At 46.1% G+C, this 72089-nt stretch overlaps 2 protein-coding genes across 2 annotated transcripts; both read left to right on the forward strand.

Annotated features, from left to right (window-relative positions):
* The first annotated feature begins 25785 nt into the window (after positions 1 to 25785).
* LOC124696795 (4-coumarate--CoA ligase-like 7) lies at positions 25786 to 33498 on the forward strand. The gene is made up of 5 exons (XM_047229466.1): positions 25786 to 26799; positions 32535 to 32721; positions 32821 to 32966; positions 33062 to 33129; positions 33270 to 33498. The coding sequence occupies exons 1-5, from the start codon at positions 25786 to 25788 to the stop codon at positions 33496 to 33498; spliced, it is 1644 nt and encodes a 547-aa protein (XP_047085422.1).
* An 18503-nt stretch (positions 33499 to 52001) lies between these two features.
* LOC124699803 (vignain-like) lies at positions 52002 to 53467 on the forward strand. The gene is made up of 4 exons (XM_047232047.1): positions 52002 to 52455; positions 52550 to 52785; positions 52950 to 53090; positions 53207 to 53467. The coding sequence occupies exons 1-4, from the start codon at positions 52002 to 52004 to the stop codon at positions 53465 to 53467; spliced, it is 1092 nt and encodes a 363-aa protein (XP_047088003.1).
* The last annotated feature ends 18622 nt before the right edge of the window (positions 53468 to 72089 follow it).

The following is a 72089-nucleotide window of genomic DNA, read 5'->3' on the forward strand; positions in this document are numbered from 1 at the left end:
TCCTCTTTCTGGCTGAGTTGATGCACCCCTTCACCTTGTTGCAGATGCTGCTCTTCCTCTTCTTGTTGCAGTAGTTAAATTTTGTCTTCCTAGTGGGATGCTTTCTCTAGCTTCTACCACAAAATCACTCTCTGGTAGTGGTTGTTGCACTCTAGCAGGTGGTACATTGTTTGCTGCCTGCATTTTCCATTTAACGGTTAATTTATTAAATGTCATGTATTATTCACTGGAGCAATATTGCTAGCAAGTTAATTTGTATACCTATTGGCCCATCATGCACACCATGTTGTCCAGTGTATTGGAAGGGTCAAGTCGTGGGTCAAGTGCTTGGGGAAATATGCTCTGCAGAGATTAAGACAAATTGGTAAGAGCTTGGCAAAGGCAACCTAGGAACCATAAAAAGCATGCAATGCCAACCTGCTGAATGACCATGCACTGACACAAGGTTGATTTTAAAATTGTAGTGAATCTCCTGCCAATGTTACTCTTAACTTGTTAATTTGGTTGTTTTCTACCTATCTAGTTTGCATATAAATAGTACCTACTGCCATGTTCTTAGCAAGACAAGCAATGGATGGCACAGAAGACATAGTGTACCATAGGAGAAGGTCGACTGGTAGCAGTACACAACCAAATGACATAATGTACCGTAGGAGAAGTGTGAGGGAGTGGGAGTTGGCAGAGGCTAGGACTATAAGTGCTAGGGAGAAGGAAACTATTGTTGCTTTGGAGCAACTTGGTGAATGTGTGGTCAGAACACAAGTCATGGCATTGCCAACTCCAAGATTTCCAGCTCAAATAAGAAGGGCTTGTCGACTTGAACAACCAGAAATGTCTGAGCTGCCAAGAAGAGTACATGGCATGCATCCTAGGGAGGCCAGGAACCAGAACATTTGTTCAGGTGACTTCCCTCCACTTGAACAACTGGACAGGGCACTGGATGGGCAGTACCTGCATGCACTTGTTCCTCCAACAATAGAAAGGAAGTTACTGCTTCCATTGTGCTTTGCAAGGTGAGGAAGGCAGTGAAGAAATGGTTCAGGAAGGTCAAGAAGGCAGGGAAGAAGTAGAGTGTAGCTTGTGTCTACTTGTGCAACCTTGTAGTGCATCAACATGTTGTGTAATAAAGTGTGTTGTGTAATAAGGTGTGTTGTGCAATAAAATGTGTTGTTTCCTAACCTGAATAATTTCTGGGATGTCATATTCTTCATCTTCCTAGATAGTTCCATCCTGTTGTTGTTGCACTTGATCTTGCACAAATTTCAGGTGGCCTCTCTTGTTGTGATCAGCTTTCCCACGATACGTAGCAATGGATTGTCACACCAGCTTTGGTAAATACTTTTACTCCTTTTTTCGTCTTCTCCTCTGGTGCTTTTCTTCTGTTTTTCTTTGGTCTACCCATAACCTTTGTGAACATAGGTGGATGCACAACTGGTGCACTGAGTTTTTCCGAGAATACTCTTCCTCTTAGTGGAACCAAGTTGAAGCTATATGCTCTGATGTATGTATCAACAGTGTAACAACTGTGCACAAGGGTTTCAGGATTTTTCCTATCTGTTCTACAACAAGCAATGGCATGATGACATGGTATACCTGTTAATTGCCATCTTCTGCAATCACATGTTTTCCCCTTCAGGTCAACACAGTAACTCTTTCTAGCTCATGAGATTGGACAGAGAATAGGTGATTTCCTGCTGGTTTAACAATACAATTCAAACTCCATTCAGTTAATTTGTCCATTTTCTTCTTGATTTTAGAACCGATCCTTCCATGCCATTTTGCTGCATCCATCTATTTTGATAAGTTTCTCTGCATCTGCTTGTGGAAAAGCATGTCAAGCATGGACAACACAGGATTTTCTCTAGCTGCCAATATGTAGTTGTTGAAAACTTCAGAGTGGTTGTTGAGAAGCATGTCACACTTGCAAAAATTTGATAAGAATGCCTTGATCCAAGTGTTTGGCTGAAGTTCTTCTACCCACTCATATGCTTCCTCACTGTCCACTTTGAGCTTGTCCATATTTTTCTGCCATTTTGCAATGTTTGTTGATCTAGCAATTGGCCACATGTCATTCTTAAGTGTCTCTCCTCTATGGCCTGCCTTCTAGAAATTTTGATTCATATGCCTAACACAGAATCTATGGCTCAGCATCAGGGAAAACCTTGTGAACTACAGTAATCAGTCCCTTCTGCCTATCACTCATTATAGTCCAGCAAGATGTGTTACTGATGTTCAAGTCATCCCTCAAGGTTGTCAGAAACCACTCCCATGCACTTGTGCATTCTACCTCAACCATGCCCATTGCAATGGGAAAAATGCAGTCATTTGGGTCAATGCCAACTGCAGTTAACAGTACTCCCTTGTACCTTGTCTTAATGTGGCAACCATCAATGCAAATTAGTGGCCTGCATCCACTGAGAAAACCTCTTTTGCAGCCATCATAAGACCAGTACATTGTTGCCAATGCTAGTGCTAGGATCTTTTACAGAATTAGTTGATAGGAAGAATGTTGAGCCTGGATTAGCTCTCTTTAGCTCTTGGCCATAATCCCTTAGTACATTGAATTGTGCTGGTCTTGTGATTGGTGGAGCTGGTTTACCAACTGACATAGCTGCTCTTGCAACATTATTCCTGACAATCTCAGCTCTAATAGTTCCAAGAAATTTTTGTGATCCACAAATATCATCAGCGTGTTATCAGTTGTTGTTGCATTCCTCATCTCATTCATGTCTGCATCACTGACAATAGGTAGTAAACCATCTTTCAGATTTTTTCCAGGAGACAACCAATACACATGTACTTTATGATCCCTCAAACAGCCAAGCATTCCCAGAATTATATCAAGCACTAAGTTGGACCAACTATGAGCACTGAGATAATCAAACACAGAAACTGTATCATCAACATACTACAACCTTTCTCCCAATCCACAGAAAAATCCATTGTGGCATACTTCTAAAGAGAAGTATCCCGAACCAGTCACATTATGCACCACTGAAAATCAAACAAGGAGAAATTAATACTATCTCATGCACACTCATGATTCTGCAAAGTATACAGTCAGACAGAGCATGCAACTTCCAGTCAGAAAATTCAGAGTTAAGCAATCTACAAACGAACAGAATTTTGCAACTTTTTGATTCTATTCCATGCACAGGGGTTAAACTAAGATATACAACACACAATATCCATCAATGGTGCTTTTGATTCTCATATTGAACGATAACAATGCCATGTTCTTCCGCAAAAACACGGCTTCAAATGTCCACTGCAACCCACGGATTTGACTCCAATCACCTGCTCTTGAACAAGTCCACGATAGTGCTTCCATTTCCATTACGACACAACAAGAAACCACAGACGTCCGAATCCATGGCGTCGACGGGCGCTACTCTACACGCGGAGAAAAAAAGGAACAGAGAGACAGGAGGGACTCGAGGAATAGCATACCATAAGGAGGTGGATCCTCATTCCACATCCGCTCGTGCAGCTCCGGCGGCATCACGGCGGCGCGACAGGTTCTCACGGCGGCGCGGAGGCGACAGGAGCAAAACCAACGACGCCACTGAGAGAAGGGAAGGGAAGAAGAAGGAAGCTTGCTAAATCAGCGCAGGGGAGGGCTCATCTGCGATGGTGCGGGCTGACGGGGGGGGGTAAGTGCAAATCAACCCGCACGACAAAAAACCCCTGGGCCCAGAAGCGTGCGTTTCTATCGGCCAGCGTGGCATCCACGTGTCGAGCCCTCATTCGCCAGGACCAAACCATCACGCACTTCCAAAGTTGTTGGACGGCGGTCTCACAGTTTGCAAAATGTTGGACCAAACTATCACATCTGCGACAAGATGGTGTATCGCGGGTGTAATTAGCTATATCAAGAATTGTCTAAACTATCAAGAATAATACAGTAATTTTTCACCAAAAAGAAGAAGAATATAGTAATTATTTACAACTGTAAGCGTGGTGATCAATCTATGCGCTGAGTCCAAATGCCGCCCGGTGCATGGGCCTCTGCACTCTGTTTCGCTACTTGTGGGCCAACTTCGTGCGCTGGTCGCAGCTGTCTCTACGCAGGACGGTGGACAGTGGCCATCAAGGAGTCATGTTCGTGGTAGTTTCGTTGTGCAGTCGCACAACCTAATCTCGGCACCCGCCCGGCCGCGCTCTCCTAGGTCTCTTTCCTATCCTGACAACGATTCCCGACAATGAGGACGAGGGGGGGTGTAGGCGGAGGGAGGGTTGCGGAGGTGGTGATGGTGGGCCTGATACCATCGCCCACAAGGATGGTGATGCAGGGCGCCCGTTGTTGCCACCGTCTCCCATGCCACGCCAAGGCCTGCTACCCTCCACTTCGGCTCGACCCATCACGGCGAGGCTTTGGTGAGGAAAATGCCACATCGATGCACCTCTTCCCCGGCCAAGCCATCGGAGCTCCTCCTTTCGTATATGGCTTGTTGAATCCCCAATGGTTGACAAGGTACTTGACCTTGTCCCAATACACGTGTGCTGGTGGTGGTGGTTGATACGTCTCAAACGTATCTATAATTTCTTATGTTCCATGCTACTTTTATGATGATACTCACATGTTTTATACACACTTTATGTCATTATTATGCATTTTCCGGCACTAACCTATTGACGAGATGCCGAAGAGCCGGTTGCTGTTTTCTGCTGTTTTTGGTTTCAGAAATCCTACAAAGGAAATATTCTCGGAATTGGACGAAATCAACGCCCAGGGTCTTATTTTTCCACGGAGCTTCCAGAAGACCGAAGGGGTTACGAAGTGGGGCGACGAGGCGCCGACACCACAGGGCCACGCGGCCTGGGTGGGGCTCGCGCCGCCCTATGGTGTGGGGCCCTCGTCAGCCCTCCGATTCTGCCCTTCCGCCTACTTATAGCCTTCGTCGCGAAAACCCCTGTACCGAGAGCCACGATACGGAAAACCTTCCAGAGACGCCGCCGCCGCCAATCCCATCTCGGGGGATTAAGGAGATCGCCTCCGGCACCCTGCCGGAGAGGGGAATCATCTCCCGGAGGACTCTTCATCACCATGATCGCCTCCGGATTGATGTGTGAGTAGTTCACCCCTGGACTATGGGTCCATAGCAGTAGCTAGATGGTTGTCTTCTCCTCATTGTGCTATCATGTTAGATCTTGTGAGCTGCGTATCATGATCAAGATCATCTATTTGTAATGCTACATGTTGTGTTTGTTGGGATCCGATGAATATGGAATACTATGTCAAGTTGATTATCAATCTATCATATATGTGTTGTTTATGTTCTTGCATGCTCTCCGTTGCTAGAAGAGGCTCGGCCAAGTTGATACTTGTAACTCCAAGAGGGAGTATTTATGCTCGATAGTGGGTTCATGCCTCCATTGAATCCGGGACGAGTGACGTAAAGTTCTAAGGTTGTGGATGTGCTGTTGCCACTAGGGATAAAACATCAATGCTTTGTCTAAGGATATTTGTGTTGATTACATTACGCACCATACTTAATGCAATTGTCTCGTTGTTTGCAACTTAATACTGGAAGGGGTGCGGATGCTAACCCGAAGGTGGACTTTTTAGGCATAGATGCATGCTCGGATAGCGGTCTATGTACTTTGTCGTAATGCCCTGATTAAATCTCATAGTAGTAATCGTGATATGTATGTGCATTGTTATGCCCTCTCTATTTGTCAATTTCCCAACTGTAATTTGTTCACCCAACATGCTATTTATCTTATTGGAGAGACACCACTAGTGAACTGTGGACCCCGGTCCATTCTTTTACATCTGAAATACAATCTACTGCAGTACTTGTTCTTTACTGTTCTTCGCAAACAAACATCATCTTCCACACTATACATTTAATCCTTTGTTTACAGCAAGCCGGTGAGATTGACAACCTCATTGTTACGTTGGGGCAAAGTACTTTGATTGTGTTGTGCAGGTTCCACGTTGGCGCCGGAATCCCTGGTGTTGCGCCGCACTACACTCCGTCACCAACGACCTTCACGTGATCCTTGACTCCCTACCGGTTCGATAACCTTGGTTTCTTACTGAGGGAAAACTTGCTGCTGTACGCATCACACCTTCCTCTTGGGGTTCCCAACGGACGTGTGCTTCACGCGTATCAAGATCTTTTTCTGGCGCCGTTGCCGGGGAACGAAGAAAAGTTACACCACAAAGATTTTCAACTCCCACGTCAACAACTCTTTTCTCGGCGCCGTTGTCGGGAGATCAGGACACGCTGCAAGGGGAGTCTCCCACATCCAATCTCTTTACTTTGTTTTTGTCTTGCTTTACTTTATTTTATTTACTGCTTTGTTTGCTCTCTATATCAAAAATACAAAAAAATTAGTTACTAGTTTTACTTTATTTACTGCTTTGTTTGCGTTCTCTATATTAAAAACACAAAAAATTAGTTACTTGCACTTACTTTATTTAGTTTGCTTTATTTACTACTGTTAAAATGAATACCCCTGAGAATACTAAGTTGTGTGACTTCACTAGCACAAATAATAATGATTTCCTATGCACACATATTGCTCCACCTGCTACTACAGCAGAATTTTTTGAAATTAAACCTGCTTTACTAAATCTTGTTATGAGAGAGCAATTTTTTGGTGTTAGTTCTGATGATGCTGCTTCCCATCTTAATAATTTTGTTGAACTTTGTGAAATGCAAAATTATAAGGATGTAGATGGTGATATTATAAAATTGAAATTGTTTCCTTTCTCCTTAAGAGGAAGAGCTAAAGATTGGTTGCTATCTTTGCCTAAAAATAGTATTGATTCATGGACTAAATGTAAAGATGCTTTTATTGGTAGATATTATCCTCCCGCTAAAATTATATCTTTGAGAAGTAGCATAATGAATTTTAAGCAATTGGATAATGAGCATGTTTCTCAAGCATGGGAGAGAATGAAATCTTTGGTAAAGAATTGCCCTACCCATGGACTAACTATTTGGATGATCATCCAAACCTTTTATGCAGGACTGAATTTTTCTTCGCGGAACCTATTGGATTCAGCTGCTGGAGGTACTTTTATGTCCATCACCTTAGGCGCGGCAACAAAGCTTCTTGATGATATGATGATCAATTACTCTGAATGGCACACTGAAAGGGCTCCACAAGGTAAGAAGGTAAATTCTGTTGAAGAAACCTCTTCCTTGAGTGATAAGATTGATGCTATTATGTCTATGCTTGTGAATGGTAGATCTAATGTTGATCCTAATAATGTTCCTTTGGCTTCATTGGTTGCTCAAGAAGAGCATGTTGATGTGAACTTCATTAAAAGTAATAATTTCAACAACAACGCTTATAGGAATAATTCTGGTAACAACTATAGGCCATATCCTTCTAATAATGGTAATGGTTATGGTAATTCTTATGGAAATTCTTACAAAAATAATAGGAGTGTACCCCCTGGTCTTGAAGCCATGCTTAAAGAATTTATTAGTACACAAACTGCTTTTAACAAATCTGTTGAAGAAAAGCTTGGTAAAATTGATATTCTTGCTTCTAAGGTTGATAGTCTTGCCTCTGATGTTGATCTTTTAAAATTGAAAGTTATGCCTAATGAAGATAAAGATATTAAGTCATTTGCTATAGCAAACGCCATCCAAGTTCGAATTAAAGAAAATATTAGATTGATGGCTGAATTGCATGCTAGGTGGGAAAGAGAAGAAAAACTAGCTAAAGAGAATAATGTAGCTAAAGTTTGGACTATTACCACCACTAGTAATGTTGATGTTCCACATGTTGCTAAACCTCCTACTATCAATGGTAAAATAATTGGTGTTGGCAATGTTTCTACTCCTAGTGCAAAGCGTGCAAAATTGCCTGAAAACTGCTGAAACTGTTGAAACTGCTTGTGATAAAACTGCTGAATTTTTTCAAAATATTGGGGACAATGATCCCATTGCTGTAGATCATAATGGTTTAGATTTTGATGATTGTCACATCTCTGAAGTTATAAAGTTCTTACAAAAACTTGCTAGAAGTCCCAATGCTAGTGCTATAAATTTGGCCTTTACAAAACATATTACAAATGCTCTCATAAAAGCTAGAGAGGAGAAACTAAAACTTGAAACTTCTATTCCTAGGAAGTTAGAATATGGTTGGGAGCCCATCATTAAGATGAGGGTCAATGATTTTGATTGTAATGCTTTATGTGATCTTGGTGCAAGTATTTCTGTTATGCCTAAGAAAATCTATGATATGCTTGACTTGCCACCATTAAAAAATTGTTATTTCGATGTTAATCTTGCTGATCATTCTATAAAGAAACCTTTGGGGAGGATTAATAATGTTCACATTACGGTTAACAATAACCTTGTCCCCGTTGAGTTTGTTGTCCTCGATATTGAATGCAATGCATCTTGTCCCATTATATTGGGAAGACCTTTTCTTCGAACTGTTGGTGCTATTATTGATATGAAGGAAGGTAATATTAAGTATCAATTTCCTCTCAAGAAAGGTATGGAACACTTCCCTTGAAAGAGAATGAAGTTACCTTATGATTCTATTATTAGAAAAAATTACGATGTTGATGCTTCATCTCTTGATGTCACTTGATTCACACTTTCTGCGCCTAGCTGAAAGGCGTTAAAGAAAAGCGCTTATGGGAGACAACCCATTATTTTACTTCTGCACTTTTATTTTATATTTGAGTCTTGGAATTTGTTACTACTGTAGCAACCTCTCCTTATCTTTATTTTATTGCATTGTTGTGCCAAGTTAAGTCTTTGATAGTAAGGTTGATACTAGAATTGGATTACTGCGCAGAAACAGATTTCTTACTGTCATGAAATTTAGCAGCCCCGTCTGTAGGTAACTCAGAAAAATATGCCAATTTATGTGCGTGATCCTCAGATATGTACGCAACTTTAATTCAATTTGAGCTTTTTCATCTGAGCAAGTTAAGTGCCCCAGAAAAATTCGTCTTTACGGACTGTTCTGTTTTGACAGATTCTGCCTTTTATTTCGCATTGCCTGTTTTGCTATATTTGATGGATTTCTTTGTTCCATTAAATTTCAGTAGCTTTGCGCAATGTCCAGAAGTGTTAAGAATGATTATGTCACCTCTGAATATGTGGATTTTCGATTATGCACTAACCTTCTAATGAGTTTGTTTTGAGTTTGGTGTGGAGGAAGTTTTCAAGGGTCAAGAGAGGAGGATGATACAATATGCTCAAGAAGAGTGAAAAGTCTAAGCTTGGGGATGCCCCCGTGGTTCATCCCTGCATATTTTAAAAAGACTCAAGCATCTAAGCTTGGGGATGCCCAAGGCATCCCTTCTTCATCGACAACTTATCAGGTCACCTCTAGTGAAACTATATTTTTATTCTGCCACATCTTATGTGCTTTACTTGGAGCGTCTGTATGTTTTTTATTTTTGTTTTTCTTTGAATAAAATCGGATCCTAGCATTCTTTGTGTGGGAGAGAGACACGCTCCGCTGTTGCATATGAACACATGTGTTCTTAGCTTTACTTTTAATGTTCATGGCGAAGGTTGAAACTGCTTCGTTCATCATTATTATGGTTGGAAACAGAAAATGCTTCATGAGGTAATTGATATAATGTCTTGAATAATTTGATACTTGGCAATTGTTGTGCTCAAATAGATCATGTTTAAGCTCTTGCATCATGTACTTTGCACGTATTAATGAAGAACTACATAGAGCTTGTTAAAATTTGGTTTGCATGATTGGTCTCTCTAGAGTCTAGATATTTTCTGGTTAAGGTGTTTGAACAACAAGGAGACAGTGTAGAGTCTTATAATGCTTGCAGTATGTTCTTATGTAAGTTTTGCTATACCGGTTTATACTTGTGTTTTCTTGAAACAACCTTGCTAGCCTAAGCCTTGTATTGAGAGGAATACTTCTCGTGCATCCAAATCCTTGAGCCAAAAACTATGCCATTTGTGTCCACCATACCTACCTACTACATGGTATTTCTCTGCCATTCCAAAGTAAATTACTTGAGTGCTACCTTTAAAATTTCATTCTTTGTCTTTGCAATATATAGCTCATGGGAAAATAGCCTTAAAAACTATTGTGGTAAAGAATATGTAGCTTATGTATCTTATTTCTTATAAGTTGCTTGTTGAGCGGTAACCATGTTTCTGGGGACGCCACCAACTATTACACCTTTGTTGAATATCATGTGAGTTGCTATGCATGTTCGTCTTGTCTGAAGTAAGGGTGATTTATCATGATCAAATGGTTTGAGTATGCATATTGTTAGAGAAGAACATTGGGCCGCTAACTCAAAGCCATGAATCATGGTGGAAGTTTCAGTTTGGACATCAATCCTCAATCTCTTATGAGAATATTATCTGTTGTTGAATGCTTATGCATTAAAGAGGAGTCCATTATCTGTTGTCTATGTTTTCCCGGTATGGATGTCCTAAGTTGAGATCTATCAAAAACGAGAAATCAAATGCGATCTATCTCCTTGGACCTTTGTACATGCGACATAGAGGTACCCCTTTGTGACACTTGGTTGAAACATATGTTATGCAATGATAATCCATGTAAATCCAAGCTAATTAGGACAAGGTGCGAGCACTATTGGTAATCTATGCATGAGGCTTGCAACTTATAAGATGTGTTATACATAACACATATGACTTATTACTACCGTTGACAAAATTGTTTCTATGTTTTCAAAATGAAAAGCTCTAGCACAAAAATAGTAATCCATGCTTCCCTCTGCGAAGGGCCATTCTTTTACTTTATGTTGAGTCAGTTTACCTACTTCTTTCTACCTTAGAAGCAAACACTTGTATCAACTGTGTGCATTGATTCCTACATATTTGCTTATTTGCATTCATCATATTACTTTGTGTTGACAATTATCCATGAGACATATCCATGAGATAAACATGTTGAAGTTGAAAGCAACTGCTGAAACTTATATCTTCCTTTGTGTTGCTTCAAAACTCTCTACTAAGAATTTATTGCTTTATGAGTTAACTCTTATGCAAGTCTTATTGGTGCTTGTCTTGAAAGTACTATTCATGAAAAGTCTTTGCTATATGATTCAGCTTGTTTAATCATTGTCTTTACCATTGCTTCGAATCACTGCATTCATCTCATATGCTTTACAATAGTATTGATCAAGATTATGATAGCATGTCACTTCAGAAATTATCTTTGTTATCGTTTACCTACTCGAGGGCGAGTAGGAGCTAAGCTTGGGGATGCTTGATACGTCTCAAATGTATCTATAATTTCTTATGTTCCATGCTACTTTTATGATGATACTCACATGTTTTATACACACTTTATGTCATTATTATGCATTTTTCGGCACTAACCTATTGACGAGATGCCGAAGAGCCGACTTGTCGTTTTCTGCTGTTTTTGGTTTCGGAAATCCTACAAAGGAAATATTCTCGGAATTGGACGAAATCAACGCCCAGGGTCTTATTTTTCCACGGAGCTTCCAGAAAACCGAAGGGGTTACGAAGTGGGGCGACGAGGCGCCGACACCACAGGGCCGCGCGGCCTGGGTGGGGCCCGCGCCGCCCTATGGTGTGGGGCCCTCGTCAGCCCTCCGACTCTGCCCTTCCGCCTACTTATAGCCTTCGTCGCGAAAACCCCTGTACCGAGAGCCACGATACGGAAAACCTTCCAGAGACGCCGCCGCCAATCCCATCTCGGGGATTCAGGAGATCGCCTCCGTACCTCGCCGGGAGAGGGGAATCATCTCCCGGAGGACTCTTCATCACCATGATCGCCTCCGGATTGATGTGTGAGTAGTTCACCCCTGGACTATGGGTCCATAGCAGTAGCTAGATGGTTGTCTTCTCCTCATTGTGCTATCATGTTAGATCTTGTGAGCTGCGTATCATGATCAAGATCATCTATTTGTAATGCTACATGTTGTGTTTGTTGGGATCCGATGAATATGGAATACTGTGTCAAGTTGATTATCAATCTATCATATATGTGTTGTTTATGTTCTTGCATGCTCTCCGTTGCTAGTAGAGGCTCTGGCCAAGTTGATACTTGTAACTCCAAGAGGGAGTATTTATGCTCGATAGTGGGTTCATGCCTCCATTGAATCTGGGACAGTGACAGAAAGTTCTAAGGTTGTGGATGTGCTGTTGCCACTAGTGATAAAACATCAATGCTTTTTCTAAGAATATTTTTGTTGATTACATTACGCACCATACTTAATGCAATTGTCTGTTGTTTGCAACTTAATACTGGAAGGGGTGCGGATGCTAACCCAAAGGTGGACTTTTTAGGCATAGATGCATGCTGGATAGCGGTCTATGTACTTTGTCGTAATGCCCTGATTAAATCTCATAGTAGTCATCGTGATATGTATGTGCATTGTTATGCCCTCTCTATTTGTCAATTGCCCAACTGTAATTTGTTCACCCAACATGCTATTTATCTTATTGGAGAGACACCACTAGTGAACTGTAGACCCCCGGTCCATTCTTTTACATCTGAAATACAATCTACTGCAAACTATGTTCTTTACTGTTCTTCGCAAACAAACATCATCTTTCACACTATACATTTAATCCTTTGTTTATAGCAAGCCGGTGAGATTGACAACCTCACTGTTACGTTTGGACAAAGTACTTTAATTGTGTTGTGCAGGTTCCACGTTGGCCCCGGAATTCCTGGTGTTACGCCGCACTACACTCCGTTACCAACGACCTTCACGTGATCCTTGACTCCTACTGGTTCGATAACCTTGGTTTCTTACTGAGGGAAAACTTGCTGCTGTACGCATCACATGCACCTTCCTCTTGGGGTTCCCAACGGACGTGTGCTTCACGCGTATCAGTGGTCGGGGTAGGATGGCTCGTGGTATTGCTCGGTGCTGATTGATTTGTACACTACTTCTTCGTCCAGATTTCACCGTCATATGCATCTAGTTATTTCTCCATAGAGTATATTTGTTTGTGCACATCAATTGTTTGGTACTTCTTCCATATGATTGGTTTATAATTTAGGGGTTGTTTTACATCTGAATCTTCTACTATTTATCGATTGGCCTTTTGAAGTTGTTTTTAGTAATACTCACGCTTCGATGCTTCTTCATATTGGTGGTGTTCCTAGGTTTAGTTGATTATTGCAAGGTTACTTAGATGAGCGGGCTTGCATTAGTACTGCTTGGGTTTATTCAATCTCTTACATTCTGTTTGGATGCAGTGAACTGGATTTGGAAGTGTATTGGCATGGGAATTCGAAATCCAAGATGGAAATGAATTGGCATCCAATTCGAATTCTTTTGTTTGAGTGTGCTTGGAATTTGTTGTTGGAATCAAAGGGTGTACCCAATTCTACTTCCAGTTTGGATTTACAAACCTGATGTTTTGTTGAGTTTATATAATATAAACTTGGTACATGTACAAAAAATTGCATATGTATATTATAAATATATATTATTTTCCACACATGATGCACAAATATGTATCTATCACAACTTTTAATTTCGTAGTGCGAAAACATCAAATTAGGATTTAGTATATGAAGTATTCAAATTTCCTGCAGAAAAACATATCTAAATTAGCCAAATAAAGAAGACAAATATAGAGAAGTTGTCACTCTAAGAAACAGAGAGAAATGGGTATAAAACCCGCCTCCCTCCGCCACTTGCCGCCATTGCGTGGTGAAAGACCAAGAATGTGAAAAGTATAACCTCACCACAAAATAATGACAAGATGCCAAGCACAAGCATGCACATATCACTTAAACAATATCCAGGATTTGATCTACCACAAACTATGAGGGGGATGACGTCGGATCTCGAGATGGTGGTGATGGTGAAGATGGTGATGAAGATGATCCTCCCCACGCCAAGGAGGAGTTTGTGGCGAAGATGACGATGATTTCCCAATGGCGGCAGCTGCATGATGGCAGGATAAGACCCCTCCGGAGGTGGAAGAAGGGTTCCGCCTCCACCTCAGATAATTCAAGGAAAAATATGGCGTAGGTTTTCGTCCGGGACGGAGCCGTACATAAAAATACGGATGCGAGGCGACGCTCAACGAGGGAATAGGCTTAGGTGGCGTACCCCAGGGTGGGGCCCACACCACCAGGTCTCGTTCTAGCCTTGTGGGCCTCCTCGTGTGTTTCTCGTGCTCCAACTGCTTCTCGTGCAAAATATTGACGCCTGAATGGATCGTAGCGAACAAGAGGGAGGGGGGGGGGGGTGAATGGACGCTACACAATTTTTATGTCTTTTTCAGTTTTTAGCAAAGCGGAAGGTAAAGGTGATTTCTTTAGTGGTGGAGATGATCCTAGTATGATCCTAGACAAGTGCAACAAGTAAAGGAACAAGCTTGATAGTAAGAGTAAGGAGCGGGACAACCGGATGGCGCGGAGATGAGGCGAGGTTTGTTTCCCGCAGTTCCCCTCACAAAAGAGAGTACGTCTGCGTTGAGGAGGTGCTATCCTCACACAAGAGGCTAGGCGGCCACACCACGAAGTAAGGCCTCACCTTCTTCCTCGAGAGAGCTCCACAAAGGGGCTCCCCCTTCTCCACTATGGCACCGGTCGAGGTGGTGGTTCCTTCACAAGGTTGGGACGAGCTCCACAACACTAGGAGGCTCCCAACAACCTATGGGGCTAGCACAACACCAAGCTAGCCTCCATAGGTGCACTTCTTCCAAGATCCCACCATAGGAACCCTAACTCCAAGATCCACTAAGGACTAGAACGAATTGGTGAAATCTCTCTTGGTAGAACTATAGATCGGGGCCTCCTCCACCACTCCTCAAAATTTGGGCAAGATTGGTTGGATGGTTGGGGAGATCCTCAAGGTTTAAGCTCAGCAACAATGAAGGAGAGAGAGAGGAGAGATAAAATCGTGTTGGGGAAGAAGGGCCCTTTAAATAGCCCCCCCCCCCGAAATCCCACCGTTATCTCCAGTTTTTGCCTAAGCGGTACTACCGCTTTGGGAAGCGGTACTACCGCTCTGGATTCGAAATCCCACAGAACTTATCCATGTGGACACATAGCGGTACTACCGCTCGCGGTAACGCTTGAGGTACCGCAATGGTCTCCAGAGCTTACTGGATCCCAAGCGGTACCGAAGCGGTACCAGAGCGGTACGGTCGTAACTTCCGTTACGGTACTTAAGCGGTACCACGGGCGGTACTACCGCTCTCAAGCGGTACTACCGCTCAAGGTACCGTAAATGTACCGTAACATGTTCTGTGGGTCAATCCCAGCATAGAACACCAGAGCGGTACCGTGGGGCGGTACCAGTAGGGGTAGCGGTACTACCGCTACTGGTACCGGTAGTACCGGCCTGACAAAAACTGTCTTCTCCTCTTTTCCTCTCCAACCATGTCACCTCGCGATACACACACAAATCCAGAAAACCTATAAACTACGCTTCAGTCCTCCGATCTTGACGTATCCAGCGAGGTCACCGTGCACTTGCAACTAACAAGGATACTCATAGCACATGGTGAGATTGTTCAAGTGTTGTCATCAAACACACAAAACCCGGGGTTTAGACTTTGCTCTTTCAACGCCGTAAAAATCTCTTTGCATTTTGAGTTCTGTAACATCAAAATACGAAAAATAGGTTTTCTGCCTTCCAAAAATTAAATACCAATAAAAGGAACTTTGTAGAAAAGTCCCATAAATTATCTAAAAATACATAAATAATGAATGATCAATGCAAATAACAATGTAAACTACTCCTATATGATGCTATTATGATGATACAAAATGCACATATCAATCCCTACACCGAATAATGGTATCCCGCTTCAACCCCATCTTGGCGACGTTTACGACGTCGAGAAGCCTGTGGGATTGTGTTTTCACTGGGCGCGCGCTCCGGTTTTGTGTGGTGTTGATCTCGTCGTCGATCTGGTCTTGGCAGCCTTGGAGAGTGGTGGTGCAGACTGTTGCGGGTTTGTGATGGACGGGGGAGGATCCGACCAGTTGGCCCCTGATCCGGCGTTGAAGATGCTAGGGGGGCTCCTCCGGCCGATGTTCTATAGTGGGCTAGATCCAGTACGTCTTATGGGGCTGGCGGTTATTGTGGCTTGTTAATTCCTTTTTTTTTTGAACAAGGCTTGTTAATTCCTTATGGCTAGGAGTTTCTTCAGTGACAAAGTATGAACCGGCTGCTAGTGCTCTTCTTCTCCGGCGACAGCGAAGGATTTGGGTCATTGGTAGTTGCGGTGAGGACGGTTTACAGTTGTACAACCATTTGTTTTCTTCTTGTTTTTTGTTACTTGTATTTGAACCATCTCTGTATTGCTACTTTTATGAATACAAGTGATGTATACCCACCGGTATACATAGTCAAAAGAAAAAGGTGGTGGGATTGGAGAGCATAATGTATGTTCTGTGCTTTGGATGAGAGCATAGGTCACATGTTCTTCCAATGTCCTGTTGGTAGCGAGATTTGTTTGGGTTTTTTTTTTCCAATATGTCCCATATAATATACCACAGACCCCTAAAACTGTGGCAGAGTTAGGTGTGTGGGTGGAATCCTTCCATGGTTTTGATCAAACCATGGTTAAAAATATTTTCAGCTGTAATTTTATGGGCATTGTAGAAGACCCGGAATAAAGCTTGTTTTTAGCATATTATGCCTAGTGATCCCTGCAATGTATTATTATAGATCTGTCATTGGATTTGAATATTGGAGTGAATTGCAAAAGAAAAAGGTGCGAAAGGAGTTGCGGCGTGGCATTGAGAAGCTGAAGATGATCGGGAAAGAGATTTTGAATCGATCGCATGGATGGGCGCCGACATGTCTATGGATAGAAAGCGGATACTGTTCGTCACAGTCTCACAGATGATCCAGTATGGGCTCCATTAGAGCTGTCAAAATGCAACAGTTGTATTAATTTCAGTCTTTCTGTAGTAGCAAAATCCTGTTGTTTCTTTAGTGAGCGAGGGTACATCCCCTTTTATAAAGAAACTACATGTATGCTCTGTTTGAATTCAGTGGTTCACTCTACATGGATCAAAACTACCGGTAGCTCCCTGCCACACACTGGTCTTCTTGAATTTTGAGAAGGGCCATCTTCCTTACTAAGGGTATCTCCAGCGGCGCGACGCATTTCGGATGCCCAAAAGTGGTCGGCAGCGTCCGTTTGCGTCGCCCAGCGGACATATTTTGACCGCGCGTCCGTTTGCGTCTGGGTGTGCTTCCACCGGGGCGACCCATTTTTGAATTGCAACATAGTTTGATCTTCATACAATTCCTTTGGTTTTCTACCACGAGCGGTTGATTCATATGAAAACCAAACATAGAAAGTACATAAAAACTATACAAGACCTAGACTACTTGGTTCCTGACGGGCCGGCACCGTCGTTGCGTCGCTCCCGGCCTCGCTTCTCCGCCGCCTCCCGCGCGGCCGCCGTGGCTCGGTGCGCCGCCGCGTCCTCTTGCGGTGCCTCGCTCCAGCCTCGCGTTGGCGGCCTCATCCTTGAGCGTCTCGAAAGACGCGACGAGGGCCCGTCTGCTCCGCCGCCTTCTCCTCCGGCGTCGGCGCATCGGGGTCATCGGATGACCATGAAATCTCCGAGTCGAGTCCTCGGCCGCAGCCGGCGGCCGCCAGCCTGCGCTGTTCCGGCTCGGTGTCGACAGCCGCATGGGCCGCCCGCTCCTCCTCTCGCTTCCTTCTCCGCTCCAGCCCAGGTCCGCGGCGTCCCCGACCGGGTGGAGGAGGTCGGTGCTGTCGTCGGAGTCGAACCCGTCGTCGGAGCTCGAGGCCGGGGGAGGTGGAGTGGGAGGTGAAGGTGGAGGTGGAGGCGCGGCAGCCCGGCCGCGCCCGGCGCTGCTCATGGTGGATCTACCGAGTGGCGCTACGGCAGGCGGCGACTAGGGTTTAGTGCGGAGGAGATGAGATGCCGGCGCCCCGTTTATATAGGTCGGAGGCAGGGCGACGGCCGCGCCACGCGGGGCATCGCCATTACTACGCGCGGCACGCGAGGCAGCCCGCGAGCTGCCGAAGCGACGCGTCCGCTGGCTGCGCACGCTCGCGGAAGCCGAGGCACGCCATTAACGCGGCCCCGCAAAGGCTGCGGCGCGCCGCCCGCAAGTAATGCCGCCGAAGACGAAGCAGGCTGTGACGCCGCCGGGCGGGCCCGTGCCGGGACCAAGCGGTCACTTTGCGCGTCCGCGCAGCGTCCGCCGAGACGCAAACCTGGCGCATATGGGCCAGGTTTGCGTCTCTGCGGACGGCCCGGTCACTTTGCGTCGCGCCGCTGGAGAGGGTGCACGACGCATTTTCGGTCATGGCGGACATAAACGGTCGCTCAGCGTCCGTTTGCGTCGCGCCGCTGGAGATGCCCTAACGTGACTATCTTGTGATAATTCTGATATTGCGTTTCTCACGACTTGGTTGTCTAACAAGCTGACTGCAAACAATTAGATTGCAGTGAAAAAAAATATTTCAAGAAGAATCGGAATACTTAAACCATTTTTTATTTTTGATAAAAGGATATATTAATATCGAGAGATACCAAATACACTAAGCCTCTGCAACAACATAAAAAAAGAAGCTAAGAAAATAAAAGAAATGCTACGGTATTCTAGCCCTAGCAGCAATAATCCATCTACCACCAAGACAATACCTGAACTCCAGTCTCTCCAAAAGCGACACCTCCTAGAAGGGAACAGTGCACAATCGATGTCGTCGCCAAATCAAATATCTTAGGTTTTTATCCTGAAGATAGTCTCCATTCTCAAAACAATGCCTTCAACAAGGACATTGTTAGGTACAACCAGTGAAGGCCAGATCTTGGATTTTCCCCCTGAAAGATCAGAATTCGAACTTCACCCGTGATCCCGCACCCTCTTGCATACTACTGTTGCGAAACCTAGAACACCAAGCAAATTTCTCAACAACACAGAGACTCGAACATCCATTTCTAGTCCTCCAATCTGACCTTCATGATATTATCCACCTCTGATTTCACCTTGGACCAAAATGTTACCTGCTGACAAGAAAGAACGAAGCTCCACGTGCTCTCTCCAGAACAAATGATCGTAATAAAAGCATAAATACCACCCGATCCACCAAACTCCAAGCATAGGGTGCACTGTTACATTCACCGGCACAATTTTGATAGTATATTCCCTCCATACCTATTTATAGGTCCTACGCAATTATTAAGCCTATCATACATTGATGAGGACGGGTGACCATGTGTATACTGCATGAATATATGATCCAACATTTAATGAGGTCATCATTCATTTTAGTGTATTTTTGGAGTTGAGGAGTAGTACTACATGACCAAATAGAGAAAGCATTAATGACGGATCCATGTACACTTTCTAAGATTTTAAAAATTCCTGAAAATCTCAAGAAGATATCTATTGAAAGAGTGGATTGACTGTCAATTTGTGAAGCTGAAAGAGTGGATTTACTGTCAATTTGTGGAGTCGGGTAATCTCCTTAGTATTTCCATCCATGGGCTAGCTTCTTCGGCTGCCGCTTTGGTTTACTCCTCACCCTTCTCTTCTCGTTTTTCTAGAGTATAACCGGATAGGGGGCTTGATTATCCTTTTTTTTTATATAGACTTTCCTTATTTGTTTGGTTGTGCCCTTTTTTGTGTGCTTGTGGGACCTACTCATAGATCCAGAGAATCCGGCAAGAGGTGGTGATCATCCCTGTGGTCCCATCTTTGTCTCCGTGCTATCTTCTGCTGCATTTATTTCTCGAAGATTTCACTTAGCTTCGCACCATTTTGTTGTCTATCAATTAGTTTTTTCTTTAATTAACTATTATTATTGGAGAAATGTTTTGTATTAGTGATTCGGATAGGAAGTAATGTATTTTGATAATCCAACACACTGGCAGGAAAGAATGTTTTGAGCAACTTTCCTTTTTGGACAAAAGTAAATAGAGCTACAGTAGGAGCTGCACTGAGTCTATCACTTCGAATCGGATCATTTTCTATGATGAGGAGAAGATAGGTATACGAGCTATCTACACAGAGAACCACTACCAGCAGAAAATTTCAATTTGGATTTCTAATTTCTAGACTATCTTGTAAGGTTTTAAATGTGACAGTTTTTTTTTTTTGCAAATAAATCGGTTAAATCCAGACGGATGGAGTATAAGCTTTAATGCTTTGCAATGTTATTTTGAATCTGCGCATCAAACCATGCCTACCGAATAAAGTTTTTAAGAAATGAGATTGTAAGGATTAGAACGGAAGAGGTTTTGAGGGGATTGGGTGGATGAAGTGGTTTCATGGCCGGTCCATAGATTTCGGAGGCCCTAGGGCGAAACGATATAAAAGCCCCTTATTCACAGTAGCGAAGTTATCGTAGGGCAGGGGGCCATTGCCCCCCCCCCCCCCCCACACACACACTATATAATTTTTTAAAGATATTTATTTATGCTAAATATATTTGTATATATTACTTAAAGTTTAAGAATGATTGGTGTTCTGGCCCCTTAACAATCTCCATCACACACAAAAGAGTTAAAAATATATTAGTATTGAACAAGAGAAAATATTGAGGTAATGCAATAAAAAACTAAATAATTTTTACATTTGAAAGATCCATGTTCTTCAAAATATTGAAGAAGACGTTTGAACAAATATATTTCTATTGATCGAGCAAACTATGCCATGATCCTTATTTCTACGAATAGCTACTTATGTACACGTGTATATATACACACACACACACATATATATATATTTCTACGAAAAGATTTAGAGGGTCGGTGTTGTTCTGGACATTTGGGAAGGCTAGAGACAAATTGTATCTTCGGTAAAAAATATTTAAATATTTTTTGTTAAAAGAAGTTGAAGTAGAGGCACGGTAAGATCCAGCTTGGACCTTGTATATTTTATAGAATCTATTATATCTAAATAGAAGCAACCCACTAAAGGTAATTTTCTAAACATGCAAGCATACCACATCAATTGGGCAGTTTCAGCTCCATGTCAGCAAATTACTACAGTTTTTGTTCAACTTTTATTTTGCTAATTGCCAACTCAACCAAAACATCCAGGTCACTCAGCATTTACACATGATGACTTACCTTGCAGTTCGTTTTCTCTCTTGATTCAATTCCACTGTCCGGTCTCTAGAAGGCTCTCTCATTTATCTCTCTTTATCAGCGGAAGACGATAGAACGCTGTTAAAAGGAGCAAGCATTGAACGTGTTAGCATGCACACGATCTGCCGTTCTTGCAAAGAGTAGTATTGTGATCGGTTTTCCTATGTATTCTTTGGCCGACTTCTGACCTATTTTAATTAAGTTCCCCACACAAAAACCCTTCTTTAATTAAGTTCTACACTAACAGAGACTCCTAAACTTCTGTAACTGAGTTAGGCACCAAACGTCATGTAATCTTTGACATGTATAAATACATGCTAGACGCAGCCCGCAAGTTTATGTGAGGCAAATCAAGTCAATCTAACCGGTCTTTGTATTTTCGTACCTCCATCTGAGTTATGTTCCTTTTGTCAATTTCAGGCTACTCTAACACGTGGGTTAGCAATGCTTCCATCCTCTTTGTCATGGACACTCTAGACATGTGCTCCCGCTAAGAACTCCTATCTAGGCCAGCTCTCTTTCTCTCAGGTTCGGATACTCTCTTTCTAAAAAAAAGGTTCGGATGCTCTCTCTCCCTTATGTGCAACATATTTTTCTCTCTGCTTGCAGTATTTTTGCAAGCATTCAACTCCGAATTGGTAGAAAAGAGTGAGGTGCCACTAATCTGTTGGTTTCTTATTTGTACTGAATGATGCCTAATCTTGGGCTATTTACCGTCGTTGTTTTGCTGAGATGATTTCCGTCATTTTTTTCCACTAGAAAGTTGTTGTCTGATTCGTTCTATTTTTTTGCTAGGTTGGAATTTCTTATCACGTTTGCTAGCACTGCTGCTATTTTCGTCTCCATCCAAGGCAGAATCGTGGGGCTGTGGGTTTAGATTTTATTAGGCCATAGGAGTTTTATCTAACATGTATACAGAAATATCGCTGGTGCATTTCATATTTCATCAAATTTGTTGGTGTAATTTGATTTTGTAGAAATCCTTCCATTGTTGGTCGGATCTTTGTTTATGCTACGTGAAATTTGCTAAATTTCCCAGTTTAGAGAAATATCACGTGTTACTCCAAACATATGAAATATCAAATCCAATCCTCTGTCTTCCAATAGTTCCCCTAATAATTGTGGTGGACAACATCTATGTCATTAGAGAAATATATGTGTTACTTCTATGAAATATCAAATCGTCTCAACCATCTTCTAAGAGTTTCCGCAACAACGTGCGGGGCATCATCTAGTTATTCTAAATGGTACATCCTATAGCGTAAATATTTAAATAAATGTTTGGTAAGAGGTTTCACGGTAAACTGTAGCTTAGGGCATCTATATTTTTTAAAATTATTTTGAATTTTACAGCCTAAGTACAAGTATATATATATGAATCAAATATGTAGCCGGAGCCCTTGCTCCTGAAAGCCGGGGCAAGCGCCCCTTTGCCCCACCCTATGAGCCGGCCCTGAGTGGTTTCACCAAAGACACGGTAGATTGCACACAACAAGCCTGGTCAATCCACTCCTGCCGAACAAGGCCTCAAGAAACATTGAAGAGTGGAGTGAAAAGATCTAGATGGGGAAAATATTCTGCCTCTGATCTCTCCCACACGACCAAGATCAGCACTAGTTCCTCTGCTGATTTACTCCGCTGCAAGGGAACACCAGGATAACGAAGGGTTCACCAACCAGCTTTTAATTTGCTTCCTATGTATCGGGGCGGTTAAGTCCCCAGCAAGATGATTTTGGGAACTTCATTAAAAAATTCAGTTTCTCTGATTGGTTTTCAGTGTGAACTGCTGTGGACTTACTTCATGTCATGAACTGGGCTTTGGACTTTGTACAAATTGTACTGCAAGCTAGACCGGGCTAGAGGTGAGTTTGGGCCGTAGCTGGGGAAGGAGGACGGCAAGAGTGCTGGACGCGAGAAGCGCAAATGAGAAGCAACCACAAGCAGAAATAACTCCACGACAGACTAGGGAAGGTCCTATTTCCCGCTAAAGCAGCTGGCTACCGGGCAAGGCCCATATTCGCCTCAAGAACATCGCTGTCTTGGGATCTCGAAGGAATCTGAACAACTAGCACCTTCGTCTTTTTTGCTTCCTGCCTTTTTTTGTTATATTTTTTTATATTTGTTCGAATAAGTAAAAAAATTGAGTAAATTCAAAATTCGAATAAAAACAAAATTTTAAAATGTTGAAATATGAACAAATTCAAAATCTAACCAAATACGAAAATCCGAACAAATTTCAAAATGTGAACAAATAATGAAAACTAATAAATATCAAAATCTGAACAAATTTGTTCATATTTTGAATTTTTTGAGAAAAAGTGCAAATCTTAAGAATGTTCAAACCAAAAAAAAATGTTCGGACCCAAAAAATGTTCAGACCCAAAAATTGGTCAAATTTGGACAATGTTTAAATTTGAAAATTGTTCAAAATAAAAGTTTCAAATTCCAAAATTGATCAAACTAAGAAAAGTTCAGAAGTTTAACAAATTCAGAAAAACTACCGGGAAAACTAGAAACAAAAGGGAAAAAACAGGCTAAACCAAGAAATCTAGAAGGAAAAATGCAGTAGAAACAAAAAAAAAACCGCAGTAACCAAACACCGAAGAAAGAAGGTTTAATTTGGCCATGGCTCAGCTGCGTCTGCAGATACCGCCCCAAAGCGGGCAGTGAATAGGATTCACCTTTGAATAGGCCACAACTATATCGAGTTAGCGTGTGTTTGGTAGCTCGTGTGGGCTATCTCACCTTGTACAATCTGAGTCCAGCTAAGCTGACTACATACAACTTTGCTTTAACGTGATGAGCCAAAATTAATTTTTTGGGTTGGAGGTGATGTTTTGGCTCATAGGTACATACAGACCTATTATAAAAAACATGAAAAACAAAAAAATAAATATAAAAATTTCGAAATAAAATTTCACGTGTACATCCAAATATTCCATGTTCCCACACAAGGTTTCGGCAAACGACTGGTTTCGTCGTCGGAGGAGATCCTTCGAGCATGCTGCTCTCAGATCTCGGCGGAAGCGCCTCTAGTTCGACGGCGAATGGTGGCAGAGGCGCTCTTGTCCTTGATTGCCATTTCTCTTTTTCTGCTAGGGTGTTTTTTAAAAAGTGGAAGCTTTATCTTTAAATTCTAGGTTTTTTAGGACGAGTGATGAAAAAGAACCTTCTTATAATTTATACCTCTGTTCAGAAAAAAAAGTGGCGCACTCAGGCACATAAGGTGTGCTAGCCGCGTGCAGCATGCCAGCTACCACGCTACCGCAGTCATTGGTAACGCGAGTCTTTTCCTCCCGTCTCTCCTCTTAGCCGCCGTCTCAACCCTAGCCGCCTCCAGTTCATCCTCCTCCATAGATTGGTCCCCCCCTCCTCCGGTCAGTTTCGCCGGCGTCAGGAGGAGTGGGGAACCCGATCTATGCGTGGAGTTTCGAATAAAAGTATTTTTTTCATTAGATTATGTTAGGATTTTGGTAGCCGCCTTGTTGTTGGTTTCCCCTCAATGGAGATGGCATCGCCTGCAATAAGTGATCTTCGGCCTTTCGTTCAACGGAGAGATCTTCTTCCCAGCGTCAATGGTGGTGTTGAACAATCACAATTTTCTAGGTATGGGTCTTCGGATCTTGCTTCGCTAGATCGATTTTGGATCTTTTGTCGTTGTTGCCCCGAGGAGGATTATCCTCGTAGTTTTTGTCCCGGCTGCTACGTCCTCGACAATGGTGATTCGTACACTCGGCTCTCCATCGACGACGACAAAGCTAGTTGGTTATTATCCTGACATACTGGTGTTGGTACTCTCGCCGATGTTGTATGACTGCTTTAATGGTTGCGTGCGTGCACGCAGCCTTGGCATTGCGGCTCAAAAAATTATGGGAGAACTTTCGTCAGCATCTACAGGTCTATGGTTCGTTATCTATCTTTGGCTGTCTTCAGAAGAGTACAAGATTGTGTTCTGGAAGAAGAAAGAAATTGAAGACCTCGAAGATTTGTTACTATCTTTTAGAATTTATTTTGTAATCGTTAGAGTCAGTGGGAGTGATGTTTTGGAACATGGGAGCGTATGCTCCTTTTATTTTGAAATACATGTTAGACACATTTTAAAATGTCAAAAGATTGAAACAAAAATTTCGCACGTACATCTTCATGTGCTACATGCTCAAAAAGTCGTTTCATGAAAAATCGACATGTCATGTGTCGTGTGTAAAAAAGCAAAATTCGGTGTTGAAAAAAAGACTTGTCACAAGATAAATTTTCTCTTTTTCGCTTAGACCATAAAAAATATCATTTTTCGTGAAACTTGACGAATACACATATATTATGGAGATGTACATGTACATTTTTTTATCAAAAAAATGCAACACTTGAAAATATGTTTTTATGGTAGAGAGATCATACGCACCCGGGAGCCGAATTGAGTTTCTGAAACATGTATCTCTACCATGTACTATTTGTTGCTATGAATATATGTGGTATTAATTGTCAGAAAAAAAGAAGGTGTGCTAGCCGCGTCTCAGACTCTCAGTTACCTGCTCCCTCCGCGTTAACTGTCCTACAAGATTAAGTGAGGCGGTACACAGATCCTACTTACTACAGGTATCGGGGCCACGTTTGATCGCCTGATCTGTCCATATATACAGTACTACGACTCTACTAGCGTGATCGGAGAAGAAACAGCTCAGCTCTCCTTGTCAGTTGCCTCACCACCTCTGCGCCTCCCACCTCCTCGCCATACTCACGACCTTCCTCCCTCCCCGATCGAAAATGTCCACCGGAGACGACGTCGACCCCCGCACCGGCTACTGCGCCACCACCAGGTCCTTCCACAGCCTCCGACCGCCGCCGGCCATGCTGCCGCCGCCGGACGTCCCGCTCACCTTCCCGGCCTTCGCGCTGTCCCTCCTTCCCTCCCCGCTCCCGGCCCACCCGGCGCTCGTCGACGCCGCCACCGGCGAGGCCGTCTCCTACCCGGCCTTCCTCTCCCAGGCGCGCGCGCTCGTCGGCGCCCTCCGCTCGCGCCAAGTACTACCCCCGCTCGGCCGCGGCGACGTGGCCTTCGTCCTCGCCCCCGCGCGCCTCGACGTGCCGGTCCTCTACTTCGCGCTCCTCGCCGCCGGCGTCGTCGTGGCGCCGGCCAACCCGGCCCACACCGCCGCCGAGGTGGCCCGCCTCGTCGCCCTCTCCGGCGCCTCCGTCGCCTTCGCCGTCTCCGCCACCGCCGCCAAGCTCCCCGCCGCCCTCCCTGTCGTCCTCCTCGACTCCCCGCGCTTCCGCTCCCTCCTCGACGACCGATCATCAGGGGAGCCGCTCCTCGACGCGGGGGTGCGGCAGTCGGAGACGGCGGCGATCCAGTTCTCCTCGGGCACGACGGGGCGGGTGAAGGCGGCGGCGCTGCCGCACCGGTGCTTCATCGCGATGGTCGCGGGGTACCACGCGCAGCACCTTCAGTCAGGCAAGGCCCGCGAGACGACGCTGATGGGCGCCCCCATGTTCCACTCCATGGGGTTCTGCTTCGTGCTCAAGGGGCTGGCGCTGGGGTTCACCACGGTGCTGGTGACGGAGGCGGTGGCGCGGGCGGGGCTGAAGGGAATCCTAGGCGCGGCGGAGCGGTGGCGGGTCACGGAGATGCTGGCGGCGCCGCCCGTGGTGTCGGGGATGACGAGGCTCAGCAGCTGCCACCTGGCGAGCCTGGGGCGGGTGATCTGCGGCGGCGCGCCCCTGCCGGGATCGGTGGCGGAGCGGTTCCGGCGGCAGCTCCCGCACGTGGACCTGTGCATGGTGAGTGCTTCGTTCCACTTCCACCGCCTGTTCGTCGTTTTCAGTTTCTTTTTGCCTGACCTGTCCAGGGTGTTACTGTCCTGTCTGTCGTTTTCAGTTTCTCGGAAACGCCACTGTCAGTTTTCCTTTTTTCAAATGCCTACTGTATCTGTCGTTACTCTCATCACCGTAAATTAGTGTCGACGCAACCTGCCAGCAGATTCGGCAAGATATAGATCGTCCAAGAATTTGCAGTGCCTCGATCAGTCTGTCGGCGCCTAGAAGTATTGATCCAACGTTAAAAGATTCTGTATAAAATATCATACTAATTCTCTCACTCCTTGAAAATTGTATGAACATCAGCTAAGATTTGATGCGCCCCATATTTACCCGGCAAAAAAACTGTACATTACAGAGTACTCTATATACTATTGCAATTAGATTTCGATCTTGTAGTGCGTTTATGAGGAGGGGTGGTGCTTACACCACGGGCATTTTCTGTTAAATTTAAACACATCAAAGACTAAGATCATCCCGTAACTCTTCGTAATTAAACTTATGAAGTTACGGAATGATCTGAGCCCTCAATAAGTTAAAGTTTGGAGAAGAGGGGTTATATTGGAAAAATGTTCCATGTCATACAAAATCGTGGAGTAGCCACGGTCCTTGCGAGTCCCTTTCTCCGCCGCTGATTATGAGTTCTCTAAGTGAATGGAAGATAGAATGGTACGACTTTACCGAGCGTGACATGAATGGTGTTGACCTAAATGATCTTAAGTACTTAGTCAGCCTTCTCTTGTTTGTACGCCCTAATTTTCCTACAAAAAAAAATAGAATATCCCATTAGTTAATGGAGGATCTCTTAGAAATTAAGACTAGACTATATATTTTCCACAATGTACCATACTCTCTTAACTTGGCAACAGTACCAACACTAATTAATATTCATTAACTACAGGATTATACTCTCAACCAAGTCCAATCCACCTAAAGCTAGTCGTAGAACATGACAATTGCAGAGACATCTCATATATCAGCATCTTAATTACCTGACGCTAGCAAGTACTACTAGTATTCATTATAGGATGATAATATTTTCTGGATTATAGGAGTGAGGTTCTTTTACTTTTAGATGCTTATATATGCTTACTTTATTTTGAAATAGATCTTTGATACATTTAAAATGTTAAATTAAAACGAAAATTCATGTGTGCATATTTACACGCTGCACGCATACAAAGTCCATAAAAAATCAACTTGTCATTTGGACTATGTAAAAAACTAAATTTGATGCTAAAAATAAAGAGACATGGTTTGTCTGTTTTACTTGGACACAAAAAATATCGGTTTTTCGCGAAAATTGTATGAACACATATAGATTATCGAGGTGTACATGCAAAAGAATTGTTAGAATTTTTAACAATTAAAAATATATATCTTTAGGTGGAGAGAGCATAAGCAAGGGGTTGGGGGGCAGATTGAATTTCCGACTGATTGTCTCCGTTGTATCGGTAGGATAGCCATAGTGCTAGTATCTTAGCTAGTATTATGCATATTAATCCCACAAAAAAACTGATATGACAGCTAAGTAAGGAGGTGAGAGAAGATTAGACTAGTAACATAGATTGATACTGTATAAGTATCATGTCGCCCATCACGAGAAAAGTTAATGCCAAACAATTCTAGTATACACAAATTTGCATTGAGATTCTCAGAAGTAATACATATAGCATGACTAGATACCACTCCACGATATTAGCCAGTATAGAGATAATATCATACACAAATATCATATGCATGTTACTACTACATGATACTTACCACTATGGCTAGGCTTAGAACGTCGTAAAAGGATTTTCTTCTAGTTTTCTTTCGCATGAGATACCGAAGGTTATTTGGTGATATTTTCAAGGTTTATCAAGCAATGCCCATTTAAAACGAAATCCATTTTCAAACTTGCTTTTATTACGGAAAGTGCATCAGTATCCTGTGGGACAGTGGGAGTGGGTACCACATGGTCTCCAAACCGGCGCTCTCTGTTCCCTTCCCATTCCACGTTTTTCACGGATAGTCACTTCTAGCGGAGCCGGTAACTACCGGTGCTCCCATCGTCGTCGGTTTTGTTTGCGATGCGTGCTTCCACATCAGCTAAACGATGTAAATGCACATGTTTATTTCGGTATTCAGCTGTACCAATTCTGTATTCTACAAGAAGTAAGTAGTTGGCCCACCGTCCTGTAACCTCGCGGAGCCTTTATTCCCTTGCCGGCTGTGCTGCACGATCTTGGCGTGCATCGCTTCGACCGGCACTGCCCTAATGGACTTCCCGACCATGGCGCGCAGCGCGTCCACATGCGCCAGCCCCGCGGCCGCAGAGGCGGAAGCCGAGGCTAGGCCTGGTCCGCCAAGCCCGAGCCAACAACATGGGAGGAGCAAGCTCACGAGCAACACGAGGCTCGCCTCCTTCAACGCACTTGGCCAGCGCGTCGTGGCCTCCTCCTGGCCGATTACCCTCGCCGGCCGCTCTCCCGTGCCTCCAATCGAGGACGAGCCTCCCCTTACTGTGCGTGTATGCGGAGATTAAACTTGAATTTGGCGAGAGGGCGTGGAAAGGAATTTCTGTTCTTCATTTGTTTCCAATTTATTTGTAGATTTTTGATGATGCAAATGTGTACCAAAACATGTTTGTGGTGCCGTATAATTGGACATCTAAAAAACTGCCTAATGCATGGGCTGTCCTTTTTGGGATCTGGAACGGCTGCAGCTGATTTCAATGTGTAAAACGCAAAACATCGCGCTGTAAATAAAAAATATGGATGGGGCTTCTGATAGAGGTGGTCTTACGAGTTGCGTGGAGCACGCATGTGCAGTAACGTGGACAAACTTATAGTTTCAAGGCAGCAGAATAACAAAATGTAACATGTAACATGTGACTCAGCGACAAAAATTCTGTACATAGTATAATACACTAAAGTCTAAACATATCCCTGGACATTGCAATGCTCGAATACAAGCCAAGTGGCCAAGACCCCATGACGTGTACACCCTCACGTCAGCGTCGTGGAATGAACTTTTCACAGCCACATGTCCATGTGCCCGTGCTTCTGTCGGAGCAGCTAGCACACCCTCACACCTTGTCGTTTTTTTTGGTTACATCTAACTACCACTTGGCTTCCCAATCTCTTCACAATTGCATCTCGCCACAAAACAACCTAAAGTTCTAAAAGCTCTCAGCTTTATTCAGATGAACTTTGAACTACTTCGCACAAAAGAAAAGAAAACTAAAGTATACCATAAACATTGAATCATGGACTTACCCTAATTCATCCGTGGTTTAAGTATATAACACACCGATTTCTCCATAGACTTTCTACTTTGATCTGAGTCAAATAATACGATCTCGAATTTGAAGGTCCAATCCAAGCTTGCAACTCATACACGCGGACTTCTAAATTTATCAGCATAGATTTGTACCGAAAGATCTAAGAGATGGAAGGGAGAAAAGACAAGAAAACCCCTAGTCTTAGCTCCCCTTACATCCTCGTCTCCCAATCAGGGTTGATGTATGTGGCCACATGGTGGTGTGCGGAAAGCCCTTGGGTGGACATCTATCCATCGACCCACATTGCCTCCGTGGGGATGATGGAGGCCGATGAGGGGTCCAAGAGTTGTTACTGGCGAGGTTACCACACGAGTTTGGGGAGCGACTGAAGCTCGATGCATGATAACGGAGAGGTGAGGGGCAGACACCAAAGGGTGTTGGGGGGCAGCTGAGCTTAAAAAACAAAGGAAGGGCGAGCCGCAAGTGATGGCCGGAGGGAGAATGGCATTAAGAGGAAGTGAGAGGGGTTGTGAGGTTCAAAGTCCAATCTTGAGTCAAGACGGAGGCAAGCCCAAGCCAATCTTTGACCCTACAATGGAAGTATAAGTGTGCCGCCATCTCTTTAGTTTGCTTGCAAAGCGGGCAAATACCATAATTATTTCATCCTCTTTTCTCAAGCTGGTCGGCTGTCCAAAACCTATTATATTTCGAATAGCCAACCATGTTAGAAAAATCACCATGCATCAGTGCGTTGAGTTGGCTGGAAATTGAAACACCAAGACCCATGTGACTTCTACAGCAGTATTAGAACTGCAAAGTAAAACCGGGAACTTTCTTTAGGCGGTAGTAAAACTGAGATTTGACTTGGAAGTTTGGTAGTAATAAGATCCCAGAGAGATAAGATCTCCAAATGAAAGGCACGGCTTCTATAATTTTCGAGTGTGACGTCGACGGAGCTGACAATAGACCTTCCACTGGTATAAATTAAGTACAACTAGTGTGACGTTTGTCGACGTAGACAGGACAACCAAGTCTAATCCATCTCTATCTGGAGTTTTGCGGACCAGGTTTCATGCACAGTTTCATTCCTATGATTGCACTTCAACTCATGTACTACTATCAGACAACGAGTACCAAGGCCTACAATTCGGGACCGAATTTCTCTGTGTCGATCTCATGCCGATCTCCTGTGAATATGATGATGTTGCTTCAGCCTTCAGCACTCGCTGGAGTCGATGATGGATTTAAAACCATGTGACTGGAACTGGGATCGCACAAAAGGTCTTGGACGCTTTTGCTTGCTTTGCTTGTATATCACTGCATGCCTACTTGTGTTGCATCGTTACAAAATTTGCAGCGTCCCTGGAAATTTGGCCAGTGATGAGGAGCATGTCGGATATGAATCCGTTCGGCAGATCTGAATCTCGTTGGCTACCGCAATATAAGTCGTGTGCCCCGTTGCCCAGTTAATCCACACTGACGGATCACGGGTTAATCGTTGATGTCAACAGTCAGCAACACAAACAACCTACAATGACATGTCACCCTGTGTCATTTACACGAAACAGCGAGACTCCACATATATTTATTTTATTTTATCTCCTTATTGAGCGTGCTTAAAATATCTGTATACATTGCCACCACTTGTCAACGGAGGAGACCGAGGCATGAGACACAAAATTTATAGAGTTTGAGAAATTGTGTGAAGCGGCTTCACACAGAACAGCGTCTACTGCAAATTGTAGCCATATGATCTATTCAGCATCGGAAAGTTCATCGGTTTTTGGATTCAGCTTCAAAACATCCATCCCGATGAAGGAACTGAGAATGGCAGCTTGTGGACATTGACCCCAAGTGGTAACACTTGGCAACCTCGGCTTGCAAAGCACAATTTTCGGTGCAATCTCAACCAACATGAATAGAACGGTGTGGAAAATTTGGACGCTCCAAAAAAAATGAAGGTCTTTGCGTGACTTGTTCTCAAAGATAGACTATGGACGGCTAGCCGCCTTGAAAAGAGAGGATGGTGAAAAGAGACTATGCAAAAGAGTCACAGTATCGGCGGCACATCTTTTCACATATTGCCATTTCATCATTAGGATTTGGGGTCTCCTCAAGGATTGGCTTGGGCTTTACTACCTTGACTTAGACAATTGGCCAACAAAATATCTTCAAAATGAAGTTACCACGGACGCAAAGCGTTTGAGTGAATTCATGCCGGGGGACTAGTCGGTCATAATATGTTTTCTTTCAAAATTTTGTCAAACACCTTAAAAAATAGAGATGGGGCAATGATTTTGCCTCTGTTTTGAAAAAAAAAAATTTACTCACCGTGTCAAATTTGTTAAAGTCTAGGAGATCTTCGGTATTTTCCTCTTGAAGTAGGAAATGCTCAGTCGCTTTTTCTAAAGTTAGTGGCGTGAATCTGCTTCAGGGTTATGGCTCAACAGAGGGTGGGGGCATATCAATTATGGTCCACCGGGACGAATGCTCCCACGTAGGCTCCGCCGGCCGGATTTCCAGTAACGTCGAGGTGAAGATCGTCGACATCGTCACCGGCGAGCCCTTGTCAGTTGGGCAGAAAGGGGAGCTGCGCTTGAGAGGCCCTTCCATCATGACAGGTGAAGTGACCCCGAGAAAATCCTCGTGCAATGCACATGCAGTGCCCTCGGTTATTTGCGTCAGACTAACGCTTCACTGAGATTACTTTCGGTTTGCAGGTTATGTCGGCGACGACGAGGCGAACGCGGCCGCCTTCGATTCGGATGGCTGGCTGAAGACCGGTGACCTTTGCTACATAGACCAGGATGGGTTTGTGTTCGTGGTAGATAGGCTCAAGGAGCTGATCAAGTACAAGGCCTATCAGGTGAGCTCTTAGTTTCTGAACACAGCTTACTATTCTGGAATTTCATTGCACCTGCCATGGGTTGATCCTTTTGCTCCGTAAACTGAAAACTGCAGGTTCCGCCTGCAGAGCTGGAGCTTGTGCTGCAATCGCTGCCAGAGATTGTTGATGCTGCAGTTATGCCGTAAGCCCACTAAAGCGCTGCTCATGGTTGAATAATTTCGAGCTGTGTACTCTCAGTCTCAGCCGGAATGAATGATACTGTAAGAACTTGTAAACACCACAATTTCTTGCAATGTACTGACTGTTCTGACGAATTTGCAGGTATCCTCACGAAGAGGCGGGGCAGATACCGATGGCGCTGGTGGTGAGGCAACCGGGGAGCAAGGTCACGGAGGCGCAAGTCATGGAGCACGTCGCGAAGCAGGTGGCGCCGTACAAGAAGATCCGCAAGGTGGTCTTCGTCGACTCCATTCCCAAATCGCCGGCCGGGAAGATCTTGAGAAGGCAGCTAACAAGCTATCTGCAGTCGTGTCCCGCGGCCAGACTGTGATCATGTCTTGTGACCATCGATCAGTGAGACTGTATTCCGCGTCGTCAGAAATAAAATGGTGGTAAATGACATTCCATCCTGGTGTATATGTTGTAGAGTAACTGTGGACCGTTAGAAGTTTTTCTTCAAACCATGTAGTGCCTTTGTCTAGTTGTATCCCCTCCTCCTCCTCCCGCGACCCCCGCACCGGGCTCCCCCTGTCGGTCCCCTCGCCTCCTCCCATAACCTCCCCTCCCCCTCCGCCAGCGCCAGGCAAAGCCCGCGCGATGTGGATGCGGCAGCGGCGGCACCCACTCTCCCTCCTTCAGCTGCTGCGGTGCGCGACAGCGACCAGAGACACGACGCGGCAAATGGATGCCGGCGGCAGGGCAAGGTAGTGAGGGCCCCGATCTTGCATACCGCTGGCTCCTGGGCGTGGCAAGGAAGGTGGCTCTGTATGCTTCAACTATGAGTAGGGGCGGCCGCATGGTGGTACCAACCTCCTCTCCAAGGTGGATGAGGTCAATGGGATCTGGAGTTAGGAATCTTGGGATCCCACACCGATCTCCGGCGGTGATCCGGTATGTGTGCCGCCATCGATCTGATGGTCTTTTTTGGTAGGTCGGGGAGCCGAGGATGACAATTGTGTGGGGGCTCGGCCTAAGTAATGGTAACGGTCCTAGTGTTCCTCTCTCATGTCAAGATGAAGACCTGCTAGATGCCTTTTCCCCTTGATTTGGCCGGAGGGTTGAGTTTTGAAAGGCTCCATCAGCAAACTCCTTTGGGTGAATCACGCCAAAAGATTGCTGGATGTTTTTTGACCCCTGTTTTTTGTAGTCATGTGCACCCATGTTTTTTCCGACCGTTTGGTTTCTGGAGAGAGCGGCACAAAGCTGTGCTATATGTAGTCATCACGGAACATGTTTTTTTAGTTCCATGGTGAAGTCAGAGGCGGATAATGGCATGAAAACCGAGATATGAGGACTAGTAATGGTGGTATGAATCTTTGCAGGGACAAAGAACTTGCGTGGTGGTTTGGGATTCGCGGCAGAGGTATGCAAGTGGAGGCTACAACACATGTGAAGTTCAACATCTTACTTTTCAGGACGAAAATCCAAGATCCATTCTTAATTAGTTGTGTCTCACAATAGCCTTATTGAAGATATTGTTTTAAGAGCGGGTATTTTCTTTAGGGTAAAAATCTAAGACCTAAAATCGGCCGATGATGGCGTTCGTGCACTGTTCGCTTTTTGAAGGCGTTGCTTATGAGAACGAATACTTGTTGTCTTGGGGTATTTGTGTTGCTGCTACAAAATTGAAACACATTAGCGATGATTTTATTTTTAGCTTTTTTTTTTGCTATGTGCATCCGTTATGCAATTAGAACATTATGATGTCGCCCATGTTAAATATAATTAATATTTTACAATATTAATATATCCATAGAGTGAAGATACTGCTTTTAGGGATAAGGGATAGTCGAGAGCGGAGACATTGCTTTTTTGTTTTGTTTTTTGAGATAATAATCGGAAACATTGCTGGACTCGAGTGATGCCTCGCTCTGGGCCTTAATGTTTGCTGGGGTGGAGCAGCCGAGAGAGCCATAAAGAAGATTGGTCATAATACCGCTCGCCTGCGTAAAGTTCTTTGATGGGCCGGCCTTGTTTGCGCGCTTCCTGTCGTTGATCCCTGGTTTCGGTTTTTTTTTTCCGCTGACGGGAAGTACTAGCAGGAACGCATTTTGTACCCATAAAAAAAAAGAGGAACGCATTTGTTCTTTTTCGGTTTCTTGACTTTCTTTGTGGTTGACGCGAACGTCAGCATGATTTTCTTCCTTTTCCTTTTTCATTTTTTCTATTTTTTATTTTTTCCTTCTTTTTTCTTCTATTTTTCAAAACTGTGATTTTCAATGATTGTTTCTAAAAAATCGTGGACATTTTTATCATAGAACCTTTTTTATCCTATGAAACACTTTTGAATTTGAACTATAGATCTTATTAACATGATCATCAAGTTTGTAGCTAAGGCGTACACAATTTGGTTAGCTACGCTTGCTCATAGGAATGTTGACTCTAGCAATTCGATGTTCATTAGGGGTATGTGTTTACGCGAGTGAGCCCTCGCGGCCCATGATCTTAGGGTGAAGAAGATGGAGGGCCTTCTTCTCAGAGGTACGATCGAGTGAAGTAGGACCTCCTTAGCGAGGTCCTGCTGCCGAGAGGATTCTCAACCATGGTGGTCCTTCGTATGATGCAGTTGGTCATGGGAGGCTAGACTACGATCAATGTCAATGGTGAGATTGAACCTTTTTTCCATAACGCGTGGGGTGTGCGTCATGGCGACCAACTTTCCTCAATTTTGTTTAACTTCATGGTACATGCCCTCGCTGCCATGTTGGCTAGAGCCAATGCGGCTGGACAAATCGAGGGAGTTGTTCCCCACCTCATTCTCGGGGGAGTAGCCCATTTGCAATATACGGATGATATGATGATTCTCATCGAACTGTCCGACCTGGGGATTGCGAACCTAAAGCTTCTTCTCTTATTCTTCGAGAACATGTTAGGGTTGAAAATCAACTTTGATAAGAGCGAGTCCATTGTGACAGGGGTCACATATGGGAGAAAGCGCATAATACCAAATATGCTTAACTGTAAGATGGGGAAGTTTCCCATCAAATACCTAGGGTTGCCTATTAGTGACATACCGCTCAGGGTGTCCGATCGGGACTCTCTCCCGGAGAAGGTGGGTCATAGGTTTACCGTTGGCAGGGATGCTTTCTAGCTTCAGCAGGGAGGCTTGAAATCCCTAATTTCTGTATGTCTAGCCTTGGGATGTTCGTGATGGCGTTTATTTGCTTCATGAGGCTACCCATAAGGGCATTGAAAGACCTCGCTCCCGTTTTTTTCTGGGAAGGTGTGGGTAAGAAACAGAATTACCACATGATAACCCCCAAGTGCAGGGAATCACCGTAGTACAGTTTGATATGTATTTGATTGTCGAACCTACAAGGAGCTGAAGGTAAACTATCTATTCTCTAAAGCCCTATAATCCACTTATATGACCTTCTATCCAAAGGTAGGATCTATAGTGTGTTTGTGTGTGTGGAGAGGTTTCTACTATAAAACTATATGTGCTGAAATTAAAATGCAATGAGTAAAACTAATGAAAAAAAGTAAAGTGCAGTAAAGTAAAGTGAGATGAAGTGAAGTGGACTGGAGTAACTCAAGGGAGTAAGTGTTCTAGCAAATTGCTACTTCATTTGTGTGGTTGTCATAATTAGTGAAGCACAAAGACAGTCTTTTTAGTGTTTCTTCTAAGGAGGAGCCATAAATAGGTGCAACCATATACATGAGAAATACACCCCAAGTGATTGATCCCAAGGCCAATTAAGAGCAACCAAAGGAATTACTAAGACATAAAGTCCAACCACCACATTTAGATCTAAGGTCCCCACGATAATACCCTCGTTGATTAACCATGAATTAATACAACATGTATCTCTAAGACTTGGGATTCGATTTCTGTCGAACTCCGGTTATCTCTCATCCTATCAACATGCAACGGTGACAACCTTGTGCAGCCCTCAACATATGTGTGCACTCATACATTAGTACAACAAGATAATCATACAAGATAACATATACTTGTATGCAACCAACAACAAACTATATAACAATTGCCACGAACAAGTCACTACTCCAACAAAGACATGGAGACACAAAATACCATGGGAAATTGATAGGTTGAAATACAAATCATGTTTGCCAAGAGATTACAAAGGGTAGATGAAGATGTTGGTGTAGAAGTTGATGAAGAGGTTCACACCGTGGAGAAGATAACGAAGAAGATCCCCGTGGCGGCAGCCACGGGAGGTGGCGACGGCCCGACGCGCGGCTCCTAGAGGGGCGGCGACCCAAGGGGGCAGTGGCCACTTGCCCCATCTTCTTCCTTGAACTTGCTGCCGTTGTTGAAGAGGTTCTAACCCTCCTTGGAGTCTGCCAAGGAGGAGGATTTTTTCGTCACAATAGGTTCGACGTACAAAACAAGGGTTTCCCCTCAATATATAGAGGTGGAGATGCAATCTTGGCCATGAGATGGCTGCCCCTTTGATCCAAGGGCTCTTGGGCACCTCTAGAACCTTTCTATGACTCCTATATGTCCTTTATGATCCCATAAAATCGTGGTTTGACCGAATCACTCAAGTATGAAAAGAGTTTGAGTCAATCACGTTACAAATTTTCAGGTTTCTGAAACTATCTGTGTACCCTTCCGTAAAGTGGGTATATCTTTCGCATACGAACTCCGTTTGGAGCATTATATAAGTTAAATTAAACTTCTAAAAATTATCCACAACTTCTATCTCTTGCACTCTTGCACTGTTTCCGTTTGAGGCCATTTTCAGGTATTTTTTGGGCAGTCTTTAAAAAGTATCTTGCATGGACAGACTTCAGGAAACTCCAGATTTCACCATAATGACCGATTTACTTCCATATTGCCTATTCCTACACAACAAAGTTAAAAAAAAGAATTTGTAGACTTTTACAACTATTAATAGGTTAGTCCCAATAAATATAATGAAGTTGCAATATAATAAAGATTTTAGTACAATAAACTACTGTTGACGTCAGAAACCCACCGGCGGGCAGTGACTGGCCAACACCGTAGAGCCGGGAACAACTTAGGGCTGCGGCTGGCCCCAGTCCCTCAGAGCGACGGCCCGCAAAGCCTCCTGGTCGCGCGCCGATGCAAACTGCAAGGGCGTGCCACCCGACCTATACCCGGTCGGGAAGGTGTGGATGATGCCTCGCTTAGTTTCCTCGCAGGGCACACACGTACACGTTAAATACGAGCCTCGATCGGCTCTCGGGTTGTCTCGTGAATCGGCTCATGGAGCCGATTCACCCATGATTCGTCCAAGGTGGCCGAATATATGGTGGTCCTGCTTGATCAAGATAAAGCGTATGAGATCCACGACGATCCGGGGTTTTCACCGCATAATCGGATCATCCTACTCACGATTGGGCCTCGCGCTCACGCACGGTGATCGTAAGCCAGCCCTAGACAAGGCCTAAAAACCAACACTAGGTTGATCCTCGGAACGTCCTGTCTAGGGGCAGCAAACTACACCCTACATGCCGCTGGATCCTCCAACCCTTTGTAAGGCCTAACTATTGCGAGATATTAAACTAATCCTTGATGAATCAAGGAGCGACCGTAACGGATCAGATCTACTAAACGATGATCAAGCGGGGTGCCGTCCCTGCACCCATGATGAGGTACAAGGACGGCTAGATGCGCAAGGGTTGCACTACGAAAGCATATGATACTAAGAACAATGCTAACCCTAACACATCTATGATAACTACGTTGCTCGCCATCAAAAAGGCTTCGAGCACGAGCAACGCATGAACAACTAGGCAGGCTCGTGCTGCCTAGATCGCGAGATGCGATCTAGGCAGCATGGTGCTTACCGGAGGAACCCTCGAGACGAAGGAGTTGGCGATGCGCCGAGATTGGTTTGTGTTGAACGTTGGTTGTTGTTTATTCCATAAACCCTAGGTACATATTTATAGTCCAGGGGACTTTCTAATGTGGGCGTGCACTAACCGCGCACGAGATAAACTCTAATCTCTACGTAACCTACTATATAAAGATACACGGGCTAACTAGCCCAAACTTGATAAACAAGGCCGATTCACACATCTCTCTACGCATATATCTTCAAGTCCATCTTGATCGCGGCCCACCTCCGACTTGGTCAAATTCTGGTGATAACACATGCCCCCCTGGTTTTGGAAATGACATTTCCAAAATCATTACGCCTTTCCTTCGTCGGGTCATGTCGTGGCAGAGCAGAACCATCGCAGAGTTCTTCATCATGATAACTTGCCTCCTCAACTTCTCTGCACGATTCGACAGTTTTAGCACCACCTCCTCGGAAACTGCTGTGGCATTGAATTTCAACCATGCCCTCTTTTACTTAACCGCCCCAAACAGTTCTCCTCTGCATCTCCTACGCGTTAGCACCCCCAAACCCTCCTGCGCCATCATGTCCTCCTCCTCCTCTGCCTCATCGGATCTTTCCACCCAGTCCTCTTCGTCTCGCGAGCCGACGCCGGAGCACAACCCGGCGGAGGTCCATGCGGCCAACATTCGCCGCGCCATTGCGGCCGGGGAGGAGTCAGACCATGACTTCTCCATCTGGTCAGAGGACGACAAGTCCCTGACTGATGGGGAGAGCGATCTCCGCTTCCTCGCCGACAAGGAAGCGGTGGAAGAAAGCGAGGATGACTGCTTCCCCTGGGATGGAGCCACCTCCGAGGAGGTGAAGGAGGAGGAAGAGGAGGATGACGACGACGACAGCTCCCACGACGAGCCGCCGGCCAAGCGCCATTGCCCCTGGCCGGGGAATCTGAGTGACTTCGACAGCGACGACGACGACGACGTGGAAGATGAGGACAATGAAGGTCCTGCCGGCGGCCGCTGGAGCAGTGACGACGAGCCGGTCGGGAGCAGCGCCGACAGCGGCGATGACGGCGACGACGAGGGCAGCAACAGCCCGTAGATAGGGCCCCTAGTATAGGACCCGTAGAAGTAGGCGGGGCAATGTATCCCCTTTTGAGGGCAATCAGCTCTACTATGTAAGAAATCTCTCCTATTAATGAAGAACTTTTCCCCAATTTGATTTGCCGATTCCCTCTTCCGACCTCGCCGATTCGCCCCTTTTTGCCAATGCGTAATAAGCCGATAGCACCGCATCGGTTCTTCGAAATTTGCCCTTCCTTTCTCCAACTGATGATTTTCTAAATCTGGCAGAAAATGCAGGATCTTCAGGAAAACCTTTGAACTTTCCCAACCAAACCCAATAATCCTCGCCAGTACTCATCATTTGTGAAGAAAGTTGTAAATGAAGGATCAGCCGATGGTATCCCAATCGGCTTTTACACAGAGCATCTACCAGGCCTGCTGCCCCCCAAGTCTTTGCCAAGGCAAAAACAGAAACGAGGACGCGTAACTTAGCTGAATTAGCCTGGGCTTGATCATGCAGAGCCAACCGATTTGTACATAAATCGGCTTCCCCTTCAGGATTTGTCCCTTCAGGATAGCTGAATTAGCAGAGAGCTTTCAAGGCGAGCTGCCCCCCGAGCTTCTCCAGTCCGCTCTTAGCGCCCTGCTGGTCAGATCGGCTCCTTTCCTTTGGCAGATCTAACGCAATCCATACCTGATCTGCACGTCCAAGCTGCTCTTCTTTAAGAGAGGATCCGAGCCCTTAAACTACTCCATTGAGGAGTTTCTTCCATTAAAACCTCCCTCTGATCGCAACAGTTATTCCTCTTGAGTCGATGGCCCTGGATCGGCTGTGCTCAAAATTTTTTGAAATTTTTAGGCCGATTTGTGTATCGGCCCCCATATTTGATAGTACTATCTCATATCCTCATGTTTTATCCACCTAGGTGCCCCCCCGAGCCGATTCTGTCAAGAGAATTGATGGTATCGGCTCTTCAGGCAGTCCCTGTTGGGTCAAACGTTGATCCCAGGCAAAATAGGTGGTGAGGATAATTTTGGCCGATTGCTGGAATCGGCCTCCACGTTGCTTGCTCGGTGAAGGTTTTGTAACGTCCCTTCACAAATTTTTGGGGGCCGATCGCGGGGATCAGCCTCGCCATGTTCGCTTATTGACGTGCTCTTGTTACTCGTCCAAGCCGGCAGATAAAACTAGCCCAATCTCTGACTTTATCACGTTGGTATGCTTGCTGCCGTCCACCTTGAGTGCATCGTGTGATCGTGGAGCTCCATACCTCGCCGGTCGAACGAGCACCATGTTTGTGCCAGCCGATGTTTCATCATCGGCTTTCCTTTGCTTGGGGCGCCACTCCTTTCTTTGCGGCAGTCCCTCCTCATCCGGGGTCCTCCGGACTTTCGCAGCCCGGATCAGGTCGTGCCTTTCTCAGCGTATGCAAGTATAACCTTTCGGCCTCCTCCAGACCGCGCAACCGCTGAACCCTGCGTTTCTGTGAATGGCTGAGACCATCAGGGCACCATCTTGGACGGTGACACCTATCTTCTTCCTCTTCTTGTCCCTCGTCTTCTGAATCCTCGAGATCTGCCCAGCGAGGGGACTCAGCGCGTTTGCTCTGTGGTGGGAGAGGCCCTAAACGCTCGAATACGGACACGTTGGCTGCCTCCTTCTTCTTCCGGTTGCATTCTGGGCAGTTGCCGATTGTTGGCAATCGGCTCATTCCTGAATCCCAGCAGTGTCTGAAGAAGGGGCAGTCCCAGTGCCTGGCGTTGTCATCTTGCTCCCTTGGCTTTTCCGTGGCACGGCGCTCGTGCTCCTCCTCATTGTGATCGAGCCGACGATATCTTCTGGCTCCTCTAGCCAGACGGTCTCTCTCATCATCGTCGCCGTGTTGCCGGCGTTGGTCGTACTGACTCACATACTTGTTGAGGAGGTGATCAGAGAGGGGTCGTTGATATCTTATGTTCTTCACTTCCCCCTCCGTGACGTAGCGCTTGCCATCTTGACGGAGCCGATCGCATGGAGCGGCCCCTCTCGCGTCCTTGCTCTGAGAGCAGCTGTCCTCATCCCCGTCCTTCTCAGAGCGGTGTCCAAGCTCTACCATGCTGATGTTGGCTGAGAAATCAGGCCGGCACCCTCCGAGGTGGGCGAACTCCACCATGTTGACGGCGGGGAAGGGGTGTGTGTCGACCTTCATGGCGTACCGGTTAAAAATTAGTCGCCCATTTTCTATCGCCCTCTGGATCTGCCGACGCCACACCCTGCGGTCGTTGGTGGTATGGGAGTACGTGTTATGCCATTTGCGGTATGGCTTTCCGTTCAGCTCCTCGCACCGTAGGAATTTTGTGGCCTTCGGGTACCTTTATGTGCTTCTCCGTGAGTAATAGATCGAAAATCTGCTCCGTTTTAGTCACGTCGAAGTCGAACCCTCTTGGAGGCCCCGGTGGCTTCACCCATTTGCAGGTTATCGGGCCTGCCGCTCGAGTCCACTCAGCCACCGCAACCTCTTGTTCTCCCGTAGCGCCTTCATCTTCGCCTGCGTCAACCATGGTAACCACGCGTTTGAATTTGTCCCGGTAGACATCCGGGTGGCGCTCGTTCATACGCCGACAGCCTTCGCACCATGTGTGCTAATGAAGGGTAGTCCGCTTGGGAGGCCACGTCCTTGATCGATGATGATAGACCCACCACCGCCAACTCGATCGCTTCTTTTTCGCTTACGTGAACCGAATAGCATCGGTTCCTAACGGTCCCGAAGCGCTGGATGTATTCGACACTCGTTTCCCCGCGCTTCGTCGTACTTGTGCTAGATCGGCAATGCCAGCCTCGGAAGCCTCCGAGTGATATTGCTCATGGAACCGCTCTTCCAGCTGCTTCCAAGTTCTGGACTGAGTTCGGTGGCAACGAAGTGTACCAACCGAAAGCCGATCCTGTGAGGGACTGTGAGAAGTACCTCACGCGCAGCTCGTCTGATGCTGAGATCATGCCCAGCTGCGCCAAATATCGGCTCACATGCTCGATGGAGCTGGAACCATCTGATCCGCTGAACTTTGTGAAGTCCGGGAGCCGATATTTGGGTGGTAGCGGGATCAATTCGTACTCGTTGGGGTACGGCTTGGTATAGCCGATCGCCTTTCTTTTCGGCATCATGCCGAACCGATCTTTCAGGATCGTACAAATCTGATCCGCGGTGATGGCTGCGAGTGCCAAACCCCGAAGGTTCGTCGGAGTGGCGTACTTAACCAGCCATGCTTGTTTTTCTGGTTCTGAGCCAACTGCAGGAGCTGGGCTCGGGAGTTTTGTCGGAGTGGCGTATTTAGCTAGCCACGTTTGCTTCTCAGGGTCTGCCTCCGACGTTCCTCCTGTTGCCCCAGAAGTCCCCGCTGTTGCGACCTGGTTCGAGGGTGCCCAGGTGCTGCAGTCTGGCACGTATGCACATGCGTATCCGTGCGGGATCTCCTTGGGCGCCTCAGCCAAGAACTGGTAGTCACTAGGGTCACCACCGATCTTGTAGACGACGAATGCCGGTGTAGCCGGCACTTCAGCTGGTGCTGCCAACGCATGTGGCAGCGGCGGACGGGACTGGAGCGGCAACTCTCCTTGATGCGTCCCGAGAGCTGGTCCCGACGGAGAGTACCGATGGCTCATGATTTCTCGGACCACGCGAAGAGCGACGCGCTCCAACGTGTTCACCAGGCTCTCAGAGTGGCGGTGCAGCGAATGAGCCACCATGAAGTTGACCTCCTGACGCAGCGACCTGGTGCGTTCTTCTGACGGGGTGGATAGATCCACTCCATCAAGGGCGCCTTCAGGTGAGAACCCCTTCCATCTGATGCCATGGGAGCGGGTCCTGTGGAAAGAGCCGATGAGATCGGCTTCGAGGAGGACCTTGGCCTCGTCATACTCCTTCTTGAGCTCGCCAGTGAGGTCCTCGTAGGTGACCGGAGTCTCTTCCGCCATCTCGGATGTAGATGGCGATGTGGTGGATGTCGTGGATGTTGAAGATGGTCCCACCGGGCGTGCCAGAATGTGTTGACGTCAGAAACCCACCGGCGGGCAGTGACTGGCCAACACCGTAGAGCCGGGAACAACTTAGGGCTGCGGCTGGCCCCAGTCCCTCAGAGCGACGGCCCGCAAAGCCTCCTGGTCGCGCGCCGATGCAAACTGCAAGGGGTGCCACCCGACCTATACCCGGTCGGGAAGGTGTGGATGATGCCTCGCTTAGTTTCCTGCGGGGCACACACGTACACGTTAAATACGAGCCTCGATCGGCTCTCAGGTTGTCCTGTGAATCGGCTCATGGAGCCGATTCACCCATGATTCGTCCAAGGTGGCCGAATATATGGTGGTCCTGCTTGATCAAGATAAAGCGTATGAGATCCACGACGATCTGGGGTTTTCACCGCATAATCGGATCATCCTACTCACGATTGGGCCTCGCGCTCACGCACGGTGATCGTAAGCCAGCCCTAGACAAGGCCTAAAAACCAACACTAGGTTGATCCTCGGAACGTCCTGTCTAGGGGCAGCAAACTACACCCTACATGCCGCTGGATCCTCCAACCCTTTGTAAGGCCTAACTATTGCAGATATTAAACTAATCCTTGATGAATCAAGGAGCGACCGTAACGGATCAGATCTACTAAACGATGATCAAGCGGGTGCCGTCCCTGCACCCATGATGAGGTACAAGGACGGCTAGATGCGCAAGGGTTGCACTACGAAAGCATATGATACTAAGAACAATGCTAACCCTAACACATCTATGATAACTACGTTGCTCGCCATCAAAAAGGCTTCGAGCACGAGCAACGCATGAACAACTAGGCAGGCTCGTGCTGCCTAGATCGCGAGATGCGATCTAGGCAGCATGGTGCTTACCGGAGGAACCCTCGAGACGAAGGAGTTGGCGATGCGCCGAGATTGGTTTGTGTTGAACGTTGGTTGTTGTTTATTCCATAAACCCTAGGTACATATTTATAGTCCAGGGGACTTTCTAATGTGGGCGTGCACTAACCGCGCACGAGATAAACTCTAATCTCTACGTAACCTACTATATAAAGATACACGGGCTAACTAGCCCAAACTTGATAAACAAGGCCGATTCACACATCTCTCTACGCATATATCTTCAAGTCCATCTTGATCGCGGCCCACCTCCGACTTGGTCAAATTCTGGTGATAACAACTACAAAGTTCAAGTATGCATTTTACATGCGTCACCACATGGTGGATTGGGCCACATTGTGTAAACCAGAGGAGTTTGGGGTATGCAGATTCTCAATACGAGATTCATGAACATATCCTTGATGCTCAAATGGATCTGGAAGCTCTATCAGAACATAGAGGAAATGTGGGCTGAGTTAATAGATGCCAAATACCTGGGCGGTTTGGACCTCTTCTCGAAGGAAGTTCTGGTTCATGGCTCCCAATTTTGAAATGCTATCCAAAAGGTCAAGTGTTACTTCAAAATGGGGGGAAAACACAAGGTGTGCAAAGGGAAACACACATTTTTTCTTGGCTACACGGGTGGTTGGAAAATGCCCCCATTCGGGTGAGGTTTCCCCGCCTCTTTAGTTGTTGTGTGAAACTTTTCATCTCTGTCCACGGTTCTCTTGTGGTGTACAGATCCCCGAGGGAGTGGAGCCTTCGTTTTCGGAGGTAGTTTGGCCTCACAAAGACGGTTTAATTGGATAAACTGTGTAGGGAAGTACATGCTCTGCCGGATGACTTGAGCGAGGACGTCGTGTCTTGGGACCTTGAGGCGTCTGGCTCTTTCTCTACTCTATCAATTTACGGCACTCGCAAGGGGGGGATAACCACACACACATTGGGGATGCGTGGCGCTCTAGAGTAGCTCCCAGTATTAAGTTATTCATATGGCAGCTGATTAGGGGACAATTACTGTCTAGTGAGCAGGTGGCAATATGGCATGGACCTTGTACGGGTGCTTGTTCGCTTTGTGGGGAAATTTAAGATTGTAACCACATGTTTTTCATGTCCCCCTTGCTATATTTTCACTGGCGGGAGCTAGGGAGATCTTAAAGTGCGATTGGAACTGACGAGGTGGCTCCTCGGCAATGCCCACCATGAGAGGTTTAGGGTTAGTGGAGGCCTGCCTGTTAGCACTAAACGTCGGATACTAGACAAGCGGGAGCCGAGATTTACCCAGGTTCGGGGCCTTCGTAGAGGTAATACCTATACGTCATGCATGTCTGATCTTGATTATGGTTTGGAAACGATTACAATGGGGAAACCGATAGACTGCGATGTGTTCTTGCAGAGAGGCAAGGTGACAAGGGTTTGGTGTATGCGTGAAAGGTTGAGAGAGAGAGAGAGATCCGGCAGCCCTCTCCTGGCCTTTATATAAGAGGCAAGGTCCCAAGAGTCCTACCCAGATTCGGTTACAATACAAACATATTCTATCTAATCCTTCCATACTCGAACGTTTCCTCATCTTGTGCTTCAAGAAATTGTTACTTTCCATCTAATCACCATGCAACCGACATCTTGGACCTCCTTGGGCCACGAATCTCCAGATGGGCCCCTGTTGGGCCAGACAAGGTAGGGCAATGTCGAGTACCCGAAGGGTAATGCTCACATCAGGAACCCTTCTAGGATTGGGGGTTTCATTGCACTGGCACAAGATCTCTCGGAAGCTCTCCATGGGATAGTTTGGTTCACTTTCGTGGCCCAGTGCTAGTCACTGTGGAATATTCACTATAAGTTGACTGTTGAGGGGAAGCTGGTAAATAAACTTCCTATCAAATGTTGATTCATATGAAGTGTTTGACGGTTATGATCAAACCGAGGGACATGGACCCGCTAGATGAGTCACTAAGCGCGGTGAGGAGGTTTCCCACACATACAAGAGCTTCAACTCCATCTTGAGAGTCTATCTTGCTACTCTCTCTGTGTGTGGGTGTGTGTTGTCTTGTACGCTTAGTGACAAAGGATTAATTTGTCAATGCCTACAGATTGTAGACTAGGGTTTTGCTAGAAGTAGAGGGCAAGTAGATCTCGAAGGTTTCAGCCGAAAAATACTCGCTGATTGTAAAAACTAGAGTTCCGTTGACAATAGATTCGATCCTTTCTTCGTCCCTCGACTCCCCCTTATATAGGAGGTGGAGTCGAGGATTTCGTAGTATACAAGTTACAGAGTCCGGGAGGGTTTCATACCCGTCCCGTAAGATTACAAGTCTCTATATTTCCTAATACAATCTATTTTTCCTTAACACTAAATGGGCTTCCGAATCTTCTTATTCTTCGAGTCCTGGGCCTTCAGTAAACCCCGGGTACTATCTTCGGCAGGCCCATTGGGGATGCCTATGTCACTTAGCTTCCTCTGTCGGACGTGGCTTATCTTATCGTTGATCAGGGTGATCAAACTGATGTTGTTTGGTGTGCGTTGGAGTTATATGAGAACCTTTGTGTTGCCGATCGGGGCCTTATATATAAATCCAGGCTAAGGCCTCTCATTTGAAAATTTATTATGGATCGAAAGGAGTAATTGTGGTAGGTTCATCTCGGCATTGATCGTATAAAATGTAGCATTAAGTGGAAGGGGGATTAGCCAATAATCGTGACCTTCGATCCTAACAGAACCCTGATTGGTGGAATGGTTTTGGTCCCTCGTTTCCAATGCGCACATGTAAAGTGCAGGGCACAGTTACCTACCATGATGGGTTCACAAACGGTTCATGTTTTTTTTTTCAATAAAGAGCATATATTAATATTGCAGAGATATCAATTACACCCAGCCTCTGCAACAACATCATGCCCTAATGGCATAAAGGATGCACACAACCAAAAAAGAAAGAAGAATTACCAAAAAGAAAAGTCCCACTACATAGATAAAAAACTCGAGCACCACCGAGACAACACCAGAAGATCAGCTTCTTCATAAGCAACGCCTCCAAGAAGGAAACAGTGCACAAACGCTGTCGTTGCCCGATCACAGATCTTAGGTTTTCACCCTGAAGAAAGTCCTCTCTCTCAAAACAATGCCTTCAACAAGAACATTGCCAGGCACAAACCAGTTAAGGCCAGACCTTGGATTTTCATCCTGAAAGATAGAACTCTGAACTTCTCCTGTGCAGTCGCCCCCACATACAAGCTTTTGCTCGAAGTCACCAAGCTCCAAGCCAATTCCACCTCACCACCAAGATCCGACCACCATTGCTTCCACCGATCTCAGCTTTCATGCCCTTCTCCGCCAACACCATGGAAAGAAAACGAGCTCCATGATATTAACAGCTAGCAAAGCTTCGAAGCGCCCCCTCTGAACCAAACGGTTAGACAAAAAACATAGTTGTGCATGACCGACAGCACCCAATCCAACAATCTTCAGGCATTGATCGCAAAATAAATATCGCCGGCAGGACCTTCCGGAACACGACAATCCAGCCAACTCGGCGGGAAGAAGCATCCAACCGATATTCACTTGGTGCGAGAGGAATCCTAGGACGAACGCCTTTATTAGGAAGAACGGCAGGCCCCCTCACCGCCGACCACCTCCGGCGCAGGAGATGGGACACCACCGGTTCCGAACGCCCTCAACGATGCAGAGATAGCCCGGGGAAGCCTGCACACCAAGGACGGAGAAGGGGGAGCTCGCCGAACCCAAAGGGACCAGCGCACCACCACCTGCCGTCGTTGCCAGCTAGAAGCCTCGCCTAGGTCGTCGTCAACCCGCATCACCGTCTATGGACGTAGGGGCTGGATGCCGCCGCGCCCTCGGATCCGCGACAGAGCAGAGCCGCCGCTGCGCCACACAGGCTTTGCCCGACGACATCCTGGGCGGCGGCGGTGGGAGAGGAGGCCGGGGTGCCATGGCCCTTTTTGCCGCCCAGCATCTGCGTGGACAAGATCGATGAGATTGACTTGATATGCTGCATGCACAAGGCAAGATCGATCATGAACGTGACTAAAGTCGATCCTCCAAAGGCCTCGTCCGTTCCATGTCCACGATCTGCATCAGATGGCATGCAAGGCACAACGGCGTGGCTGGCGCATCTGACCGGTGGCGGACGCCGGGGATCTCGGCCGCTGATCACGGCTTTGGGTGAGTAGTAGTGGGCGCATCATAGCGCATATCCACGAACTGCTCTTCTGCGCCGGAGAGATCCAAAGACCAGATCAAAAAGCAAGGAAGGTTGGGAAAATATCTCCCCGCCGCCGCCGTCGAACGGCTTCCTCCGGCAGCGGCGGGGTGGTTGGGATGGCTGAATGGAGGCTACTAGGTGGTGGCGGCGCGGTGGCCTCCGGAGCCGCCAAGCGAGGCGACCCGGGAGGCTCAGAGGAAGGCTTTTCTTTGTACGATTCTCTTATATCAACAAACGGTTCATCTAGCTTCCTTTAAGAATCCCCGAAAACCTAGTCCAATCTGAGGGTGTGCTAAATCAATGGGAAGACCAAACCCTCACCACCATTTCCATTCTAAGCTAGTGCAGGTGAGGCCGGAGGGGATCGAGAGGTTCTCTAGATTGACTACATCTACTTCAGATGCGGCGCCTCTGCCTCAAGCCTGCAACGAGCATGCTAGGATTTTTTCGATAAAGTGAATATATTTATATATGGAAAATATCAATTACTCCCAGCCTCCTCGTCATCATAATGCCAAGAAGTAGCTGATACATCAAGATGCACACAACAAAAAAAGATAAAGAAAAAAGATCCCACCAAGTGATCAAGCACTCACATGAGTAGAACCAATTAGGACGCTACTGCAAATCACCAATTATTAGGCTCACCACCATCAGGTGCAATTTTTTTATGTGAATATCGCCCCGCAAACGAAACCATAATCGCAGAATGGCTGTGAAGAAATTTCTTCATCGCATCCAAAACCCCTCCTCCACCATGTCTCGAACTCAACATGAGCCATCGAAACCTTCGAGCCTTCCAGACTTAACCTCATGGATATTCCTAGCATTAGTCATCTCGGTATTATGATGGATGGTGCCAAGGTCAATGAAGCGGGGCTTCGTAACGCAACTCCTCAAAGCCGCACATGCAGAGGTTTTCAGTCGTGCGCGACAGGATCCCCTCGATCTAGAGATCGCCCGCCGTTGCCGTCTGTCGGCCTCCTTTCGACAACTGCGAGGTAGATGGGGTGGCGTAGGAGGGACTCTGTTGGTAGAGGACGATGGTGCCTCCGGAGTCGCCTCTAGCCACCCGGGAGGCGATACCCCTTCGTTAGCACCAGCAACATGTGGAATGCCACAGCCCGAGCAGCCTAGGATGACTACTTCAATCACATGTAAGAACATATCCTAATATATTGCCTAAAGTTTCACTAGATGCTCTAAATATGAGCAACTTATGTTTTTTTAGATAAAGGGAATATATTAATATCAAAAGATACCAATTACACCCAGCCTCTGCAACAACGCCCCACCCTAATGGCAGTGCGGATGCACACAACCAAAAAAGAGTAAAGAAAACTAAGAAATAAAAGTCCTGCTACAACATTCTAGACCTAGCAACAGCAATACAACCACCACCGTTACAACACCTGAAGTACAGACTCTCCAAAAGTGACACCTCCAAGAAGGAAACAGTGCACCAGCGCCGTTGTCGCTCGACCAAAGGTCTTAGGTTTTTGCCCTAAAGATAGTCCCCACTCTCAAACAATGCCTCCAACAAGAATATTGCCAGGCACAACTAGTTAAGGCCAGACCTTGGGTTTTCAACCTAAGAGGTAAGACTCTGAACTTCTCCTGTGCTGCCGCCCCCACATGCATACCACTGCTGCAGAGCCCGGAACGCCAAGCAGATCCCTCAGCATCACGGAGACTCGAACCTCCTTTAGCCAGTCCACCAATCCGGCCTTCATGATATTCCTTCTTCTGACTTCACCATGGACCAAAAAGTCACCTGATGTCAACACATAATAGAGCTTCGTGCCGCTCTCTCCGGAACCAAACGGTCGGAATAAAAACATGGGTGCAGGTGACCGAATACCACCGATCCAGCAAACTGTAGGCAAAAGATGCACTGTTCCATTCGCCAGCGGAGCTTTCCGGAACTCATCTCTCCAGCCAGATCAAAGCAAACTGACCTCCGGAAGATCTTCGTCCTCGCATGTGAGAAACCCGAGAACCGCCACCAAAAACAAAACAAGATCAGCAGCCCCCACGCCGCCAATCCCTCCTGCCGAATCACCAAGGAAGAGGACAACGACGCGGATCAAGCGTACCGCCGCAAAATTGTTACCTGGGGCGGAGGCCGCCACCGCTCCACCGAATCCTCCATGGCTACTGACGGAGAGCCTCAGGCCCCGGCCAAGTAGCCGTGCCGCCCGGCTTCCTCCACCGGCGCCACATCACCTCCCATGGAATCTTATGTTAATGTTCCCGTAATGACGACTAAGACCTAACAATAGCTAGGTTAGATATTTTTCATAAATGTAACAAAAACTGCACGGCATGCCCTGTACTCATGACGTACAGATCTCTAACGTCTTATCTCCAGGCATAGCTCTTGAACCGGAATTAAAGCTCCTTTACCTCAACGGCCATAGACATCACACATACCAATCCTTTTCCGTCTTTGAACAGAAATAAAGGGCCCTCAACATATGGACTCCAGCCCGTCCACACAAGGGGAATAGAGGAAGCGATCTTGGATAGAGGATCGAAGTGTTGGAAGAAAGTTCCAGCACAGAGTTCAGACTCAATGGGGCAAGTAGGAACTGATCAGCTAGATCAACGCCAACAACAGATGCTCTGCTTGGCCAGTTCGCGATTCCACGCCAACACTCCAGCATCCACCAATCACAGCCCATGACCGAAGCCGGCCTTCGTTCCCATTTATTGCTCAAGTTATCCCGATCTTCCAAAAGTTCATGTCTTCCTTCCCGCCACCTCTCACCTCCCATCATCTCCACCATAATCAGTCAGCAACACTCTAAGCCCATGGACATGCAACTCCAACGTCTATATAAACCACGCTCCGCTCTCTGCTTCTTGCATCCCCATCAGTTTAACCAGCAACAGCAAAAATGTGGAGGTGTACTATCCTGCTCGCCGTGGTGGTGGCGATGGCGGCGGCGCCGGCGCTTGGCATCCCGTTCACGGAGAAAGACCTCGCCTCGGAGGAGAGCCTGCGGGGGCTCTACGAGACGTGGAGGAGCCACCACACGGTGTCGCGGAGGGGCCTCGGCGCCGACGCGGAGGCGCGCCGGTTCAACGTGTTCAAGGAGAACGTGCGGTACATCCACGAGGCCAACAAGCAGGACAGACCCTTCAGGCTGGCGCTCAACAAGTTCGCCGACATGACCGCCGACGAGTTCCGCCGCACGTACGCCGGGTCCAGGGTGCGGCACCACCGCTCCCTGAGCGGCGGACGCAAGGGCGACGGGAGCTTCATGTACGCCGACGCCGAGAACCTGCCGGCGGCGGTGGACTGGCGGCAGAAGGGCGCGGTGACCGCCATCAAGGACCAAGGCCAGTGCGGTACGTGATTCCTGAATTTTCTGAGTACATTGTTTTCGATCGACATGCATTTCCGTCTACGGAGCTGTGTGAGACGAAAAAATAACTGTTGAAGGGAGCTGCTGGGCGTTCTCGACGATCGCGGCGGTGGAGGGCATCAACAAGATCAGGACCGGGAAACTGGTGTCGCTGTCGGAGCAGGAGCTCATGGACTGCGACAACGTGAACAACAATGGCTGCGACGGCGGTCTCATGGACTACGCCTTCCAGTTCATCCAAAAAAATGGAGGGATCACCACCGAGTCCAACTATCCGTACCAAGAACAGCAGAACAGTTGCGACCAGTCCAAGGTGAACAAATTAAGGCAACTCTTAATTAATTTGTCAACATCTAAAGATTAACTTCCCATTACCGAGTTTTTTTTTTCTGCCATATGTTTTCAAACTCAAAGTACTTGCTATCGATTCCGCGATATCTGTAGATTTGAAGTAGGGACATTTTATCCATGTTGCAGGAAAACTCTCACGACGTGTCAATCGATGGCTATGAGGACGTCCCTGCCAATGACGAGTCTGCTCTGCAGAAAGCGGTCGCGGGCCAGCCCGTGTCAGTTGCAATAGACGCCGGTGGCAATGATTTCCAGTTCTACTCCGAGGTGCGTATAATTCGCTCGAACTCTACATGCAGCTGATGCATATGTGTACTCATATTCAATGATATGTATATATACATATATGCATCGACTTACGCCGATCACTCCAACGAACTCAGGGCGTCTTCACCACAGACGGCGGCACGGATCTTGACCACGGTGTCGCTGCCGTGGGGTACGGTACTACCCGAGATGGAACCAAATACTGGATTGTGAAGAACTCCTGGGGAGAGTCCTGGGGTGAGAAGGGCTACATCAGGATGCAGCGCGGTGTGAAGCAAGCCGAGGGGTTGTGTGGCATCGCAATGGAGGCCTCGTATCCAACCAAGTCAGCACCACATGCGACAGTCAAGAAAGGGTCTCTTACTGATGAGCTCTAGATTGCTTCTGATCCTTCAGAGTGCAAGATCTGTGCAAAGGGAGAACTAAATTAATCTCCCCATGTAATGTTGTGTACTTTCTGCAAAATGTTCTTGTAAACATAATAAAGGTATTTTTAATAGGAAGGAAAAACACCGATAAATGCTTACAAATGTAATTTTATTGCAGAATACGCAATGCATCGAAGACAACACAACTTACTATAAATATATTAACTTAAGATGCCTATTTGAAACACCAATGGATGCGATTAGAGGACCATCTTGATCAAATGAAAAGGTAGTTCGCTTAGGTTACTCCTCGAAACCAGGCCCATGTATCCTTCTGAAAGGCCACTACAAAGTACAAACCAGCTCACACATCCACGGGTAGTGTTATAAACGCGACAAGAAAATAACGAAAAACGCAACAGAGACACAAGATTTTAACGTGGAAAACCCCTCCAACACAGAGGGAAAAAAACCATGGGCGACAGCCAGCAAAACTTCACTATATCGGGGAGTGTTTACAAACACCGTGGGTTATCTTATAATCAGATAAACCCTAGCAGGCGGCTCAAAAGAGGTATATATAGGCGGTGACATCGATCCCTATGGGGGGGGGGCTCGCTCTGCTCGTCAGAAGTTAGCCTTCCTTTAGAATGAATTTGGATCAGAATATAACAGGTAGGAGGCCACAATCTCGCCCCAACCTGTTCGGCTGTCCGCATGTTCCCTTGCAAATTATCTCAACGGAAACAATGAAAACAGGAAAGGACATCAAACAAAGATTGTAATAAAGCATATGAGAATAGGGTTCAAAGGGTTTGACTTCTAATTAACAAAGATAACTCTAATCGATTCTTCCTAGCACAAACCTAGCACTAGCGATAGAGATACATAGAACATACAATAAGCATCAGAGGATGCGTAAGTTTTACAAACAAAACAAGACACACAATCCTATTCGCTATGCTGATCTGTTGCATATAATTAAGCCAGCAGACAACCATGGGCACCATTTTTTCGTCCTAGCCTTACTTCATCATTAGGCGTTCCACATACTCTTCGACTCGCCACCAACATGGCTTGCTCTCGATAGCAGCAAGAAACAAAGCTACTCGACTATCTCAAAGTCGCAGTGAAGCAGACAACGAAGGAGTTGGAGCCACTGTAGTGGCTCCGATCAAACTTATCGAGCCTAAGGGCACCAACTACAAGGTCGGTGGCCCTGAAAAACGATTTTGTTGTTATGTCAAGAGGTACATCAACGGACATAATCGGTGGCAGCGCTCCACTGCTCTTGCATACCTAATCATTAGCTGGAACCTTATGGAATTCGAGCTACAAATAATGATTCTCATATATTTATACCAAACATCTTTACTTTCAGTTAACTTATTCCGTTCTCAGTAAAGGTATTATAGTTTCCTATTGATAAGCTATTCAATACAGTATTTAAACTAGTATTGTTGTTCATACTATGAATAGCAAACCATATCATGTCGCTCTCTATGCCCCTAAACACTATACATCATGGTTATCTCAAACACATTTTCTATTATAGTCAGAAAAATATTTTCTCGTGTTGGACTCATTATGTATTTAGTCAAACAAATACTTTAACCTTTAGCTTGGGAGCATTTTATCAAATATTTTACTACACAATGTTTCACCTTGAGTCTAAGCAACGTAAACATATTCGTTGGGGAATTAAGTTATGGTGGCCAATATTATAATTTCTAACTCGCTTCTGGTCACAAGTGCATGTTTCTATAGTATGCTTACATGTCCATATATCTTGCTAGATTATTCGAGAACATGTGAGTTTAAGAAATATCTATACATTACGGATGTGTAGAACTAGGTGCAATTAAATAGAGAATTTTAGAGAAAGGTGGCAACAAGTGACTTTTTCCTTGAAAATTCTAGTTCGTCATCTCCCGTTCCGTCCGCCCCCCCAATTCCCCATTCCGTCCGCCACAGTCGCCTCAAAACCACCGTCCCAGAACAACTGCATCCTCCCCTCTCGATGTCATGGCATGGATGCTTAGGTACGCAGCTCCTCCATAAACCCTAGCTGAGGATCCGACATAGTTTGATTTTATGATCCAAAATAGATTCTTGTGGCTGGGTGGCTGCTCCTCGCTCCACGCCGCACCGTCGCGAGCTGATGCAGGGCCAGATACGCCCTACGTGATGTCCAAGCGGCTATGGTAATAAAAAAAAAGCCAAAGGCCACTACTAGGAACAGGCTTATAGCCGCAAGTGCTTGCATGACGGGAAATTGAAAGTCCGCCGGTGGTAAGCCGAACCTCTGACAGGCAAAAAAAAATCAACAGCGGTAACTCGTGAACTGATCTCCGCGCGCGACATGTACCGGTGGCACGCAAAATAAAAATCCGTTGTTGGTTCTTCCTTGTGGACCTGACCTAGGGGCCTGAGAAAAGCGGTGACGACAGTGCACTATTTCCGAGCGTCACAGGTCTACGACAAATCAGTGACAATGTGGCAGAAATGGTTTGTCGCCCATTTTTTCGAAAACCATTTCACACTTGTTTTGCTGGATTGCCACTGGTCATATATCGAACGTTGATGAGCTTATATAATGTTGTGTTGTTTCTGTCAGATGGTTAGTCGTGACGTTGGTCTTATCTGCTTCATCAAATAGACAGACCCTATGGCTGAAGGGCGGCACAAGAACAACCGTCGCCGGTAGTTTTGACATTCGTGTTAGAGGTAATTGCACCACAGGTACAAGAACTTGTCTTGGATGTGCATTTTCATACAACATCTTCCAAAACGTGTTCAGGTGGTACAACAACTTGTCCTGGATGTGCACCGTTGGTACAAGTGGTCTCTGGAGCTGCCACGCGTCCCTGGTCAACCGTCAAACCGTTTTTGCAGAAAAGTCCTTACAGAATGCGAGAATCGCGCGCGACCAGAAGCAGCCCTCTCCTCTCCGCTCGTCGTCTTTCCCCTTTCCTCTCCTCTCTGCGGCGGCGACCAGAAGCAAACCCTAGATGCATGGCGGACCAAGGGGAGGGGAGCATGGACAACACGGGCCGGACGCCGCCGCTAGGGTTTGCCCGTCGCGGAGGGCCGCGGTGGAGGGGCAGGCCCATGGCTCCAGCACCTGCACCTGCTCGTGGCCGTCGCGGAGGGCTGCGACATGCGGTGGCGGAGGAAGGCCATGGCAGCAATGCGGCGACAGAGGAGAGGGTTGCGGAGGAGACTCGGCAATGGAGGTACGAGAAGCTAGTCCAGAAGTACATGCTCCTGTACTGCTGCCTAGCATCAGAGGAGGAGAGGGCGGCCATGGCAGAGCCCAATTGCTGGCGGCCGGCAATTCCAAGCAATCTGGAGGAGCAGATTGGCGCCATGGAGGCTCAACTGGCCAGCCTACGGCAGCCTCCCCCGCCACCACCCCCAGCAAACTGAAGGAGGAGGACATGCGCATCTGGAAGGAGGGAGATCCGTGGGCGACGATCACAGGTGAGTACTTCTGGAAGACAGCAGGAGGATCATCGTCTCCATCTACACTGGTGTGGCACCCCCGGGATCAGGGTTAGACAAATACCAGATCTTCTTCTGACATAAGCCTAACCTAGAGCTCGAGAGACAGTGAGAGAATCGGTAACACAACAGTGACTCTACGACTCAAGAAGTAATACAAGCTCATAACTGAGCGAAGAACCAAAGTATTACAAGCAGAGGTCACTGACCTGGCATACATCAATCAACGGAAGCGAAGTTATGCTATTAGACATAGCAAGATAGAAAAAGGCCTAAGAGGCCAGGAGCATAACGGCGACATCCCAGCCCATAGGTTCCAGGCTGCCACCTGGGAACCCCAAGCTACTCGTCGATGTCGACTAGAAACCACCATCTGTTGGAGAGACTTCGTCTGAAACAAAAGCATGCAAAGCTGAGTACAGGGACTCAGCAAGACTTAGTACAACCTTTTAGCAAAGCGGGTATGCGGGCTTTACGTGGAGCTTCTTTTGCGTAAAGCCAGTTTTCCTTTATTAAACAAGAGGGAGGAGAAGTTCGACTACTCAGAACATTTGAAAGGGGATAAGAGAGCGATATCTCTATCTCTATTGATCATCATATTGTATCCACCAATCTTCATCATCTCGAACCACTATCCTCGGATCACCCCCTCAACACCCGGAGAAGGTATCCGTAAACACACATTATTTGCCAAGTTTTACGATCAGGTTGAAGTTGTCTATGATCACAGAATCCATTCCCAAGTCGTCCATAACCGTGGACACGGCTTTTCGAAAAGATTTAACCCTGCAGGGGTGCACAACTTTATCCACACGTGCCAACCGATTCTTAGTGCCAGTACGTTAGCTCTCTTCCTTGGAAAGCCGGCAGAGAGTGGTTGACCACGACCTTTAACTTGCTGTCGCCGAGACCATGAGTCACGCGCTAAGGATTGTTCCGCCGTAACGGGTCAAGTCCCGAAGTCGGTCCTTAACGATGTGAGGCGAGGTGGGTTTCTCCAGGGACTCTAACCCCAGCCACCACGGCCACGCTTACCTACCTGTATGTTATGCACCTTTTCACAAACGTTTTCCATGCATATGTCCAAATAACACGCAAACTATGTGACTCATGGAATCTACTAGGCAAGTTAGTGAGTCGAGAGGGTACAATAATAGGGCCTCGTGTGGTTGTACGCTCGGTCTTGGTTCAAGAGGCGAGAACTCGCATCCTAGGGTCGGCAGAAATGAAACAACCCACCACATCCCAATGTGGCCTTTCGTTTGAGCCTTTAATCATGTTTAACAGCATCTCTACACTTACCACGTCAACCTATCATGCTAGATTCATTGTATTGTAAGGCTCCAGTCCGAAGACCGGAGTAGTAGCGTAACAAACTAAGCATGGCTAAGCATAGAGAGATAAAGGCTCTAGCAACGCACACATGCCAAACCTAGGTATGCTAGGAGCAGTGGATCATGGATTTGAGGCTACAAGGGTGGAATATGCAATAGATAGGATAACTCTACCTATCGGTAAAAGACAGCTTGAATCGCATGCAATATGTAGGAACCAGAAGTAAAAGCATTTCAAAATCATATATGAACCAGGCTAGGGCTTGCCTTTGTCCCTGACAAACCGATATTGGATCTTTGGAGATCTTCTGCTTGACTTGTTTGTCGATGGAATATTATTGACCTTCGATGCTGCCGATCTTCATCGTCTCGGGCACGTGTTCTATCGATCGCGAAGAAGCAAACACTAGAAATAGAGAAATAACAATCAACACATGCCATCGATGCAATGCGCATACAATAATGATGATATGACATGTTAAAGTTATTGAAAGCATTCCTATATCAAGATCATCAATTTAAATAGGGTTGGAATGCATAATACTTTACAATTCCATAAACCCTGCATATTAAAGAAGAGGGTTCAATTGTTCTTCTATTAAGGACATTGTTCAAAGTTGCTTAATCATGCATGATTGTGCTACTAAAGTGTAGATCTCATTTTTCTGAAGATTTTGATATATTATACACATTTTTCTGATATAAAATGAATAAGTTATGAATTAAACAAGTTTTATCCATTTTCTAGAATTTCTGGAAAACATTAAAAATATGACAGTCGGACCCACTAGTCAGGGTTTTATTAGTTAATAAAACATTTACGAAATGATTAAAATCCTGACATGGGGGCCCACTTGTCAGGGATTTCTTATTTACAGAAAACATTTTATAAAAAGAAAAAGGGCTGACGGCCGGGTCCCACCGGGTCAACCGCCGGTGGTTGACCACGGCGGCCGGCGGCAGTAGCGAGCGGCGCGGCGGCTACGGGGCGCCCCTGGTCGCGCGACCAGGCGCGTTAGACGCGCACCGAGGCGGCGTGTCGAGGGGTGGTGGCGCCGCCATTTATTGGCCGCCGGAGCAGCACCGGCGACGAGGCCGAGCGGAGGCCGGCGGTGGCGCACGTGGTGACGTCGCTACAAAGCACTAGGGAGGACGGCGAGGGCACCAGCAGAAGGAGGAGCTCACCAGGAGCGCGAAGGGCTCGACGGCGGGGTCGGAGGAGGCCGGACGGCAGCGAATCAACGCCGGCGAGCGCTGCCGGCTGCGGAGAAGATGAGCGCGGCCAAGGCGATTCCGGGCCTCCCGGCTTGCGTGGCTTGGCAGGGAGGACAACAGCGACGCGACGGTTCATATGGTGGTCACGGGGGAGCCTGGGGAGGCCGGTAGCGGCGGGGCTACGTGTCGGTCGGAGCTAGGGTTAGCTCGGGCGCGGCGCAGAGAGGAGGAAAGGGGAGCCAGGGAGAGGGGGGAGGATAGGGTCGAGGGAGAGGGCGGCGTGGAGGCCTTATCCTCGTCCAGAGGTCGGCGGGTGGAGGCGCACATCGCAGCGGCCGATCGACGGCCGGCGCTGCCACAGGCAGCAGCCTGCCTGGCTGTAGGTAGAAGACAAAGGGGCATTTTTCAGAAATCCCCCTAGGTCTTGGGGATTTCCAGGAAAAGTTAAAAACAGACCAGATTTCCATGCCATTTGCTATTTTTGCAACCTTTTGAGAGATTCAAAATTAGTGCAAACTTTATAGAAAATATTTAGTGGCCTTCCTATTTATATCAAAGGTCCACATATTTGGTTTTGAACATTTGAAACATTTCAAATAGACAAAGACTTGCATAAACCTAGGGTTTCCATTTTAATTTATTTGCAAATTTTTCCTAATGCATTTTATATGATGCTCATGATGCACAAACAACTCCTAATTAAGGTTTAGCAAAGTAGGGATGTTACAACTCTATCCCCCTTACAAGAATCTCGTCCCCGAGATTCCTAAGGTAGGAAAAGAGAAGGTAACAAGGACTACAACGATCTTCAACGGGCTTGTTGATACCACAATGATCTTCTTTGTTGAAGAAGTTGATCCACGTCACCATCAATGAAGTTGTCCCACAAACCCATGAAGAGCTCTTCATTTTGCCTTCTTCACTCTAAAGGAAAGAGGGAATAACTCTGGACGGTGGATCTTTACAAAGATCGAGTATCTCATGATCAACTCATGGAAGGTGTGCTTAGAAACAAGTTGAGCTGACAAACATGAAACACGTCAAGGTAACGGAGGAGATGAAAGAAGTTTCAAATTTTTGGTAGGCAATTTCTCAACGCTTTACAAGAATACGAAGAGACAAGGTAGCGAAGAGTTAAACTGCCTTTGATACCATAACGAGGCACTCCCAAAAAGAGGGTGACTCGGAGAAGCAAGAATGATTATCCAACGAGAGCAACTTTGGATTTAAAAATCGTAGTCACTCTTCTGGCAGGGGTACATGAAACGATTTAAGTGTATGCAAAAGGCTGGGGCCTAGATGACTGACGAATTCACACAACGTGTGAATTGATTGGAACTTTAGGTACAAGCCAAAGTAAGGGGAAAAGCATCGTCGAAAGGCGTAGCAAGGATCACCGAGGAGTGAAATTTCCCGAATGAAATTGTTGTCACCGGAGAAATGATTTCGAGGGATTGACCGGGAGACATTTAGCAACTTTGTTTGTAATGTTCTCCTTGATGTTCTAGACACCATTATTAGGCTATTGACCAGCCTTCAATAGGTCATCAAGTGAAGGTCAGACTTCGGAATTGAAAAGACATCATAAGGGCAACTCCTAGAATAAGTTGTACAAGATCCTTATGGAGAGTGGTTATTCTTGTTACTTCAACAATCTTGGCATTAGGTCTTCCAACTAATTGTGTTAACCACGACATCAATCTTGTCGGATTTACAAAGAGACCTAGGTAAAAAATCCTTGAGAAACACTAACCATCATTGCCGCTTGAGATTCAGCTTAGGTCAGGTTTAAAGATATTTCAGACTCCGCATGTCCAATTAGAAAATTTTCAACAGTTACCACCAAGGTAAAGTCGATAGATTCTCAAGACATGGACCACAATGTCAAGCTCCAAAAGATTGAGCTAGATTGTGTAATACATGTGGTTGCGACTGCCAAAGGCAATTGCCTGCACATGAACTTGCAATGTAACACAAGTGAGTCCTTGTGGGGCCACCAAAGAAGATTTTGAAGCTCTTAAGCTTCTTCTCTTTCTTGAACAAACCAGCCAACGGCTTAGGGTGCATAGAGTAACATTTCAAGCAATGGAGGTAACAACCTTCCATCACAAGAATACTTTGCACATGCCTAACCGACTTGCGATGAATCCTGAGGGACAAAGGGAACTCTACTCGGATCCACGGCGACATCTTTCAGCAAATGCACATGAACCAGAGAAGGTCACTTATGACATCCAGAATTCATACGTAATGATGGCACAAAGATGGTTCTCAAAAGTTTCCAATATTAGTGCCAATTGTTCAATATGAATCTCTTTAAGCATGGAGGAAATAAGAATGTCATCGATGGGCTCAATAACAAACTTATCAAGATACTCCAATGAGGGACTCATATTCTGCATGAACGAGACAGAAGTATGGTCAGACCAAAGGTCATGAAGGTATACTCAGACGAGACACCATGAGTATAAACATCATCAAGATAGTCCTTGGAACTGAGTTTGATTTGACGATAACCCAAACTCAAATCAAATATGGGGAAGATAGTATATCCATAAAGGAGATACTTTCTGACTTCAACACAAACGACACTAGACATCCCTTTATGAAGGAACAAAATTGGATAGAGCTTTTGTCCTTCAACTCTCCAAGTTGTTGTTTAAGCTCAACCAACTAGTCCAGGATGTACGGTTTCTTGGAGAAGTAGTGATTCATAGAACCAACTTACTCATGAACTTGACAACACGGTCATGTAACAACATGGTGATACTCCTAGAAAGGCATCCAGAATATCATGAACCACCGTTATATCACTAAGTTCGAGAGGGGATCTTGCTTTAAAAAAAGCAATAAGATATGGTCTCGAGAGCTTTGGCATTAATCAAACTCTTTGACCGAAGATGTGCGCCTGAACAAATGGACTTGGCAACACAATCAAACTTCACTTAATAATTGGAGAACCAATTATGCTAAGAATGACATTAACGTCCTTGGATTTCGAAGTAATAAAAATTGCTAAGAATCTTAGATAGCTACATCAATATGCACACCCCAACATTCCCAAGCATAGGAAGCTCGAAGGGAGGGTGGTTAAAGACGTGCAAGAACATCACTTCATCAATAAGGTCATGATACAACACGATCTCATGATATAGAAGTGTGTGATGCTCTAAGGTAGAACAGAACAGAAGCTCACGAGACTTCTTAATCTGCGGAATACAACACTTTGACCAAGTCTTAGAAATGGACGAGGTACTGGAGTTTGTTTCTCCTGACATAACGAAGTGGAATGTATTGACGAACCACAAGAGTAATATACACTGGAAAACACCAATGCACATTTACAACTTGGCTGCTAACTAGCAGACAAAGGTCGGGAAGCAACTAAGAAGACGAACACGATCAGGATCAGAATTTCCGAGAGGTAGATGCACAAGTTAACACCCTTGGGAAACTCATGCTGAAAAGGGAGGTGTGGAAGAGTCACAAACATAGATGTGAGACTCACAAAGAGCACTCTTGTCGTGATCCATTTGGTTCAATGAAAGAACCTCTGCGATAGCTAGTGGAAGGGAAAGATCTTTATTGCCGTAGTTCAACACGACAATAACCACAAGCTTGAAGGCTAGGTTGATTTGAATTTAGCCATCCTGGTGTAATGTATGAACATTAACACTAGGGTTTAATGGCATGAATCTTGGGTTAAAGGACAGCTTCATGTACTAAGATTCGTATACCAGAATCTAGCACAATCGGGGACCTTAAGTTCAAGTCCAAGGGTTAAAACCCGAAAAAGGAGCAACTACTAGATGAGTGGCACAGAGGATACTACGAGGTAGTGATCACAGTGTAGCTTATTAGAAGCGACGCAAAACTTCCAAACTACCAAAGCAAATAAAGAGGAGACATTCAAGGCAAAAGGAAACCTCGAAACCGAGAACAGAATTTTGTGGAACCCACAAATATAGAGATCGTGATGGAAAAGAATCCCTCTGTTGAAACAAAACAAAACGAAGAGGAAACACAGAACACACACGACTCTAGAGAACTATGCACTAGGTCAACTGGTTTAGAAACGACATGCCCTTGAGGCACCTAAGTTTTGAAAGACTAGAAGAGATAGAAAAGTGAAAGATCGAGATGTCGCCTAGAGGGGGGGGGGTGAATAGGCAATTACAAACTCTTGCGGATTTGTCTTGTAAGAATGCGGAATTAAACTAATGTTTAGTTTACAAGCACAAACCCTAAATATGCTAAGCTCAACTAAGTGTAACAATAGCAACTAGAGCTAAGCAAGATAGGCACAAGACATATGTAGCACAAGTGATAGCAAGATATATGAACTTCAAGCACGATGGCTATCACAAGGAAAGAGAGCTCGGGTATAGAAATAACCGAGGCACGCGGAGACGAGGATGTATTCCCGTGTTCCCTTGCTTTGCAACAAGGTACGTCACGTTTGGAGGAGTAGAGGTCCCACGAAGGATTCCCCGCGCCACGAAGGCTCACCCTATTCTCCGAACCACACCCACGAAGGATAATGGCCCTTTCCTTATGGTTAGCTTTTCCTCCGCTCCGGAGATGGCAAGCTCCACAACCACTTCACAAGCTCCACGAAGGAGAAGCCCGGGCCTCTTCACAATCTTCTTGAAGAGATCACCGGAGCACCAACCGCCAAGCCAACTAGGAGGTCTCCCTCCAAGAGTAACAAGCTCACGGTCTCTCACTCGAATTAATCGTGGTGGAGAGCTCAACACTATGCAATGATGCAAAGCAAGAACACTAGAGGTGTTCAAGTCCTTCACTCTCAAATCCCACCCAAACAACAGATGCTAGGATGAGATTGGAGAGGAAGAACAATGGGGAAAGTCAACAAAAGACTCCAAGATCTAGATCCCAAGAGTTCCCCTCACTTAGAGGAGAAATGGATTGGTGGAAGTTGTAGATCTAGATCTCCTCTCTTAGATCCCTCAAGAATGAGCAAGAATCATGGGTGGAATCAAGAGAGAGAGCAAGTTCTTCAAAGGCAACAATGGAGGAGAGAGAATAGAAGAACTAACTCAGCCCAAGGTGGAAGAAGGGCTATTTATAGCCCAAGAGCAAATATAACCGTTGGGGAAAAGTTGGGCTGAGTCAACCGTCGAGGAGCCCGGTCAACCGGACCACAGACCGGCCCGCCCGGTGCAGGGGCCGGTCGGACCGGACCAGGGACCGGAGTCACTTTGCGTCGTCCAGGAGCTCCTCCGGTTGGCGACCGGTCGACCGGACATCACGCCGGGCCCGCCGGTCTGTAGGCCGGCAGACCGGGCGGCAGACCGGATCTGTTAGGCGCATGTTTGGCGCCCGGTTGGCGACCGGTTGACCGGACTGCGCGCCGGACTGGCCGGTTGGGAGGCCGGTCAAACCGGACGAAAAACTGGGCCAGCAAGAAAAACATGTTTTACTAAAACTGTGATAACTTTTGTGTCCGGACCCCGATTGACATGAAACCAATTTTGTTGGAAATATGGAGACTCCTCACAGGATATTTTTAGATGTTTTTAGGGAGGGAGTCTCCCACCGTCAAGAAACGGTGAAGACGTCCAAAATCGAAAACGCAATAGAAGATGCATGCGGATTCCGTTTTCGATGAACTTGGGCTTGTTGTAAAGCTAGCAACAAGCTCAAGAACCTCACACAGAGAAACACCAAGAAGCAATAAGGATATGCAAAGTATGCAAAGGATTGAGCTCCCTAAGACGATGCGATCAAGTTACTCAACCGAAAGCCCCTCTTGATAGTGCGGCTATCTATCATATAATCCGGTCTCCCAACAACCACCTTGAGACCGGTAAAAGGAAAACCTATCAAGGTCATACCTTTGCCTTGCGCATCCCGCTTGATCTTGATGATAACTCTTCAACCTCTACTCAAGCCGGAATGCCTCACTTGATCATCGTTGCTTCGTGAAGACTCACAAATGCTCCCCCATACACTATGATGGGAAAGCTCTATTGATGCACATCTTCACATGTCCATTATCACCAAATGGACGGCAAGCTTCAAGCATGTGATCCACTCAATATGCTCATCTTGAACTTGCCCAACTCAATCCTTGTATCTTCTCATACTCACATAAGATAGAGCATGGCTAATATTGAGTTCCACATAAGAACTCCATCTTCATTTCTTCTTCTTGATGATATCACATATATATCTTCATACCGATGATCTTGATGCCAATACACAAGATATACCTTTATCTTCATGGCATCCATACTTGAATCCAACACATGGAGTACAAGTAGTATCTATGGAATATTCCTTCATATAAACTCAATGAAAACATTAGTCCATAGGGGTTGTCATTAATTACCAAAACCACACATAGGGGCAATATACCCTTACAAAAAGCTTTCAAAACAACACAAGGTAAGGCACCTTAGAATTGGAGCGATACCAGATAAGGAGTAAAAAGAATCCTAATCAGATTTTCGCAAATACTTTTAGCTTTCAAATAGTTTTCACAAACACTAGACTCAACATCGACCAGTAGAAAGGGTTTCCTACAAGCAGTCCGACTCTGATACCAAAACCTGTGGCACCCCCGGGATTAGGGTTAGACAAATACCAGATCTTCTTCTTGAAAGAACATCTCTCATATTATGTTTTGAGTTTTTGATGTCAATGTACGTGATATAATAATGTTTGGTTAAGTGGTACAGGGATTATATAGATACATTTATATGTGTGTTGGATGTGGTCAGTGCTGTCATAGAGAATCAGAAAAAGTTCATCAGGCCGGATAATCCGGGCCGGATATTTCCAAAATATCCGGCCCCCAGAATTTCGGCTAAGGACTTGAGGGAAATCAGCTCAGTATAGGGGCCGGACATTTGCCCGGATATTGTCCTGGTTTTGTCCCAGGGCCGGATTATCCGCCCCTCGAAAACGGCTAAGGACCTGAAGAAAAGTGGCTCTGGTATGGGGCCGGACATTTGACCGGACATTGTCCTGGTTTTGTACCAGGAGGCCGGATTATCCGGGGGGCGGATTATCCGGCCCTAACTTAGGCCGGATTATCCGCCCCCCCGGAAGGCTCAACGGCTGGATTTTGAGGAGGGGTATTTATACCCCTCTTCTTCTTCCTTACCCCTTTGCTCAATCATTGCACAAGAAATCTGCCAAGCTACACCACCATTAGAGCCACCTCAAGAAACACAAGATTTGCAAGATCTCCTTCCTCCCCCAACCAAAGCTCTTGATCTTTGGAGATTCGAAGGAGAAGCCACCGATCTACATCCTCACCGAAGCGTTTTTCATTTCCCCCTCATTTCTTTGAGGGATCTCATGCTAGTGTTCCTATTTGGTTCCCTAGTTGATTTGTGTTGATGTGTTGTTGTTGATTATTGTATTGTTACAGATTTGGGAGCCTCCAATTCAGTTGTGGATGTGTGCCCCAAGAACCTTGTAAAGGCCCGGTTTCCGCCTCGAGGAAATCCCTTAGTGGAAGTGGGCTAGGCCTTCGTGGCGTTGCTCACAGGAGATCCGAGTGAAGCCTTCGTGGCTGTTGGTTTGGCTTGCGTAGCAACCACACTCCTCCAAACGTAGACGTACCTTCTTGCAAAGGAAGGGAACTACGGGAATCATCTCCGTGTCAACGCGTGCTCCACTCTCGGTTACCTCTATCCCACTCTATCTCCTATATATTGCGTAGCTATATCTTGCTTAGTTGGTAACCTTGTCATATAGGTAAATTCACTTAGTTGCATATCTAGAGAATTTACCTTTATGTCAAACCTAAATTGAAAAAGAACTAAAAATTGGTTAGCACCTATTCACCCCCCCCCTCTAGGTGCGGCATACGATCCTTTCAATTGGTATCAGAGCCTCGGCTCTTATTTCGGGTTTAACTGCCTAAGAGTATGCCGGACGATGTGCCTCCGGAAGAGGCCGGTAAGTTGGTCACCATGGAGGACATCAATTCGTTGAGATCCTCCATGGACGCTCAAATGGAAAGCATGAGAAAATTGATTTCCGAGCTTTTGACTCCGGTCCCTCCTAGGGATCCCGTCATAGAGGTAAAGGACACGGGTGTGTTAGAAGATGGAGGTGCTTCGGCATTACCCTCCTCTACTAAACCCGTGGAAGGTGATAACTTAAACACTATCAAATCTCCCATTGCATCTCCTAGGGGAACTAGAGGAGGTGAGAGCTGATACGTCTCCAACGTATCGATAATTTCTTATGTTCCATGCTACTTTATTGATGATACCTACATGTTTTATGCACACTTTATGTCATATTTGTGCATTTTCTGGAACTAACCTATTAACAAGATGCCGAAGAGCCAATTGCTGTTTTCTGCTGTTTTTGGTTTCAGAAATCCTAGTAAGGAAATATTCTCGGAATTGGACGAAACTTTCGCCCAGGGTCCTATTTTTGCACGAAGCTTCTAGAAGACCGAAGAGTTAACGAAGTGGGGCCACGAGGCAGCCGGGGGACAGGGCGGCGCGGCCCGGGCCCCGGCCGCGCGGCCCTACCCCCGGGCACCTCGTGTGGCCCCCCGACCTACCCTTCCGCCTACTTAAAGCCTCCGCCGCGAAACCCCCGTACCGAGAGCCACGATACGGAAAACCTTCCGGAGACGCCGCCGCCGCGAATCCCATCTCGGGGATTCGGAGATCGCCTCCGGCACCCTGCCGGAGAGGGGATTCATCTCCCGGAGGACTCTTCATCGCCATGATCGCCTCCGGAGTGATGAGTGAGTAGTTCACCCCTGGACCATGGGTGACAAAGGATTAACTTGTCAATGCCTACAGATTGTAGACTAGGGTTTTGCTAGAAGTAGAGGGCAAGTAGATCTCGAAGGTTTAGGCGAAAAGTACTCGGCGATTATGAAAACTAGGGTTATGTTGACAGTAGATTCGATCCTTTCTTTGTCCCTCGACTCCCCTTATATAGGAGGTGGAGCCGAGGGTTTCGTTTTGTACAAGTTACGTAGTCCGGAACGGTTTCTAACTCATCCCGCCGGATTACAAATAACTCTTCCTATTACAACTCTAGCTTTCCTTAATATATCTTGGACTCTCGAATCTTCTTATTCTTCGGGTAGTGGGCCTTCGATAAACTCCGGGTACTATCTTCGGCAGGCCCATTTGGGATGCCTATGTCGATAGCTCCCGAGATTTTGCTTGAATCGTAGAGTCAAGGGAAATCTCATCTCGTTTATATTTTTTCGAGAACTTTTATTTATGCTTCTTCACATAAAATTCTATATTGTACAGGGATAACGGTAGTTGGGGCTAGTTCATCCGACGGATCGGGTACTAGTTAACCGCTCTAGTGGCAATCCGCAAAAACCTACTTCAAGATCACGTCCCTGGACATGATCTCGGGATACTTGGTGTAAACTTCGACGAGTGCCGCTTAAGGTCTTACCATTCCGTCGAGTCCCGATCAAATTTATCGGGTACCTAACGCGTCCGTTAGGATTTTTCTTTGTATCCGTTGATACGGATAAAAGTAGCAGAGCGCAGTCTTTGGCGATGCCACGCCCAGCAGAACGGATCCGGGGTCTTACCTTCGCAAATTTGCGGCATTCAGAAATTGATCGCAACTTTGGCGTTCGAGAATATATTGTCGAGTGCTTTTCGCCTTTGGAATAGCACATTTTATCGAGTCTTATTTGATGACTTATTTTGTCTTCCCGATGGGAGTATATGTAGAGTTATCTGTGTAACTCGAAATATACTCACTTCTGTTTCTTTATTTTGATAAAATTCATCGGGCACGCGAACAGCGTTCCCGATGGGAGTAGCCCCCGAGGCTACATCCAAGAACTTGTGCTTGGGTGTAGGCTCCACAGATTAGTATCCATTGCCACTATATTTATAATCTTTATCGACACTTTTTATATTTATCGGGTGCGCGACCAGCGCTCCCGATGGGAGTAGCTCCGAGGCTATGAACAAATGCTTACATTTGGTCATAGGCTCTCGCCATTTCTATCTTTTTATACTCGGAATTTTCTATTTTTTCAGAGTAGCCCCCGAGCATTTGGGCAAAAACTTGTATTTGATCAAAGACTCCAAGAGTATTCAAATGATTTACCCTGTCGCCATTCTCTTTTTATTTTTCTTGTCGACATATTCTCCTTTGTCAAATTCTCTTCATCTCTATCAATAATTGGGATTTTTTTTCCTGCCTTGTGGGTCCATTGTTCCCACCACGTTGACACGTCGTGCAAGTGGGGGACACACGTCCTCCGCTTTTCCTGGCGCTCGTACGGTAACGCCTGTTCCATTCCTTCTCAGTAAAAATACCTTTTTACCCTTGTATCTACGAGATCCTTTTTCACCACACGATTTCTTCATCCAACGGTGCACTGCTTCGTCCGAATCCTATATAAACCTTTCTTCAACCTCGGTCCGAGTCCTTCGCTCGCGCCGCACATCCGTTTCCCTCTCGCAAAAACTTCCCCTGCGCCCAACTCCGTTTGATCTTCCGCAAGCCCAAGCATTGCTTTGTCCCCCGCCTTTGATGCCACCACGCACGCGACTCACGCGCCACAAAGCACTCCGAAATCCGAGATGTCCGCCGAAGATCTTGAGTGGGAGAGATCCAAAATCTCCAACCAAGACCTCAACATGATGAAGAAGCTTGGCCCGATGAAGAAGGAAGATGCCATCCGCTTTCCCAGCGAAGAAAGCTATCCCAACCCTCCAATGGAGTACCGGGTTAGTTTCGTCGATCACCTCATCCGCGGCCTTTCTGCCCCAATTCACGATTTCCTCCGCGGCCTTCTTTTTGTTTATGGGATTCAACTGCACCAATTGACCCCCAATTCCATCCTCCACATTTCCATTTTTATCACGTCGTGCGAATGTTTCCTTGGAATCCCTCCTAACTCGGGCTCTTTGGAAACGTATTTTCCTTCTCCGCCGCAATGCCTCCCGCAATGCCACTTATAACATAGGCGGCGTTGTTATCTGTGTTCGAACTGACGTTGATTACTTCGACGTCAAATTTCCCGATTCTGTCCAAGGGTGGCGCAAAAAGTGGCTCTACATTCACGAAGAAAGTGCCAACTCTTTGGAACATAACATAATCCCCTTCGACGGAAATGCCAAAATTCAGCGCCGCCGCTCCTGGGATGCTGAAGCTTCCGAAGAAGAGAAAAAGGCGACAGAAGCACTTATGTCTCGTATTCGTCAGCTTCAAAATACTCGAGGCAAAGAGCTTTCTGGTGTTCAAATCACTGCCTACTTTCTTAGAATTAGAGTGCAGCCTCTTCAGGCTCGCAAAAATCCCCTTTGGACATATGCTGGTGGAAACGACGCCAATAGGCTCTCCAGTGATCTTTCTGCAAAAGGACTTGGAGAAGCTGATTCGAAGAATTTCCCGTTTAAACAAGAAAGACCATGTTCCTTCCTCTTGCCGCGTGGAACCATACAGCTCCACCAATCCTCTCCCCGAGGTATTTTGTCTTCTCGAATTTTTATCTTGTTCCAAATGTTCCCTGCATCTCACTCGTATTGATATCTCGCTAATTTTTCCTTTGTCGCTATTTTTTGCGTAACCATCCTACTATGGCTTCTCTTCCTCCCCTTCCTGAGGATGGAGAAGTCGAAGAACAAGCTATCGTTGCCGAAGACAATCAAGGTTCTTCTCTTCATGAAAGTGAAGTCGCAGGTTCTCACAAATCTGCGGCTTCCTATGAAAAGGAAGTTGAATCTGAAGCCAGCGAATCGACGCAATCCCTTCCTCCTGCTGTTTCCCCAAAGAACAAAAGGAAAAGGGATGACGCCGAAACTTCCGGCACCTCCAAACCCGAAGAAGCTGTTCCTTCTCATCCGAAGTCAGCTTATGATCCATACCTCGAAACTCTTATCAGTTCGTAAGTACCATCTCCCCCTTTTTTTTACTTTGAAGATTTTTTGTCTATCTTGCCTTTATATTGTCGACTTGTTGCTCGTAGTGATGATGAAGAAGTGGTACCAACGGTTGATGTGGCTACTCGAACGAGTACGTCACATACATTAGTCGCCTCGGAAACGCCAGTCGAAGGGGAAGAAACGTCGCCTCCTCGACAAAATGTCGGCACCGCGACTCCACCGACAAGCCCCCGAGCCTCTTCACCGAAAAGGGCAAGGACGGAGATTATCGCGGAACCTACTCTCCAATTGAGTAGCTCCTCGAACCTTCTCATGGAGGATGTAAGTTCTTCACTTTTTTTTCATTGTTTATGTTTTCTCTGTTTATTTCTATGTACCATTATATTTTTCTCATACCGCCATTTCCTTCTACCCCCCTCTTTTTTTAACAGCCTTTGATAAAGGATCTTCTTTGCATCGGTACCCAATTTGTCGGGTACCGTGAATATGCTAGTAAAGCTGAAGGTAATGCTTTACTCCTTTTGCTTCTTTTCTTTTGCTCCTTTGTTGTCGAGATTTTTAACTATATTTTTCTTCTTTGCCGAAAAATCGGCGGAGGCCAATGAACGTGCCAACACACTTGCTCAACAATTAGAGCATAGTGAAAAGGCTCGCAAAAAGGCCGAATTGGATGCTACCGAAGCTAGAGCGAAGCCGACAAGG

This window comes from Lolium rigidum, chromosome 3 (assembly GCF_022539505.1).
Source record: "Lolium rigidum isolate FL_2022 chromosome 3, APGP_CSIRO_Lrig_0.1, whole genome shotgun sequence".
In the NCBI taxonomy this organism is placed as follows: Eukaryota; Viridiplantae; Streptophyta; class Magnoliopsida; order Poales; family Poaceae; genus Lolium; species Lolium rigidum.

Excerpts from the sequence above, each read along its gene's own strand:
- LOC124696795 (XM_047229466.1), top strand. The coding sequence starts at position 25,786 with ATGTCCACCGGAGACGACGTCGACCCCCGCACCGGCTACTGCGCCACC. Across the intron at positions 32,722-32,820 it reads AGGCCCTTCCATCATGACAG|GTTATGTCGGCGACGACGAG; the intron begins GTGAAGTGACCC and ends TTCGGTTTGCAG. Across the intron at positions 33,130-33,269 it reads GTTGATGCTGCAGTTATGCC|GTATCCTCACGAAGAGGCGG; the intron begins GTAAGCCCACTA and ends ACGAATTTGCAG.
- LOC124699803 (XM_047232047.1), top strand. The coding sequence starts at position 52,002 with ATGTGGAGGTGTACTATCCTGCTCGCCGTGGTGGTGGCGATGGCGGCG. Across the intron at positions 52,456-52,549 it reads CAAGGACCAAGGCCAGTGCG|GGAGCTGCTGGGCGTTCTCG; the intron begins GTACGTGATTCC and ends TAACTGTTGAAG. Across the intron at positions 52,786-52,949 it reads ACAGTTGCGACCAGTCCAAG|GAAAACTCTCACGACGTGTC; the intron begins GTGAACAAATTA and ends TCCATGTTGCAG.